The sequence below is a fragment of the Bos indicus x Bos taurus genome, chromosome 9 (assembly GCF_003369695.1).
Source record: "Bos indicus x Bos taurus breed Angus x Brahman F1 hybrid chromosome 9, Bos_hybrid_MaternalHap_v2.0, whole genome shotgun sequence".
NCBI lineage: Eukaryota > Metazoa > Chordata > Mammalia > Artiodactyla > Bovidae > Bos > Bos indicus x Bos taurus.
This window is the reverse complement of record NC_040084.1, coordinates 18,565,241-18,626,188: the sequence shown is the minus strand read 5'-3', so window position 1 is coordinate 18,626,188 and position 60,948 is coordinate 18,565,241. Positions and strand designations below refer to the sequence as shown.

General features: G+C 38.4%; 1 protein-coding gene and 1 long non-coding RNA gene across 3 annotated transcripts; one reads left to right on the top strand and one right to left on the bottom strand.

The window, feature by feature from the left end:
• Window positions 1-15,138: 15,138 nt before the first annotated feature.
• Window positions 15,139-29,976, bottom strand: IRAK1BP1 (interleukin 1 receptor associated kinase 1 binding protein 1). The gene is made up of 4 exons (XM_027550980.1): window positions 29,607-29,976; window positions 23,009-23,074; window positions 17,553-17,683; window positions 15,139-17,446 (listed from the first exon to the last, which is right to left on the bottom strand). Exons 1-4 carry the CDS (start codon window positions 29,919-29,921, stop codon window positions 17,176-17,178), a joined length of 783 nt encoding a protein of 260 aa, XP_027406781.1. The 5' UTR covers window positions 29,922-29,976; the 3' UTR covers window positions 15,139-17,175.
• A 38-nt stretch (window positions 29,977-30,014) lies between these two features.
• LOC113898108 lies at window positions 30,015-53,909 on the top strand. Of its 2 annotated transcripts, none has more exons than XR_003512525.1 (3): window positions 30,015-30,242; window positions 35,744-35,989; window positions 53,869-53,909. It is a non-coding gene; the product is annotated as an uncharacterized LOC113898108 (long non-coding RNA). The 2 variants fall into 2 exon arrangements; XR_003512526.1 differs by lacking the exon at window positions 30,015-30,242 and adding an exon at window positions 30,805-30,911.
• Window positions 53,910-60,948: the final 7,039 nt, after the last annotated feature.

Here is a 60,948-nt window from a genome sequence, read left to right as displayed (position 1 = left end):
GTGTTATTACCACGCTCACTCCGTGAATAGCTGACTCAGGCGATTATATTCTGATGCTGATTCCTGAGCTAAATTCCGGGGGTTGTGTTTTTTTCTATAATATCCCATAATCCCCGGGAAGTGTGGTAGGTGCGTGGCGGACTTTCAGTGTATTCCTGATAATCGGTCACGTTTTTATGCAGAGAGAAAGCGGTCTTCTCCTCTCACTTCTCCTCTTGTGACCTGGCCTGAGCAGACAAAACCTGCCTCGCCCCGCGTCCTCCCCACACACTCCCCACCCGCTCCGCCCGCCCCCCAGCATGCCCTCATCCCTTCTTACAGACCCTGCCCTGCCTCCTAACTAGCAGCTCTGTCTCATGACTCTCTAGCAACCCCTTCTTTGGAAAAACTCCTCAGGCTCGTCCTTAGTATCCATGGATAACTGTCAAAGTTTGGGCACCTGGCTTTTCAGCCTGCATTTCAGACTCTGCATGTCCATCCTTTGTGACTCACCCAAGTCTTTCCATTCTTTTCCTTCCCTTTTCTTGTGTTCTTATTGGAAACAGCATGCAGTAATGGGAAGATGTCATTTTAAATAACCCTATTAAGAAAAAGAGCAAACAGAAATAACATCAAGCATCTGGTCAGTATTTAAATTTCCAAATGTCTCCTGCTATATTTTTGTATAGTTCATTTGAATCAGGATCCAAATAAGCTCCAAATAGTTGATTACTGTATCTTAATTAAGTAATGGTAAGTTCCCCCCTTCCATCTGGACTTCATCTCAGCCCCTGGACCACTTTCTGTTGTTACTGGAGTAAATTGTTAATTTTTAAGGACCTTTTCCTAGATAGCGAAATAGACTCACTATTAATGTTCAGATTTAGAGTTGTGGAATTTCTTTCCTTTTTTTTTTTAATGCCTTTAAAGCCCAGCATTTTAGTTTGGAATTAGAAAGTGAAAAAGAGGTAAGTCTCATTCAAGGGCATCCTTGATGTACTTTATAAACATACACATGTACACACAGTGGATTTGCTGAGAGAAGCTAGTTTAAACTCTACATTGCTGGCTGACATGTGCAGCTCTTCAGGCCAGTGTGTTATTTGACTAATTTCACTTTTTCAGTCAGTAATTTTCCTTCTCTTCAATGTACACTTTTCCCTCTTATCATTTCATATTTTCTTTCTCATCCCCAAACTGGCCTTCATTCTATCATTCTTTGTAATTTTCCTCCAATGCTCTAATGCCAAAGACTGGCTGACCACTCATCAAAGATACTGTAGAAGGAGTTTGGGTGTAGGTAGAAAGCAGGCTCCGGAGAAGGCAATGGCACCCCACTCCAGTGTCTTGCCTGGAAAATCCCATGGATGGAGGAGCCTGGTAGGCTGCAGTCCATGGGGTCGCTAAGAGTCGGACATGACTGAGAGACTTCACTTTCACTTTTCACTTTCTTGCATTGGAGAAGGAGATGGCAACCCACTCCAGTGTTCTTGCCTGGAGAATCCCAGGGATGGGGGAGCCTGGTGGGCTGCCGTCTATGGGGTCGCACAGAGTTGGATACGACTGAAGTGACTTAGCAGCAGCAGCAGCAGAAAGCAGGCTCAGTGTTGACTTCTATGGTCCTTGGGCTCTACAGTGCATGTAAATCAAGAAACAAAACTGATACTGCAAAAGAAGTTGAAAGGAAGAGGAGAGACCAGTCAGACCACTGTTGATGTAGAGTCAGCAGATGATGGCTTAAAAAATTAGTGCACGTGGATTCTGTCCCACTCCGTGTCTAAATCCAGAGTTCTTTTGGTAGATGTACACACTGCAGCTGGGGGCTTCCCTGGTGGTTGCTAATGGTAAAGAATCTGCCTGACATTGAAGGAAATGCAAGAGGCACAGGTTTGATCCCTGGTTGGGAAGATCCCTTGGAAGAGGAAGTGGCAACCTCATCTGGAAAATTCCAGTCAGACACAGATGAGCACACACACACACACACACTGCAGTGGTTACGTAGGCACCTACGTTACACTAACCAATGACAAGTGCTGTGCCAGACTGTTTAGCCCAGTTCAATCGCTCAGTCGTGTCTGACTCTTTTCGACCCCATGAATCGCAGCACGCCAGGCTTCCCTATCCATCACCAACTCCCGGAGCTCACTCAAACTCATGCCCATTGAGTCAGTGATGCCATCCAACCATCTCATCCTCTGTCGTCCCCTTCTCCTTCTGCCTACAATCTTTCCCAGCATCAGTGTCTTTTCAAATGAGTCCGCTCTTCGCATCAGGTGGCTGAAGTATTGGTTTCAGCTTCAGTATCAGTCCTTCCAATGAATATTCACGACTGATCTCCTTTAGGATGGACTGGTTGGCTCTCCTTGCAGTCCAAGGAACTCTCAAGAGTCTTCTCCAACACCACAGTTCAAAAGCATCAATTCTTCGGCGCTCAGCTTTCTTTATACCCGAAAGATCCCCTTTATACCAGCCCGAGAATATCCCAATTCAGCAATTTAATTAGGTCCAATTTAAGATCCAATTTAATTAGGCTGTCTCAGTATTTTATTAATATGTGTGTTGGACACCCACACAAAATAAACATTCTCAGTGCCAACTTCGAACCTGTTATCGTTTTATCCCAGAAGAGAAAGTGAAAGTCTCTCAGTCCTGTTGGACTCTTTGAGACCCCATGGACTGTAGCTCGCCTAGCTCCTCTGTCCATGAGATTCTCCAGGCAAGAATACGGAATGGGTTGCCTGCCCTCCTCCAAGGAATCGTCCCAACCCAGGGATCGAACCCAGGTCTCCAGCACTGCAGGCAGATTCTTTACTATTCGAACTACCCAGGAAGTCCCACAGAAACACAGAAACTCTGGATTAAATGGGCCTTAGGAATTTCAATTAACCTTTAAGAAAGGCTTTTCTCTTCCTATTGAAGGAAGCTTTTCTTGCATTCTAAGATTTCTCTTTAAGCTATTTTTATCATCAAGTGAGATTTTATCAGGGCTTGCAAAATGTAAGTAATTTGTTAAGTGAACTTGAGTTTTGTGGAAGGTTGGGTTCTTGAATTAGAGGAAATTAATTATGTTATTTATCATTTCTTTTAAGAACAATAGTTGTAGCTGGAAAGAAATTTAATGACCTGGTAGTGCTTCTAGTTAGCTTTCAATCCAATCCAATACCAAAAAATAACAAGTAGTAAGTTATTGAGTTCTGTCACAGTAATTAGAAAACATCTGCTGTTTCATATATGTATGTGAGTGCTAAGTATCTTCAGTTGTGTCCAACTCTTTGTGACCCTATATACTGTAGCCTGCCAGGCTTTTTTGTCCATGAGATTCTCTAGGCAAGAATACTGAAGTGGGTTACCATGCCCTCCTCCAGGAAATCTTCTTCATCCAGGGATCAAACCCGGGTCTCCTGCATTGCAGGCGGATTCTTTACCCACTGAGCCACCTGGGAGTCCCTGTTCCGTATATAAATCTTGCTAAAGGAGTTTGCACATTGAAGATGAATGAACATATCACCTGATATACTGCATAGAGAAGCAGCTTGGAAGACTTCTCACTTTGCAGATTCCTGAAGATGGTGTACTGTAGGCTGACCTCTTCTACAAACTACTGACTCAGGTATGGCAGTGGTTCTGCTTAGAATCTTCGAGGAATCAAAGGGTTGTACTGTATTGTAATTCTTTTATTTTTTTTCATCCCTAAAAAAATTAGTTACCATCCTTTAGAGGAGAACTTTACATGTTATTTAAAATAATTATTTTGGGATTGTGGGGGCAGAAGATGGTTAGCCCAATCAATTTAGAAGCTTTTGACAAATAAAAGCTATTAAACAGCATGTGTGCATTTTACCATTTATATTAAAAAGTGAACTCCAGGAATAGAAATCCCCTAATACAGTGATATAGGCTTCGTTGGTGGCTCAGTGGTAAAGAATCCACCTGCCAATGCAGGAGACACAGGTTTGATCCCTGGGTCCAAAAGATACCCTGGAGAAGGAAATGGCAGCCCACTCTAGTATTCTTGCCTGGGAAATCCCATGAACAGAGGAGCTTGGTAGGCTACAGCCCATGGCGTTGCAAAAGAGTAGGACACAACTTAATGACTAAACAACAGCACAATGAGATAGTCATCCTTCTATAAATATTTGAAAAAAACTAATACAAGATCAGTATTCACCTCCTTTTGTAGTGGAAGTTCTGAAATAAAATCTCCCCTTATCTTTTTCTTGGGGGGACAAAGGAGGGTGGCTTAATAAATTATAATACTATATCTACTTAATGAGATTAGTACAATATTTTTCAATAATATTTTGTAGATTCAGATACTTTAAAATTGTAATTAACTTTAAGATTAAGCGAGCACTCTTCTTAAAATCTTTTTTAAAACTAGCTAGAGCAATGATGGGCAAATGGGGGCTCAAAACAATTTTAGAAAAAAATAAAGTCACTTGAAAGTAAAAGTGTTAGTCACTTAGTTGTGTCCGACTCTGCGATCCCATGGACTGTAGCCCCCTAGGCTCTTCTGTCCATGGAATTCCTCAGGTAAGAGAACTGGAGTGGGTAGCCATTCCCTTTTCCAGGGGATCTTCCTGACTCAGGGATCGAACCAAGACACCCTGAATTACAGGCAGTCTTTACTGTCTGAGCTACCAGGGAAGCCCAAGACAGAAACTGATTAGGATCAGACTGAAGAAGCAAATGTGTATGCTCAGGCGCTTCAGTTCAGTTCAGTCACTCAGTCATGTCTGACTCTTTGTGACCCCATGAATCGCAGCACGCCAGGCCTCCCTGTCCATCACCAACTCCCAGAGTTCACTCAGACTCACGTCCATTGAGTCGGTGATGCCATCCAGCCATCTCATCCTCTGTCGTCCCCTTCTCCTCCTGCCCCCAATCCCTTCCAGCATCAGGGTCTTTTCCAATGAGTCAACTTTTCGCATGAGGTGGCCAAAGTATTGGAGTTTCAGCTTCAGCATCAGTCCTTCCAATGAAGCCTCAGTTGCTTCAGTCATGTCCAACTCTTTGCAACCCCATGGACTGTGGTCTGCCAGGTTCCTCTGTCCATGGAATTCTCCAGGCAAAAATACTGGAGTGGGTTGCGATTTTCTCCTCCAGGGGATCTTCCCAACCCAGGGAATGAACTGGCATCACCTGCATCTCCTGTATTGGAGGCAGATTCTTTACCTGATGAGCCATCAGAGGAATCTTAGATGACAAAATGTAATTTCTGAAAAATACTTACTTTTCAGTTTTATCTCAAGGAAAATGAAGCAAGACAATGAGGGTAGTGGAAACATGATCTTAGTCTGTTTTTTGTTCACTTTCTTTCATGTATCATTTCCATATATATATGGAAAAGAAACCAGGTTATTCAGGAAAAAAAAGAATATTCAGCATTCCATATACTCCAGGGTTAAACTACCCTGGTTTAACTCTTTTTAAAACCCTGGTTTAACTACCCTGGGTTAAACTTTCACCTTTTTATTGGTGTATACTCTCCTTATCCTTTGGGGAAAGGAAATTACTGAGTTACTCTTTTAGACAGACCCTGTATATCAGTTTTTTGGTCTTGCTCAATCTGGATTTTTATCCTGAGGCTTTTTTTTTTTTTTTTTGCAGTTTTGTGAACTCTTGGGACATCAGAGAACTATAGTAAAATATTATTATAAAATCACATATCGATGCTGAATATTGGTATATGAGACTTCAGAATTCTTTTTTACTATTAGGTCAATTTTGAACCTACAGGGTGAAAAACTCCATAGTATTCTACCAGTGATTAATTGCCTCATAAGGTATATGTCACTTTTTAAAAATAGTGTGCTCATAAAAGTTTTTCTTAACCGATATATTTTACCTGACGTGTATTCCTTTTAAACATGTAAAAAAGTGAGAAAAAGATCCTTTGTGGAAAAGAGAAATTGGCTCTAATGAATAATAAAACTGTAATAAAAATGCAGAAAAATAGTATGTAGCTAGATTATACTTTTCTGATTAAAAAATTACATTCTTAAGATAAAATAATGTGAAGTTCTGACCCTTCTCATACAACAGAAAATTTACTGGTCATCATTTGGAGTGTGTGTGTGTGTGTGAGTGTTTATGTATTTTAATACTCTTGTTTCATGGAAGAGGTCTATTTTCTCTAACTTTTATACTGATAAACTCAACATGGTTGGATAAAAGTCAAATTCCTCTCTCAGAGATGATAGCTAGACACAGGTAACAAGCAGCAGCATCTGCTGCATATTAATGTGCATAATGCCATTTGTTGTTTTAAAACCATTTTATTTCTTTTTAAGGCTTTCTGACTGTCAGAATAGTTTTGTTTTTATTTCATTTTATGTTTTGGTTGCGCAGGGTCTTCATTGCTGCATGTAGGCTTCACTAGTTGCGGCGAGCGGGGCTTCTCTTGTTTAGGAGCACGGGCTTTAGGCACACAGGCTTCGGAAGTTACAGCACGCAGACGCAGTAGTTGTGGCTTAGCTGCTCTGTGGCATGTGGGGTCTTCCAGGACCAGGGATTAAACCTGTTTCCCCTGCAATGTCAGGTTGATTCCTATCTACTTTGCCCCCGGGGAAGTCCTGGAATGGTCTTTTAGATGGTAATCCCAGAGAGTGAAAAATGGATGGCTCACATGAAGCACTGCCTATTGAAGACAAGGTAGGGGCATTTATAAATCTGCTTTCAATTTTGCTTAATCTGATTCTTGGTTTGTACACACATTTTCTGAAATATATTTTGAACTAAGATACTGTGTAGAAAATAAAGGAAGATAGGAATGGTCTTTTCTGACCATCTAGAAGATTCTCCCGGAGAAGGAAATGGCACCCCACTCCAGTACTCTTGCCTGGAAAATCCCATGGACGGAGGAGCCTGGTAGGCTGCAGTCCATGGGGTCGCTAAGAGTCGGACCCGGCTGAGCGACTTCACTTTCACTTTTCACTTTCATGCATTGGAGAAGGAAAAGGCAACCCACTAGTGTTCTTGCCTGGAGAATCCCAGGGACCGGGGAGCCTGGTGGGCTGCCGTCTATGGGGTCGCACAGAGTCGTACACGACTGAAGCGACTTAGCAACAGCAGCTGCAGAAGATTCTCCAGCTTCTAGTAATCAGCTAATTCACTTCAGTCGTGTCCGACTCTGTGTGACCCCACAGACGGCAGCCCACCAGGCTCCCCCGTCCCTGGGATTCTCCAGGCAAGAACACTGGAGTGGGTTGCCATTTCCTTCCCCAATGCATGAAAGTGAAAAGTGAAAGTCGCTCAGTCATATCCGACTCTTAGCGACCCCATGGACTGCAGCCTACCAGGCTCCTCCGTCCATGGGATATTCCAGGCAAGAGTACTGGGGTGGGGTGCCATTGCCTTCTCTGTCTAGTAATCTACTTAAAACTTATTAATTTCACGTCAAAAAAGTAAAGTGAAAGTGTTAGTTGCTTAGTCTTGTCGGACTCTTTGTGACCCTACAGACTGTAGCCTACCAGGCTCCTCTGTCCATGGAATTCTCCAGGCAAAAATTCTGGAGTGAGTAGCCATTTCCTTCTCGAGAGGATCTTCCTTACCCAGGGATTGAACCTGGGTCTCCTGCATCGCAGGCAGATTGTTTACCGTCTGCTATTGTTCCTGCATAAATATTTTCAAGGCCAGGGAGCTAAGAATAGGGATAATTACTTCCTGTTTAAAAAGAAGAGGCAGATTCATTTTCTTTAAACTATAGTGTTAGTCATAGTGGGAAAGTGGCAAAGGAGTCATCCCTTTTATTTTGATAATTTATGTGTCTATGTATCTAGATCTATATATACAAATGTTTATATGGCTTCCCCAGTGGCTCAGTCAGTAAATAATCTGCCTGCAATGCAGGGGACCTGAGTTTAATCCCTGGGTCAGGAAGATCCCCTGTAGAAAGAAATGGCAACACACTCCAGTATTCTTGCCTGAAGAATCCAATGGACAGAGGAGCCTGGTGGGCTACAGTCCATGGGGTCACAAGAGTTGAACATGACTTAGTGACTAAACCTCTATATGGTTTTTCAGATAATAGTGTACTTCCAGAAGTTTAAAAGCATCAAGACCTCTTAAGGATCAAAAGTGTTCTAAAAATAATTATTGGCTTAGGGATATAACTGACAATAGACATCTAGTAAACAGATGGCTTAAGGGATTCTACAAATGTAAGAAGATTATCCAATATTCATTTAAAACCTTGAAAATAAAAATAGTTTATTTTTGACATTTTCATGCTGACTTTTTTTTTTTAATGAAAAAGAATTTTAAAAATCTGTAAAAGATAATTAAGCAACTTGACATTTATTTCAACATTTGCCCCAGGTTAGTTTAGGCCTGGTTGAAAAGGAGGATATATTTAGGACAGAGTATGAAAAAAGAATTACGATGCAAGTAGCAAAAAATACCCTAATATAACTGTTATTAAGACTTGATAACAAACAGTTTTTATAACAATTATCCACTTTTTTCCCAAAACAACCATGATAATTCATCTTCTCAGTGGCAGAAATTAAAAGATGCCTTGGCGTTATTTGCAATATCGTGAACTTAGTCAAAGGCACTTATGTGCACAATTTTGGGCTGTTTGTTTTGATCATATATGACTAGAGAGAGAGAGCATTCATGGGAAATAGCAATTTGTATGTGAGACAAGGTAGGAAGTGGAGTATTCAGAATTCTTTTTTTTTTTAAAGAAAAAAATCTAAGCAAAATTTTGATGATGAGACTGCCCCTTGGTGGCTCAGATGGTAAAGGATCTGCCTGCAGTGCAGGAGACCTGGGTTTAATCCCTGTGTATTGAAGATCTCCTGGAGAAGGAAATAGCAACCCTCTCCAGTATTCTTGCCTGGAGAATTCCATGGACAGAGGGGCCTGACGGGATACAGTTCATGGGGTTGCAAAGAGTTGGATGCAACTTACACTTCCACTTTCACCTGGGAAGCCCCAAATATTGCCTGAACTTGATTTCTTATATGTTGTATTAATGCCAAGCCTTTTAATTTTAGCTTTTATCCCTTCTTCTTAAATGATATTGCTTGCAAGTGTAGCATTACAACTACGTACTTTCCTGATCATGACCTGAAAAAATTCCTTATATTCAGACTTTACCTTTTTCTTTTGAAGCTCGGGCAGGTAGCCAACAGCAAACTGCAAAGTAAGCACTGAAAGAACTGCTTCCACACATACTTCTGGGAGTGATGTCACAGCCCTGGCCATGCCTGTTGCTTTCCAAGAATAACAAAGGAACAAGGGAACTCCCATGTTCCCTTAACGAACACGTGAAGCAGTAGTTGGGGGGCCTACGGATGCTGCTATGACTTCTCCTTTTCCTGCCATCAGGGCTGTTGTAGGAGGCCTAAGAGCTAGACTCTCTCTTAAATCTCAGAGCTGTAGGTATTCTCATAGTTATTCAGTCGTGTGGTTATTGCAGGGTTATTTTTCCAGGATTGTCACCAAATAATATGAAAAATCATTAGTTCATATTGGACAATTAAATTTTAATCCTTTACATGAAACATTTCTAAAGTGTGGGGTTTAATGTTAGTGATATCATCAATTTTCTATTTCTTACTCTAACGAAGTACTAAACAATTGAACATTTTAAATGAATTAATGTTTAACAGTAGTAATATTTGGGGATACTATGAATTCTCAACATTCCTACAGAATGAAACAAATATAGTTCTTTCTCAAATATATGTTGACCTCTGTGGTTTGCAAATAAAAATTTCAAAGGTTTCAGCTATATATTCATAATTATATTCTCTGTAGAACACATCAATCTGTATTACTGCATTTTTATCATTTTAGGAACAGATACAATGAAGAAAAAAATCTGTGCTTTCCTTGCAGGTATTGAGCTAGGGAAATATTTGCTGTATTAAAATAATTTTATATTTTATTGACTTTCAACTTTAAGTTAATTATACCTCATCTCCTACTCTAACACAAAATGTAATACTTTAGACCTTTTATAATTAGTGTAGCATAAACTAAGAAAAATCTTCTTTTGATGCTGTTTTCTTACTTGGGGCTAAACTTGATTTATCTGGATCATTACCATAATGTTAAGTGGAATTGTAATAAATATGACTGATTCAGTAAAAGAAAAAAGCATAAAATTGTTTTTGTATGAGGTACAAATTCATTATTGCTATCAAGTACAAATACAATCTTCTGGAAGAAGTTTTGAAAGTAAAATTAATGATAAGGAAACATTCAAGATAAATCTGTTTATCAGAAGTTGTAAATTAATTGAATTTCTTAGATGCAGTTTTAGATTGGGTGCCGTCAGAATTTCAAAGCAACTTTCCCTGAGAGTTTGTCATGGCTGGTGTGTGAGCAATGTGTGGCCAAGTATTGCTATCGTTACTCTCAGTGGTGACAGGCAGGGAGGGCCAAGGTCCCCACTCAGAGCTGACCCAGTAAGCTTATGATGAATATAGTTTCCGAAACAATTTAGGAGACCAGTTTAATGACAAAATGTATGTTGTGACAGAGCCACAGACCTCTTTCCCGAGAAAGCTAAACTTTGGAGAAATAAAAGCATGACTATTAGAAAATGTGCAAACACAAAATGAACTCCATCTGTTAACTGGTCACTGAGAAGACCCTCCGCAGAAGAAAATTGAACAGGATGGTCACCATCAGGCATCTTTGCTTTATGCTCTGCTAGGGGGTGGTTATGTAAATAAAAAGTGAACTAAAGCCAAAAAAAAAAAAAAGCCCACAAAAAACAACAGAAACCTCCGCCCACCGCCCCCCCCCCCCCCACCACAAAACAGGCCATAAGACAATGCCAGGTGAAGGGGAAGTTGCTTTTGAAATTCTGACTGCAGCCACTGTAAAACTTACAACTTTTAATAAACATGTTTAAATCGAATTTGTTCCCATTACTGTTAATTTAACTTTCAAAGCCTATTACAGAAGATCATATTTGTATTTGATTCTGGAATCAGTGCCCTGCATTTCCCGTCCCCACTTCCACATGTACCAACATTCAGGTACTCTGCTATAAACACTATCTTTCTCATTTGGGGATAAAACAGAATAACTGACACAGCTTTTCCTCCTCTCAGCCTTTTATTAGCCAGGTACTAGGAAAAGAGATGTTTAAGACATAACCCTACTTCTGAGGAGTTCATAGTCTTGAGTAGAGATAGATGCAAAATTAGGATGTAATTAATTGGGCTTCCCTGGTGGCTCAGATGGTGAAGTGCCTGTCTGCAATGCAGGAGACCTGGGTTCGATCCCTGGGTTGGGAAGATACCCTGGAGAAGGAAATGGCAACTCTCTCCAGTACTCTTAGCTGGAAAATCCCATGGACAGAGAGGCTTGGTAGGCTACAGTCCATGGGGTCGCAAAGAGTCGGACATGACTGAGAGACTTCACTTTCACTTTCAATGTGATCAGTGTAAATTTTTATGTTGTGAAGTATTGGAACTATTTACTTGTTTTTGACTATTTGGTTCAAAATCATTTGTAGAAGGGAAGGAGCAGAGAATCTCTATAGTTAAAAAAATGGGGACACACATATATGCATACCCCTGCCCCACCACCAGATCATAATATGATATTTGGAGGATTTATTTTTAATTCGGGGATCACTTCCTTGTTTCAGGTAGATTTGTACTTTCTTCTGCCACCTAGGCTTTTAATATTTTAGTGTGGAAACTAATGTTAGCTTTTGGTTCACTAATTTGTCTTATTAATTGTACCAAGCATTATGAAGCCCCGATGATAGGTCTTAAACTCTGTGTAGCAAATATGTTTTTGATTCGTCTTTTCTGCATTTTCACTGTTATAACAGAACCACCTTACATCTGAAGTCCAGAACCAGCATTTGTTCATGTTGAGGTGGGACTGGTGATCATCCACAAATAACATAGCTATCTGGGACTACTTGTTGGTTGGGACGTTGAAGCCAGAGCTCCAGAGAGTGACTCAAACATAATGCCCCCCTGCCTAGTAGGTTATGTGCTCTGCTGTGCTCAGTCCTGTCTGACTCTTCCTGACTTCATGGACTGCAGTCTACCAGGCTCCTCTGTCCATGGGAAATCTCCAGGGCAGAATACTGGAGTGGGTCGCCATGCCCTCCTCCAGGGGATCTTCCCAACTCAGGGATCGAACCCAGGTCTCCCAGGTGGATTCTTTACTGTCTGAGCCACCAGAGAAGCCAGAATATACTGGAGTGGGTAGCCTATTCCTTCTCCAGGGATCTTCCTGACACAGGAATCGAACCGGCGTCTTCCTGCATTGCAGGCAGATTCTTTACCAGCTGAGCTACCAGGGAATTCCCAGTTCAGTTCAGTTCAGTCGCTCAGTCGTGTCCGACTCTTTGCAATCCCATGAATTGGGAGTTCACTCAGACTCACGTCCATTGAGTCGGTGATGCCATCCAGCCATCTCATCCTCTGTCGTCCCCTTCTCCTCTTGCCCCCAATCTCTCCCAGCATCAGAGTCTTTTCCAATGAGTCAGCTCTTCCCATGAGGTGGCCAAAGTACTGGAGTTTCAGCTTTAGCATCTTTACTTCCAAAGAACACCCAGGGCTGATCTCCTTTAGAATAGACTAGTTGGATCTCCTTGTAGTCCAAGGGACTCTCAAGAGTCTTCTCCAACACCACAGTTCAAAAGCATCAATTCTTCGGCGCTCAGCTTTCTTCACAGTCCAACTCTCACATCCATACATGACCACTGGAAAAACCATAGCCTTGACTAGACGGACCTTTGTTGGCAAAGTAATGTCTCTGCTTTTCAATGTGCTATCTAGGTTGGTCATGATTTTCCTTCCAAGGAGTAAGCATCTTTTAATTGCATGGTTGCAATCACCATCTGCAGTGATTTTGGACCCTTAAAAAATAAAGTAAGCTACTGTTTCCCCATCTGTTTCCCATGAAGTGATGGGACCAGATGCCATAATCTTCGTTTTCTGAATGTTGAGCTTTAAGCCTACTTTTTCACTCATCTCTTTCACTTTTATCAAGAGGCTTTTTAGTTCCTCTTCACTTTCTGCCATAAGGGTGGTGTCATCTGTATATCTGAGGTTATTGATATTTCTCCCAGCAATCTTGATTCCAGCTTGTGCTTCTTCCAGCCCAGCATTTCTCATGATGTACTCTGCATATGTTAAATAAGCAGGGTGACAGTATACAGTCTTGACGTACTCCTTTTCCTGTTTGGAACCAGTCTGTTGTTCCATGTCCAGTTCTAACTGTTACTTCCTGACCTGCATACAGGTTTCTCAAGAGGCAGGTCGGGTGGTCTGTTATTCCCATCTCTTTCAGAATTTTCCACAGTTTATTGTGATCCACATAGTCAAAGGCTTTGGCATAGTCAATAAAGCAGAAACTCCTTAACAGGTTATAAAAGAATATTCTTCTTATAATAAAATACTACAAATAATCCCTCTTGAAAAGTGTCTATTATCTCACCCTGAGAAAAATGTTTGACTTGCATTAGCCACTGTGAATTCTAGTCTTTTAACATAACCAAATATGATTAAGAGATTTAGGCCACAACAGATTACAGCTATCAGAAACTATTTGGCTGCAAATATAATATTAATAAAATAATAAATGCTTGTTATTTTAATTAAACTAATTTATGTAGTTTTTTATGGAATGAATAATGAAGCATTTGTCTCCCAAATAATTCTGTACTGTAGATAATGTGTTAACTCCCACTTTTGACCTAATAATTCATTTTTTTTTTTCTTTAGGCTAGTGAGAAAAATTCCTCACTATCAAATTCTTATCAAGTCTGACAGAATTGGGATATCCTAAACCTACATTTCCAAAGAGGACATAATATTACTTATGGAATATGAGGTACAGAATCTTGGGTTAAAAAATATTTTTGTAGGTCTTATTTATTTTCATTGAACTCAAGTTAACTGTCAAATAAGAATACTGATAAAAGTAAGGTAAATTGCTACCACCAAAAAATGTAATCTTAGTCACTGGGAATTTGCTGTATGACTCGGGGAGCTACAACCGGGGCTCTGTAACAACTTTGAGGGGTAGGGTGGGGAGGGAGGTAGGAGGGAGAGTCAGGAGAGAGGGGACATATGTATACCTATGGCTGGTTCATGTTGATGTGTGGCAGAAACCAACACAATACTGTAAAGCAATTATCCTTCAATTAAATTTTTAAAAATGTAAGTTTTAGTATGTAGCTGAATGGAATCCTATTTTATCAGTAATATTCAGAAACCTTATTTTAATAGTATTTCCTTCTAAAAAGGAGCTTGGAACATAGTGGGTGGGTCTGTTTCAGTTCAGTTCAGTCGCTCAGTCATGTCCGACTCTTTGCAACCCCATGAATCGCAGCACGCCAGGCCTCCCTGTCCATCACCAACTTCCGGGGTTTACTCAGACTTATGTGCATCGAGTCAGTGATGCCATCCAGCCATCTCATCCTCTGTCGTCCCCTTCTGCTCCTGCCCTCAATCTTCCCCAGCATCAGGGTCTTTTCAAATGAGTCAGTTCTTCGCATGAGGTGGCCAAAGTATTGGAGTTTCAGCTTCAGCATCAGGTCTGTTTCAAATATTCTAATTAGAAAGAAATTTTCTTTCAGAAAGTAGCAATTATAATTTTTTGATTTCTCGAAAGATTTTCTTTAAAAGGAAGTAAAGAATTAAGTTCAGTATAGGTTATTCTAGCAGACTTTGTGGCATAGATCCCCTAAGTAATTCATTGTGAGACTCCGGTATCTGCCATATTAATAAAATTGCTATTAACTGACAACTAAACTTGATACTCTTAAAGTGTACAGGTCATACATAAACCAGTCCAATCATTGAAGGATTTCTGTTCTTACATACTCTATACAGTTGTAGGACTGCCCATTTTGTAGGATTGTTTTTTGAAGCAATGTCTGTAAAAATGCCTGTGAATCCTAAAAAGTGCATGCTAACTTAAAATTTGTTTTTAGGTATTGATATTTCTTGCTAAGTTGAAAACCTTCTTTACCAAATATGATGGAATCAAAAATATAATGCAGCCATGGCTAAGAAAAATCACTCCCTGTGACTAAATTTTATTGAGTATGAACAAATTTTTTCTTGATATAGACTCAATTGTACTTTTTTACTCAAGTGGATAAATGAATGCTACGATATAATCTAACTTTTTTTGGAAATAAAAATTCAACATACGTTTAACTGATTTTCTGATATGTTTATTTTTAATATGACTATTTAAAAATTCATCTTAATGGAAGACTTGGAAAAGGCAGATTTTACTTGGGTTGACAATAATCAAAGAATGCAGTTGACAGAGTGGTTCCTGCTGCTGCTGCTGCTAAGTCGCTTCAGTCATGTCCGACTCTGTGCGACCCAGGCAAGAACACTGGAGTGGGTTGCCTACCATTTACCAAATGACTGTTATGTACTAGGCATTATTTTTTATTGTCTTACATTTATCAACTTTAATCCTTATAGTAACACTGCAAGATAGATATTAGCCTCATTTCACTGGTGAAGAAAGAGAAGCTTAATTAAAGTGACTTGCCAAGTTTTTATAACCGGTTTATATGCTCAGCAGATATTTGAGAACCTACTCTGTGCTGGCCCTGTCACTATGCAGAGACCGAGAATGCAGTTGTGAATGAGAAAGACAAGATCTCCATTCTAAGAAGCTTACACTCAAGTGGTATAATCAGGATTTTAAAATAGCGGCATCAGATTCTAAAGTTCTTCTTCTCAGCTTCCATATTCCCTCCCACTAAGGATAGTACAGAAGAGATGGAGAAGTGGTTTTTAGTGCCACTTAAGAAAGTGGGTGGGGATGGAAACTGCATACTGGATTATGTTATAGGAGAGAAATATTGGCATATGAGTGTCAAGAATTATCAGGAAAAAAAAAAACCCAAGGGCCTAGCTGTGTGGTGGGGAATGGTAAGCCTGTGCAACACGACAGACTTGTTTTCTGTAGATACACTTTAGACAGTGTATATTGCAATAGCAGTGACGTACTTGCTGATGGCCTTAAGGATCATCTCAGTGTATGGCTCTGCGCTGTCCAACATGGTAGCCACTACCTACTTATGGCTTTCAAGTCCCTGAAATGTGGCTAGTGAAACTAAGGAACTGAAGGTTAAAAAAAGTTTTTTTTTTTTTTAATTTTAAAAACTGACACTTGATTCAGTTACTAGATCTTTAAGTGTGTCTGGAACAACACAGGTATGTGAACCTATTTTTTTCTGCCTATATTTTAAGAAAATTATATACAGATCAAGTATTTGTGATGAAAATTTAGCATATGAATTGAGATGTGCTGTAATATAAAATACACACTGGATTTTGAAAACACGATAAAAAAGAATATAAAATACCCATTATTTAGAAAATAGTTACATGCTAAAATGATATTTTGGATATGCTAGGTTATTTAAAGTATTAAAATTAGTTTCAACTGTTTTTTACTTTTTAAAAAATATGCCTACTAAGAAATTTTAAATTACATACATGGATTGCATTATATTTGTACTGCAGAAAGCTGGTATAATCAAAGGAGTCCTGGTGAAGACAGTCTGGTCCATATATTACCTTTTATTTCTGGCATCAGAATATTTTCTTAGTATACATCATTATCCTTTTATCAAAAGTTATATATTGCTCATTGTTCTAAGAATGAATGTTGTGCAAGTGTGAAAGTGAAAGTGTTAGTCACTCAGTTGTGTCTGACTCTGCAACCCCATGGACTGTAGCCCAGCAGGCTCCTCTGTCCATGGGATTCTCCAGGCAAGAATACTGGAGCAGGTTGCCATACCCTTCTCCAGGGGAACTTCCCAACCCAGAAATCGAACCCAGGTCTCCTGCATTGTAGGTGGATTCTTTACTGAGCTACCAGAGAAGCCCATTGTTCTAAGAATGAATGTTAAGAATCATGTTAATAACTGTGTCAACATTTCTTTCCAGAGTAGAAATATAAAATTATTTACACATGCACTTATATGACTGTCCGTATACAAGTGTATCTAACACATTTGTTTCCAGAATATTTCCCGTAATAAGTTTTTGAAAACAGAAAGTAAATGTTAAGTATTCTGTGGAACTATATTCAAGGATTGACAGGCTTGGGGGTAAAACACTTTATTATATACTATACAATATATATATTTAGGACAAAAGCAAACATTATAAAAAGTATAAAAATAGACAAAAAAAGATACAAACACAATATATTTTGGTCAGAATTTCAGATGTGTTTTTTTTTCTTCTCTCTCCCCTTTACTTCAAAAGTTATAAATACTTTGGCAGCAGCGTGTGTTGTTGCACTTTTGATTTTTTGTTGTACGGTTAATGAACTTGAAAGTCTAGATGATTGGGGATCATCTATTTGGCCTTCCCATTCTTTTGTTTCTTCTTCTTTGATTATTAAAGGTTTTCCTAGAGTTTGGCCAACAAGGTTACAGACTTCTTGAGCTTTGCGCCGTGCGTTTTCTACAGCAGCAAGACAGGCTTGTCGTCTTAGGAATTAAATGCAGAGATGATTAGTAAGACATTCAAAAACTGTAGGATGGAACAGTTTTGTTTAATTAGTTGATAAGTCATTGAAAGATGTGCTTAACTTACCGAAGGTTATCAATAGAACCTGGCATATGATAGAACTGGGGTTGGCTGATGACAACAGAGCTATCTAGCTTTTCAACAAGAAAGTTACAGATATTTTGCATTTTTCCAAATTCAGTAAATGTAATGCAGACCTGTAAATGAAATAACAGTTGAAATTATTTTCATTTCTGATTTCAGTTTTTTTTTCTACATGTGAGTTAAAAAAAATAAAGACATTACAGTGAGGTCATTTTATAGTATGTAACAGATAAGAAAGGCCTACTTGGTACTTATAACCAAATTTTGTTATTGAATTTATTTTTGCTTATGAATTTTTTAATTTGTTTAATGTTGACTTGAACATTTTAAAATTCATTTTAAATCAGTCAGGGACTTTTTTATGAAACAGAGTTGGGGGGCTTCCCCTTCAATTTTATTATTTGGCTAAATTCTCTTAGCCTGATAAATGTTTCATGACTCTTTAGACATTAGCTAGCTTCCTGATTAGCGGTAATTACTTCATGCTCCACTGCTGTCAGTGAGGTATGCTTCTTCATCCAATAGTTATTTTCAGATCTATATGCAGAAGCTCATCTATTTCATTATGCCATCTGCCTTTAACTATGTAGAAGCAGTTCTTATATATTCAGCAATACTTGAAAACTGTAGTCTTTAAACATTCTATGGAAGAAAACTAAACCTTTTCCTAAGGAAACTTTATACAAGCTCAGTATGTAAAACAATAAAGTACAGGTACTGAAGTACTTTATGTAAAATATATAATACTTTATGTAAAATATGTAAAACAATAATGTACAGATACTTAAGTACAGGCTGGAGTAGCAAAGAGTCATCTTATACAATACAGAACAGTTGCCTTTCATCATAAATGTTAACCATGGAAGACTGATGTTCTGACTGGTTTCAATACTTACTTTGGATTAATTTGCTCTTTTTTCTAGTTTCTTAAGGCAGAAGCTTAGATTATTTATTTCAGATTTTTCTTCTTTTTACTATATGCATTCAATGCTAAAATTTCTAAGCCCTGCTTTCGCTGCATCTCATAGTTTTTGATAGATTTTATTTTCATTTTAATTTAGTTCTAAACATTTAAAAATTTCTCTTGGGATTTCTTCATTGATCCACATGTCATTTAGAAGTATGTTGTTTAATCTCCACATACTTGGGGATTTTCCAATTATGTTTCTGTTACTGATTTCTAGTTTAATTCCATTGTGATCAGAGAGCAGACATTATGTTATCTATCCTTTTAAATTTGTTAAGGTATAAGTTTTGGCCTAGAATGTATTTTAGGGGTGAGGGGAGCAGAGAAAGGTTTACTGCAGAGCCAAGTATTGAGAACGGGTGGCTTATTCTTGAAAGACCCAAATTCCAAATGTGTGCTATCTTGGTGAATGTTCCATGAGAGCTTGAGAAGAATTCTGTTTTGGGGGAAGTAATTTATAGATTTCCATTTTGTTGTTGTTTTTTAGTCATTAAGTTGTGTCTGACTCTTTGTGAACCCATGGCTCCTCTGTCCATGGGATTTTCTAGACAAGAACACTGGAGTGGGTTGCCATTTTCTTCTCCAGGAGATCTTCTTGATCCCGGGGGCCGATGGAACCCATGTTTCCTGCTTGGCAGGTGGATCTTTACCACTGAACCACCTGAGAAGCCCCGTAGATGTCCATTATATCCAGTCAATTGATGGTATTGTTAAATTTAACTAGGTCCTTACTGATTTTATGCCTGCGGAATCTGCCCCTTCTTTTTAAAGTGACTTTCCTTTTTTAAAAAATTATTTATTTGGCTGCATCAGGTCTTAGTTGCTGTACACAGGTCTTCACTGCATCATGTGGAATTTTTTGTGTGGTGTATAGTCTGTCTAGTTGAGGCCCACAGGCTTAGTTGCTCCATGGCATATGGGATCTTAGTTCCCTGACCAGGGACTGAACCCATGTCCCCTGCACTGCCAGGTAGACTCTTAACCACTGGACCACCAGGGAAGTCCCTGAATCTGTCCCTTTTTGATAAAGGAAGTTGGAGACTCCAACTATGATGGTGGGCTCATCTATTTCTCCTAGAGGTTCTATTAGTTTTTGCCTGATGTAGTCTGACACTCAGGAGAATGCATATTAAAGACTGTTATTATTTTTTGGCTGTGCCACTGTGTGGCATGTGGGATCTTAGTTCCCTGACCAGGGATTGAACCCTGCACTGGAAGCACAGAGTCTTAACCACTGGACCACCAGGGAAGTCCCCATGGATTATTATGTTTCTTGGAAAACTGCCCTGTATCATTACATAATACCCTTCTGTATCCTTGATAACTCCCTATTATGAAGCCTGCTCTGTCTAAAATTACAATAGTGACTCTTGCTTTCTTTTGCTTAGTGTTAGCATGATTAATTTTTTTCCATGGCTATCTATATATGTCTTTATATTTAAAACAGATTTCTCATAGATAACATATAGTTTGGTGGTGTTTTTTGATCCACTGTGACAATCTGTCTTTTAATTGCTGCATTTAGACCACTGATGTTCAAAGCATTACTGATACAGCTGGATTAATATCTACCATATTCTTTACTGTTTTCTATTTGTTTCCTTTGTTCTTTTTTCTAAGTTCTGTCTTCTGCCTTTTGTGATTTTAATTGAGCATTTCATGGTTTCTTTTTTTTTCTCCTTTCTTAGCATATCAGCTATATTTTTTAAGCTTTTATTAGTGATTTCTCTAAAGTACATAATACATATTTACAACAAATCCAAGTCTACTTTAAATAACACTTGGACACAACTGAAGTGACTTAGCAGCAGCAGCAGCAGCAGAATACCACTTTATGGGTTGTATAACTATGACAACAAAATAATCCTAAGTATTCCACCCCATCTCTTATATCATTACTGTCATTCATCTCACTTATACATCAGCATGCGTGCGTGCTAAGTTGCTTCAGTTGCGTCCGACTCTTTGCGACGCTATGGACTGTAGCCTGCCAGACTCCTCTGTCCATACTCCAGGCAAGAATACTGCAGTGGCCTGCATGCTCTCCTCCAGGGGATCTTCTTGACCCAGGGCTCGAACCTGTGTCTCTTATGTCTCCTGCATTGGCAGGCAGGTTCTTTACTGAGCCATGGGGAAAGCCCCTTAAATTATTTAATGTGATTATTGATATGGTTATATTTAAACTTCTGATCTTGCTATTGATTTTCTATTTGTCTCATATTTTCTTTGTTCCCCTCTCCCCATTTTCTGCCTTTCTGGGAAGAGATAGAGTATATTTTTTATTCTATTTGATATCCTTCATTGGTTTCTTTACTGTAACCTGTAGTTACTTTAGTGTCTGCCTTAGAGTTTACAGTATATACATGTTTAATTTATCTCAATCTACCTTCAGGAGATACACCATTTCACACATAAGAAACTTTAAATATTATACTTCTCTTTCTCCCTTCATGCTATTGCTGTTGTATGTTTTACATATGTTATAATCCCTAAAGTTCACCATTATCATTTTTATTTAAACAATTATTTTTATATAGGTGTAGAGTTATAGAGATATAAGAAAAATATCAAATCTACCTATGTAGTTACCATTTTCAGTGTTCTTCATTTCTCTCTGTAGAGTCCTATTCCTTTCTGGTACCATTTTCTTCCACCTACCCAAATCTGTTTAACATTCCTTGGATTGAAGGTCTATGGTAATGAATTTTTTCAGCTTTCTGAAAAAGTCTATAATTGGCCTTTGATTTTGAACAATATTTTTGCTGAATATAGGGGAAATATAAGATAGGAAAAATATGATTTAAATGCACAAATCAAATATAAGTATGATTTATACATTGGACAAGGAAATGGCAACCCACTCCAGTATTCTTGCCTGGAAAATCCCATGGACAGGAGCCTAGCAGGCCACAGTCCATGGGGTCACAAGAGTTGGACACGACTTAGCAACTAAAACCACTAAAACCACAAACCACGTATAAAGTATTTCACAACAAAAATGAAGAGTTGAGAAAAGATTAGATGAGAAATATTATGGAAAATACCTGAAACATGGAAACGTGCAAGGAAAAGGAGAGGGAAAACTGTTTATACTACTTTTCCTATAGACTTTTTAATAGACTTTTATTGAATGCTTATCGTGTCCCAGGTTTTTAAAATCTCTCCAACACTGAAACTGTAACAAGAAAACAACATAAGAAGTGGAAAGACAGATAAAGGAATTGCAAAGCCAAGGTTTTACTTCAACATTTCCCAGGTGGATCCCTAAAATCATCATCACTGTTGTTGTTTAGTCACTAAGTCATGTGCGGACTCTCTGTGACCCCGTGGACTGCAGCCATTGGATTTCCCAGGCAAGAATGCTGGAGTGGGTCACCATTTCCTTCTCCAGGGCATCTTCCAGAGCCAGGAATTGAACCTGAGGTGGCTACGACGTCTCCTGCATTGCAGGTGGATTCTTTATTGCTGAGCCAACAGGGAAGCCCAAAATCATTATAAGTATTTTTAAAATTCCTTCAGATAGTTAATATTTAAGTGAAAAAATTACAAATTTATTCAAGTAAATATAGGGACAACAGTGTATTATGATAATTACTAACTTAAGAGGTAAGAAGCCAGGATTCTAATTTCCATTCTAATTCTTGTAATATGATCTTTAAAAAGTCTGAGCCTAAGGTATCTTAGCCTAAAGCCACACCCTTAAATTTAGGAAAAATAATATATTATCTGCCTGAAGGTAGGACCAGGTGATTTCTTGAGGTATTTTCCACCTCTAAAGGCAAAGGTTCTCTGATTGGACTAACAACAGTCCATTTTAATCTACTCTTGTTTGTTTCCTGTGGCAAGGAGGCGGTATGACTAAGCACACACTCTAAGAAGTTTGGAATCAAAGAGACAGCGGTATTTTAAGCTGGTTGTAACTACTTATAACATACTCTGATTTCATAAAGTCCTGATCATAAAATCTTTGAAGATAAGTAAAAAGCTCAACAGTTGTAGGAACTCAATGTTTTCATTAATTGTGTGTAAAAAAATACACAATTTTTTCAATTTGTGCAAAGGTTGAGTAGTTTTTATTTTTAAATAAATCTTAACACAAAATAGTCTTGTGAAATAAAAGAATGTTGAAGTCTTTCAATCCTTTATGCTATGACTATTAATTTGCTATTTATCTGAGGAGAAGAAATTTTTCCTCTGTAGTGTTTCTTCCTGTTGACTACATGATAACATTATGAAAATTTTGTTCAGATTAAATGCTACTTCCCTCTTGCTATTTTTATTCCATTTCAAAACAATTTCCCTTAAATCTCACCCAGATATGTTAACACCAAAAATGATTTTGAGAAAAACGATCTTTTATCAACACCATGAGAAGTATTTCTCCTGTACTTGACTTTCAAGAATAAAATTAAATGCAAATTGTCCCCACAAAGTCATGCTGTTTCCAAGTATTTGTGAAGATAACACATACCTCTGCTTCCATGTGATAAGCATTTTCTAGCCTTTTAAAATCCTTTGTCACAGTTACATTTTCTGACTGAAACAGAAAGTACAAGAATATGATTACTAAATGTTTGGCTACTAAATGCAATTACTCTAAAACATAAAGTATAAACCTGTACTTATTAAAATCAGAATAACAAAATATGTGAAAAGAACTGGCTTGCCTAATGCTTTAAAACTTTCCTAAAAAAAAAACAAATTCAGAAACCTAAAAATATTTGCTGATATTTCATAATTGTCATTCCACTTGTAATTTTTACATTAGCTAGTTCAAAAAGTATGAACTTAGGGTAATATATATCTGAAGCATTATTTGTACATAAAACATTCTGAATGTTGTAGGGATGTTAGAGTTTATAAAATGTTTAACTTACAAACAATACTAATTTACTGAACACATATAGTATATAACTTTGGGCAAGTTACTCAACTTTTTGAGACACAGTTTCCACACTTATAAAATTGTGTTACACTGTGAGGTAGCAGGTAGAGGGGCCACAGGCTGAGCCACTGGAGTTTGTCGGGCTGAGCAATTGGAGCTTGTCTCTCCCTCCCCCAACATTTCCGGGAAAAAGATAGTGGCAAGAGCAGAGAGGAACTAAGCCCTGCTGGAGGAAAAAGATGACCACGTCTTTCATCTTCAGGAAAAGGAGACCTCCCTGACTGTACATGTGCAGAAAAGTTCCTAGGAGGTCAACAAAGAAGGGGGTACTTCTTTGTTTTGCCAACCCCTCAGAGACCCTTGTGCTGGAATCCATGTTGGCCAAAAGATTCATGCCCACATTGGACAGGGCCGAGTCAGATCAGATATGGGAAATAAGCAAGATAATTGGCTAGAGGAAAACAAAGACCTGGAAGAAGGCCCCTATTTAAGCAATTCAAACCACACCTTTAGCGCGCCTCCTTAGCAAAGATGCCCTGACTCTTCTCTGAGTGTGTAGCTCTCTTTACTTCTGTCCTAAATAAACTGCTTTTCTTTGTGCTCTTTCACACGTATGGTGCTTCTAATAATCTCTGCTTGTTTTACAACCTTGGTCTCTTAGTAACATTCTTTTTTCAAAGAGGTCAAGGGCCAGGGCTCTGCTTCTCGTCAGTAGCCCCTAGTGGTCTAGCGGTCAGGATTCCTGATTTTCACCCAGCCAGCACAGGTTTGATTCCCAGGCAGGAAACTAAGATCTTGCTTCAAGCTGCCACTGACTGCTGCTCGCTCTGAGATCACATTGAACTGATCTGAGGATTTAATGAAAAGTTGTGAATAAAATGCTTGACACAGAAGGCACTCAGCAAACAGAGATGCAATACCATTATGATATAAACATTTCCTGAAATATTGGACCTAAGCCAGCCTATTCTTAGAAAAGTAACATTAATGCTTTTTGATTCTCTGGGTAAGTACAGGGTATATAATTCTGATAAAAAATTGAACTTATTTATGTTTCAAAAGGGTTTTAAAATTTAGTGAAATGAATTCTTGACTTACTCCCACTCTTGGGGACAGGCAAAACCTATATTTTATAAATGTTTGTATCTTTAAAATATATGCTAAATAAAGATGATGATTCTCAATCATTTAATTATGTTATTTGGTAAAGGATTTAGATGCACATTAATTTTAAGATATACACTAATTTCAAGCCATTTATAGACCTAGAAAATTCTAAAAAGCTTTAACCTGAAAATCTGAACTTAAGTTCCAATTATAGCTCTGATGTCAGTTTCAATGAAAATATTAATTCATTTTTGTGATAATATTTATCATGGTAATAATTATTCACTGTAGAAAATTACAGTATTGATACATATAAACTAAACCAATGCTGTATACATTGCTTAAAGTTGAAAACATGAAACTTGATACATGAAACGTGTCAGTTAGTATTCTTTTATGACATGTAAACATATCTTCTATTTTCTTAGATGTCTTTTTTCAGTTTTTCCTCACTTCACTTGATAAATGTACATAAGACTTCTGACAGAAAAATTATTAGAGAAATAATTTTAGGAAAGGTAGCAGAAAAGAAAGTATCTTTTATTGTTTCACTTAACATTATAGTTTTTATAAAAATAATATACACTAATTAATGAATATCTAATACTAGAGAAAGAATAGTCTCCAAGCCCCTTATGTTAATATTTCAGTAAACATTTAATTAAGTCATCTATCCATGCACATAAAAATTTGTAATCTATGTATAGAATTTTTTATAAATGAAATTATACTCTACATGCTGTTCTGTAAACTGTTAATAACTTCTACTTTAGAAAAATTTAAAGTCTACAGAAAAGTTGCCAAGATAGTATAGAGTTCCATATACCTCAGTTTCAGGTTTTTCTGATGTAATCATTTTTTTATTACTATGGTACATATCACTGCAGTTCAGTCGCTCAGTCTTGTCCAACTCTTTGTGACATATACACATATATCCACAACTGTTTCTGCATCTATCCATCTGATATATACTAAGCTAAACATGAGTTCATACTGATGTTTCTAACTCTAATTAAGAACCAGAGAGTTCATTCTAACCTTCCTTTCTTATCTGTAATTTCCTCTCCAGTAGTTAGAAACCTCATTTCCCTCAGCCACCAACCACCTGTTTTTCAAGCCTACTATACATATAAAGCAGTTTCAGAACTGTAAACCTTGGAAAAAACATTTACTAACTAGAGTACAGAGTTTATATATCTTTCATCTTTATCATTAGTTTCTAATAAAATATAATTTTCCAAACTGACTTAGGATACTCTGCTCACCTTCTGTCCCCACATTCAGTGCAATTATGTCATTCATTTGTAACAGAGTTAGGTTCATTTGTCACAGTCTGGGTTCTGTCCTGGAATTGATCTGTTTTTTTTTTTTAATTTGCATAATTAGCGTTCCCTTTTTGTGATTTAGTTTTATGGGTTTTGACAAATGTATTCACCACTCCAGTACCACACAGAGTAATTTTTTCCCCTTGAGAAGTTCCTCTGTGGACCTCCTTTATAGTTAACCACTTTGCCATCAAACAACCTGTCCACCGATTTATGTCCCTATAGTTTTCCCTTTTCCAGAATGTCACATGAATGGATCATAGAATGTAAACCTTTTGAATCTGTTTTTTTCACTTATAATATTTAAGATTTGCCCATGTTGTTCTGTGAATAGCACCTCTTATTGCTGAGTAATTTTCCAATGCATGGATGTAACAGTTATCCATTCTGCTGTTGAAAACATCTTGGCTGTTCCAAGTTCTAAAGTTTTAGTGAGTTATGAATAAACCTGCTATAAATATTCTCGTGCAAATTTATATGTGAACGTAAGTCTTTGATTCTCATGTGGGTTAATGGTTCCTATAGTAAGGCTAACTTTGTAAGAAGCTGTAAGACTGTCTTTCAAAGTGGCCATACCACTTTCTTTGCAGTCTCACCAGCAATGAATGAAAATTTCTGTTGTTCCACATCTTTGCCAGCATATGCTATCATCAATGATACTGGATTTTAGTAAATCCAATACATGCATAATGGTATCAAATTGTGGTTTAATTTGCATTTCTTTAATCACAAATAATGTGGAGGATCTTTTCATGTGTTTCCTTGCCATTTGTATATATTCTTTGGTGAAGTATATGTTCAGGTATTTTGTGCTTTTTAATTGAGCTATTTGTTTTCTTATTGTTGAATCAACCATAAGATCAAATAAAGCAGTACTTTTTATTTTTAAGGGGACTTTTATTTTTAAGGGCTTTAAGTACAGTAACGTACCCATTTAGGAGAAAACAAAACCCTTTTCCTTATACCAAAATAAATTCCAAATGTAGTAAATATTTAATGTACTATAAAGGGTCCCTAAAAAGTCCAGGAAATATTAGTTAATAGTTATGTAGCTTCAGGCTTGCGAAGGACCCAATAAGCATTACACCAAAGTCAGAAAACTTTTTTTTTGCAGGAGAAATGTTTATTTGAAATGAAAAACAATAAAAACAGTAGTACTTTAACCAACATATGAAGCAGAACAAGAAAACAATAAAAACAGATTATATTAGTTCTTATAAATTTGGGGATTTAAAAAACTCTTATCATTTAGCTTTAATTTCATGAGAAGCTTTTCTTATGAAGAAAATAAAACTTCGAAGAGTTTAAGTGATTTACTAGAAGACTCAAAAATATCGTGAAAAATTGTACTAGTAAGAGAATTTAAATAAATCTTTAAAATTTTTAATGTTTAATACTGCAAACAAGGTTACATGGCAAATACTAAATTGGGAAAATTTTTGCAATATATGAGAGACAGTTACTGATAATTTTTAAAGTTCTCATAAATTTCAAAAGGGAAGATAACAGAAAAACAGGAAATTATTTAAAATGCAGTGATCAGGAATGTTTAATAAGTATTTTATGGTTGAATGAGTAAATATTGCTTGGAACTTTAAAACATTTTTCCATAAAAACACTCAAAATGAGGTCATGCCTTCACAGGTGAAACTATATATAACCATAAAATTATATATGATCTATATGATAGCTGAATAGTTTATTAAAAACCATTTTCTAAGTAGACATTATGTGAAGAGTATGAAACATAACCCATCAATACAAAGCAAGCAAGAGACAAAATGATCTCCACTCTGGAGAGGTTTAGAATATGGAGGAGAGACAAGGAGAGCAGTAATTATAAAGTGATACATTTTATTAAGGGTGGTGAATGGGGTATGGTACACAGGGAGTAGTGTAGGAAAAAAGTGCTCAAGAAGTGAACTTGGGCTGGTTTTTAAAGGAAAAAAGAGGGAAGTCAGTCTATGAGGCCAGGAGATGACAGGAAATGACAAGAGTTAAGCTCCATCTATTAAGCGAAAAAGTTTGGAATATGAGGGGCCTTTTAATCAGGGGAGTGATGTTTATAAACACAGATTTTAAAGTTTAAAATGAATAAAGATTTTGTGAAGACTCATTAAATTCACCCTGAAATGTAATATAAATGATTTTATTTGCATTTTCTACTGAACAAATTATTTACCACTGCTTTCCTCCATCAGCAGAGATAATCTGGAGATTACTGACCTCTGCATGTCTTGAACACTAAGTCTTTAATGTAATTACTTTAAGTTGGATGTAGTGATTGATCCTGTTTTACATATTTGAAGTTGCAGCCATGTGAGCTCCATATACATTTTAAGCAAAAAACTTAAGAATTAGTTATATTATTCAAATACGTCTGCAGCACTGGCAGCAGTTTTGGGGAGAAAATATATTTCTATATATTAAATTCATTTTATTCACATAATTTATAATTAGCAGCAGATCCTTCTAAATTGTAAAATCATTTAGAGACATCTTTTCAATATGACTTTTAAAATAAATCTATGTTTATAAATGCAATCTATGTTTATAAGTACAAATAAAACTTCTTAAAATAAAGACTTGCTTTTTCAGGGTGTGTCATTTCTAACAAGAGCACTTTTAAGAACTCAGTGTTTCGGGGACCACAAATCACAGCTCTGGCCTTCAGGCTACTCTGTAATAGGAGGGATCTGAGATAGCCTATGAAGTCTGTGCTTTCTAATTCTCTTTCATTCTAATTACCTGGAGCCTAGGCTAGTTGAAAGAAATCTAGATTTCGGTTTTCAGAATACAGGAGTTCAAATATAACCCGGGGTGTTCAAAGCATTATTTAACCTCCTTAAATCTGGAAAGTGGGGATGCTAAAACCTGCTTAACAGGGGTGTTGTACGAATTAAATAAGACTCATTCTTTTTTTTTTTTAAAAAGTGGGCTTAGGGCAAGATTTATTTAAGGATTTGTTTCAGGAACATCTCTGGTAAGAAGAGGTATTTCATATATGTGGCATGTACAATATACTGGCTTAATTTTCTTTTTTAAGCTAAAACTAAACAATTCGGAGAAAATTTTGAGTCTTTATAAAACGAAAATGGGTACAATATTCCCCCTATCCCGCCCCAGCCCCATATTACTTTTTGCGAAAAATACCAAAGAATCACTTCATGTAAAGCTTTCCCAGGCTGGGAGGAGGGGTGCAGAATAAAAACAAAAAAGTGATTCAGTATCTAGCACACTACTTATGCAAGCATTTACATCTTACTGTTTGAAGCTTAACAGTTCGTCATTTCAAGGTTAAAACAAATTACTGCAACAAGTGATACCAAATAAAACCCCACTCAATTTTAATTATTTTGTTTTGCAAGTCACTGCGGCTGATAATTACTTTCCCCTAGAAGGACGGGCTGGGAAAGATTGAAGGCGAGGGGAGAAGGGGACGACAGAGGATGAGATGGTTGGATGGCATCACCGACTCGATGGATACGAGTTTGAGTAAACTCCGGGAGTTGGTGATGGACAGGGAGGCCTGGCGTGCCGCAGTCCATGGGGTCGCAAAGACTCGGACACGACTGAACGACTGAACTGAACTGAGGAGGATGGGCCAGAGATACACTCTGGCAGGTCCTCGCGGCCCCTCACACCGCCGAAGACACAAAGGTGTCTAGACGCTCAAAACCTTCCCCGCCCCTACCCTCCGCCGCCGGCTTTTCGCGGTCGGGCTGGAAGCTCCTGGCCGGTGGAGCTCTCACCTGCACGCCCTGCTGCCGGAGGCTCTGCGTGATGTAGTCCAGGCGGCGGCAAACGCTCTTCTTGGCCTCGGCCGCCGCCTCCTTGGTGCTGCTCACCCGCACGACCACCTGCGCCCGGTCGGGGCTCGCAGACACCTCCGCGGTGCCGCTGACATGCACCTCGCGGGTGGGAGTTTGGGCTGGCGCTGAGGAGAGAGGGCGGCGGAGGCCGGGCAGCGTCTCTCCACCCGAGAGCAGATAGTTCTCCCGGCCCCTGTCAGCCCAGGGAAGCAATTCCACGAACACCCGCGACTGGGGGGTCTGTTGCAACGACATAGCGATGGCTGCTTGGTTGCCCGTCGCAACTCAGAGCCGACGGCGGCCGAAGGGGTCCAAGAGCCTCAAGGCTGGTGCGGCGCGGCGCAAAGGATGTCGGGATGGGCTTGGTGGTCCAGGAGCCGCTGTGGAGGAGGAGAGAGACGCTTTGCGGAGGATTTTGCCGCGTTTCCTTTACTAGTTGTTGACTGAGCGCGGCGCTGTGGTTTTTAACTTGCTTACCTTGTGGCCTTGGAAAACCTGAGGGAGGTTTCTATGCGGCCACCCTCTCAGTGAGCTCCCCTTTCCACGCCGTCCGTCTGCCTCGGCCGGCGACGCGCCGTGAGTACCTCGGAAGTCTCCTCAGAGGCCGGGATGGCTCTTTTTATTCTTAATCTGCTGCGGGTCTCCGATTGTCCCAACTTTGTTTTTACTTTTGTCTGACTTTACTATTCCACTTGCGCAGTGGACCCCACGGCACCATAGAGCGCCAGAAATTTGTGTTGGATTGAACTTTACCAGTTTGATCTTTGAAGTTTATGATTCCTAGAATCTCAGTTTCATTGCCTCTAAAGCCGTGTTGATAATACATTCCACATTTGCAGTGGGATCATAAAGTAATTGCCATATGGAAAGCAGAAAATAATGGATAATGATAATAGCTAAAGCTTTGGCATGCTTTTCAAATCTCTCGAATTTTGTCTAAAATTCCTGGAATGGTTCTGGCCTTGAATAAGGACAAGAGAAACTCAAGTGGTATCAAAGCACATTCAACATCGACATGGCAAAGCCTTACACTACTTAGTTCTTATCTTTACCCTTTGCTTGAAAAATATCACAATCTTTAACCCAGTGACCCACATTAAGTAGATTTTCTTCCTACCAATAAGTAATGATGTATAAAAGTAGCCCTCCTGTCCCAGAGGAAAAAGATTTTTTTTTTGTAACTTTTTTTTAAAAGACAACTATTCTCTTGAAAGGAGCCTGAAAAAGCCAACCGACAATCCTTAGGTAGTTTCTTCTCTATCATTATTCTTTTATTTTTGATGAGTAAGATGATTCAACTAAATCAGACAGTACCCGCAGCCCCTTTATTGGTTCATGGATAGTTTTGTATATATTTATTTTGATGTTTATTGTTAGATAAAAGCAATTATATATTAATATTTTAATTTTAAAAAACTTTCCACTATGTTTTTTAAATAATTTGTCACCAAAAATAATGTTTCTGAATCTTGTGGAGAATTCTTTTTGTTTAATGATAAATGTGGGAAAATATAATCTTCAAGGTGAACCATTGAATGAATGAACATCATAGGTAAAAAGCAATAGGAGTTTTAAGTGCATATAAATATTTAGGGCATGATAAAAGTAAGTTTCAAATAACTGGGAAAATGGTACAGGGATAATTGGTTGGCTATGTGAAAAAAGTATTGATCTGTATCTTCAGTTCAGTTCAGTTCAGTCGCTCAGTCATGTCCGACTCTTTGCGATCCCATGAATCGCAGCACGCCAGGCCTCCCTGTCCATCACCAACTCCCGGAGTTCACTCAGACTCACATCCATCAAGTCACTGATGCCATCCAGCCATCTCATCCTCTGTCGTCCCCTTCTCCTCCTGCCCCGAATCCCTCCCAGCATCAGGGTTTTTTCCAATGAGTCAACTCTTCGCGTGAGGTGGCCAAAGTACTGGAGTTTCAGCTTTAGCATCATTCCCTCCAAAGAAATCCCAGGGCTGATCTCCTTCAGAATGGACTGGTTGGATGTCCTTGCAGTCCAAGGGACTCTCAAGAGTCTTCTCCAACACCACAGTTCAAAAGCATCAATTCTTTGGCACTCAGCCTTCTTCACAGTCCAACTCTCACATCCATACATGACCACAGGAAAAACCATAGCCTTGACTAGACGGACCTTTGTTGGCAAAGTAATGTCTCTGCTTTTTAATATGCTATCTAGGTTGGTCATAACTTTTCTTCCAAGGAGTAAGCGTCTTTTAATTTCCTGACTGCAGTCACCATCTGTATCTTAACATGCACTAAAAATAAAATTCAGATGAGACAAAAAATAAAAAGAGAAGAGAGAGTGGGTAAATATAAATATAGGAATGAGAAGGACTTTCTAGGCATGATTTCAAATGCAGCAACCATAAGGAAAGGTCTGAAAAATTTGATTACACTAAAAGAATGTCAGTATATGAAACAAAACAAAAAGGTGAGGGGCAAATAAATTGGGAAAAAATATTCGTATAAAAAGCTAATAGTCTTAATGTTTAGTGAGCTCTTACCAGAAAAAAATGAAAGAAAGATGAATAAGTTCACAGAGGTAAACCTTGGATCATTCATAGCTGCCATAATAAAATACCATGGAGTGGGTGGCTTAGAAATTTGTTTTCTCTGGAGGCTAAGAAATCCAAGATGAAGGCTTGGTATCTCCTTGGTTTGCAGACAATCTTCTCACTGTGACCTCACGTAACCTTTCTTATGTACACAAGGATCCGTGGTATTTCTTTTCTTATAAGAAGGCCAGTTCTGAAATCCCCTGGAGAAGGGAATGCAACCCACTTCAGTATTCTTGCCTGGAGAATTCCATGGACAGAGGAGCCAAACAGGCTACAGTCTGTGGGGTCACAAAGAGTCGGACAGGACTTAGCTGCTATTTGTGATCCCATGTATAGTAGTCCATGGAATTTTCCAGGCCAGAATACTGGACTGAGTAGCCTTTCCCTCCTCCAGGGGATCTTCCCAACCTAGGGATCGAACCCAGGCCTCCCACATTGCAGGCAGATTCTTTACCAGCTGAGCCACCAGGAAAGCCCAAGAATACTGGAGTGGGTAACCTATCCCTTCTCCAGGAGATCTTCCCTACCCAAGAATTGAACCGGGGTCTCCTGCATTGCAGGCGGATTCTTTACCAACTGAGCTATCAGGGAAGCCCAAATTTTACAATAAATATCCTTTTTTTGAACTGTCATTTTGGAAAATGATAAAGTCAGTAGGAATGGATTTGGGATAGATAAAGGAGTAATTTTGAAAGACAAATGAAATAGTTCATGGCAAAATAATTATATAGTAAATAAAAGAGAAGGATGAACCAAAGCTAATAAAGATTTTCATTCAGAACTGGGGAAATGAATGAGGATGATAGAGTATGTATATTAGTTCAGCTCACAATGACGTAGTTCTCCTTTAGAGTCAATGCTGAGCCTCTAGCAACCATCTTGAATAACACATCTCTTGAGTTTGTACTTTATACAACTTGATTAGACCCAGAATAGGCAAGTTCAGCTCACAGTGACCTAGTTCTCTAGAGTCAATGCTGAGCCTCTAGCAATGATCTTGAATAGCACACCTCTTGACTTTGTATTTGATTAGACCCAGAATAGGAACTTGTTTCACACTGGGCCGATTAGAGTTTTTTTTTTTTTTTTTTTTTAATTCATAGAAATCTATATGTACATACAATTTAAAAAATTCAGCCACTCAGATGGTGAACCACGAAATATATGTACTCGAGAGAGAGAGATTTGCCATTTTTCATATGCAGTTTCTAGTAGAGAAGCAGACAATGTCAATGTGTCAGTGGATAGAGAAAAGGAAAGAAAAGAGAGAGGAAATAAAAGCGAGAGGAACAGAGATGAGATTAAGACTACAAATGAAGTTCCAATTTATGTTTATATAATTTTTCTTAGACCTGGCTTCATTCACACCCTGGAGCTCTATAAAATATTCCTGTGTCCTTATCATAAGGTCTCCCTTGCCTTTTTTTAATGCATAAGTAGGTTGGCTGAGTTTTATATTATCCTAAAACTAAGACTTTTGACTGATAATAGTGAATAATAGAGGAGAATTCAGAGAAGACTTGTACAGCTTTGGAATTTCTCGTGGGAGCCTTTCTCAAAGAGAGGATAAGGTTCCAGTTGACAGATCAGATGACTGGATTCACAGGATGACTATGGGGATATCCAAAAGTGTGCTGCACGCTGCTTGACACATAGTATTAAACACACACCTTCCAATGGCCTTGTACAGTCCTGCATCACTTTTCAAGCTGAGACAGCTTTGGCTTTGAGGATAACCTCTGAATAAGGTAGTAGGAAATAGAATAAAACTCTGATGCAATAAAACTTACATGGTACTAAGCAAAGCACAGGGGAAAATTGCTCATCTGAAAATGCCATTCACCCAGAATGAGAAAAAGGTTTAACTCAAGTCATGTCCATATAAGTACAGAGTTAAGACATGTAATCTTTTTTTTTTTTGCTCCAGACTTGTAGAAATATGGTAAAATCACATTAATCTTAGAATATATTGTATGTTGTGAGAACAGTGAAAGATTGTCCCAAGGAGGGTGAAGGTTAGATAAGTTACCTTCTGAGAATGACAAATGAACTGAAAAAGAAAACAAATTATATTTTCTCAGAAACATGTCCATAAGATTTAGTGGAATCGGGAATACTGACTAACATGGTACGGAAGTAATCCTAAGGTGTGATGAATACAGAAATAGAGAAACAAAAGAGCCAATGACTAACATCATTGGCTCCTTTTTTCCACTATCCTAACACTTTTTGTCTGTAATCTTTTGATATGTTTTGATTTCTATCTCATTTATAGCCAAATGATTGTACTGCTATCTGTATATACCTTGCAATTTTATCTGCACTTCATAGCCAGCTCACTAGTCATCTGCCTATGAAAAAAATAATCCCCTTTCCTCTTAATCACTTCATGTTCTGTCTTTTCCCTAAATGCAGTCAGTTTTTGTTCGTTCAGAAATAGGAAGGAATGGAACGTTTCTGAATATTTGAACAATGTGGATGATTTACTACAAGTAGTCTACATGAATTATCAACCTCAAATGAATTATTTTATAATAATGATAAGATTAATATAATAAAGGGCTTCCCTGGTGGCTCAGCAGTAAAGAATCCGCCTATAATGCAGGAGACACAGGAGACGTGGATTCTATCCCTGGGCTGGGAAAATCCCCTGGAGGAGGGCACGGCAACCTACTCCAGTATTCTTGCCTGGAGAATCCCATGGACAGGAGCCTGACAGGCTACAGTTCATAGAGTATCAAAGAGTTGGACACAACTGAAGCAACTTAGCATGCATGCAATATAATAAAATCTCTCTTTGATAATTCAGAAGAAACTTCAAAATCTTGGGGTGGCTTAGGCTCACAAATCCAAGCAAGAATCATTATTCAATAGCACTGCAAAATAAATCTGATTATTCAGGTGTTCTGAGTGGTTTTGGATTCTGGATAAATAGATTTTTCTAGCCTTCAAAATACAAATATTCTTTGGTCTTCTCATACTCATCCTGTCAGACTATAATCATTATGGGATATCACAGGTATTTATGTATTTGGCTATGGTATTTTGTCAATAAATAATCCACTTTACTGGTTCTATGTTTTTTGTTTGTTGAGGATTCTTGTCATATAGATGTATTCTTTAATGATGCAAAGTGAAGTCTTGACTGTCTAAACGGATTTTCTCGACCTTGCCCTCTTGTAATGGTAAGAGAGGATAGACAGTTCAGTCCTCTGTCAGCTCCTGACCATTTGCTTAATGCTCCCACTGAAGTAAGTATACTGAGATGATGACAGTTCCCGATGAGTTCTGCAGTGTTACCTAGAAAGAGCATGGGCTTTGTGGTCCTACCGACCTGTGGCTGAATTTTTCCTAGTTCTGTGACTTTAGGGAATTTATTTGAATGTTTCTGAGACTGAGTTACCTCATCTGTAAAACAGAGATAATAATACGTACCTGCTGCAGAGACTGCTAATGTTTTACTTTTATTCTTGGGCACAATGAACACTTTTGGCCTCTCTTGCAGACTGGTATGTCCAGGTCTGAATTCTTGCAGTGGAATGCTGGTTGGAAATAAAATGCGCCACTTCCTGCTTGACCTATAAAAATCCCCCAAATGTGCTCTTCTTACATTTTCTTCATCCGCTGATTTGAAAGGACCCTAGAGACCAAAGAGAAACAAGAACTTTAAGACAGAAGAAGCTTGAAACAGAGCCTGCTGCCACTCCTTTGCCACCTCATGAGATGTAAGCAAGAAATAACATTTATTTTGGTAAGTCGCTGACACTTGGAGGATGTTTGTTTCAGCAGTTAGTTTACCCCCTAATATACCTTTAAGATTAGGATAAAGATTACATGAGAAATATTTATTTACGAGACTGACGTAAATCATGTGTTCAGTAAGTGATAGTTATGTCATCATCATCCTTTACATGTACTAATATAAGCATGTGAGCATTCAGGCACTGCAGGTACCAGGATTCTCCCAAATGATCAGACCAATAGGATCTGAGTCGGCAGGACTAGACTTCTTGCTGCTTTTCTTAAAGTTAGACCGATTGGTACTTCTCAGATTCCTTAGAAGTATAAATGATTAATTCTTTTAGTTATAGATTTTTAAATTAAGTTGTAGTTGGCATATAACATTATATTAGTTTCAGGTATATAATGTTGTGATTTGATATTTGTATATATTGGGAAACAATCACCATAGTATGTCTAGTCAACAGCCTGTTATAGATTTTGACATCACATATCTAGTCCTTTTGTTGGCCTGTTCATTTTATTTTCTGTCATTGTAATATGTGATACCCCTAACTTAAGTCACACTCTTTATACCTATAATTATGTACCATTTAGGATCCAGGGGAGAGAGACCAGACCAGTACTGTTCAATAGAAATACAGTGTAAGCCACAAACATAATTTAAAATTTTCTAGTAGTCACATTAAAAAAAGTTTAAAGAGAACCCAAGTGAAATTAATTTTAATAATTATCTAACCTAATATATCCAACATTAACATTTTAACATGTAATCAGTATCCTTTGAATCTGTTTTTCATGCTGATTCTTTGAAATCAGTGTATATTTAACCCTAACAGCATATTTTGACTTAGACTAGCCTGATTGCAAGTGTTCAGTAGCCACAGTTGTATAATGGCTACCACATTAGACAGCTCAGGAACGGGCAAATGAAAAGGCCTATCACCAGTTAGGAAAAACTATGTAAATTATGTGCTACATTTTCTTTGTAGATGGAGAATAGCATTATTCTTATTGTTCTGGGAGAAAAGACATGGAAGGGCAAACATTCACATCACCAGGTTCAGGAGATGGACATTTTACTTATGGGGTGTCATTTCTCTGGAGATACAAGTCAGGAAACTTCTTTGCAGCTCAACTTTCTGTGGTACTTTGTATGTATTAGAAGGCTCTTCAACATGATGCTCAATATTCATACAATTATATTTTCAACATTCATAAATTTGTAATAAAAATATTTATAACTTTTATAGGAAAACTAACATTTTGAGCTTGTGTGCTAAGGGAAACCATACAAGAGCCTGATACACAGTGATCTTCAAAGTCTGTTAGTAATAAAATATTAATTTTTCTTAGGAAAAGTTAACTACTCCTAGTCTCAGTTTTCAAAGGAAATTTAACTTTTTTTGTATAAAACATAGACTTTAGAAATCCACTACTGTATATTGAAATGCCCATCTATCCTTGTTTAGTGAAAGCACAGGAATCACTTTCTGGTGTATAAAACAAAAAACAGAGTTTAATTTAAAGACATTGAATTTACCAAAGTAAACGATATTTGAATAATATGGTTGCTTTAAAGATGATGGGCATTCATTCCCAGGAAGGAAATAATATGTTGCAAGTTTGAAAGAAAATGATTTTGTTAAGGTGTCATTTCATGAAAAGGAATTAATGTCTTTGATATTCAAAGCATGAAAAACTAATTTAATATACTGTTCTAGAGAAACCAGAGATAACATTTGATGGTTAGAAAAGATAGGATTTTAAGAAAAAAAAGTTACCTTGTTTTTCTCTTCCATCATAGAAAGGAGATTAGATATAAGGCAAATTAGGGGGGAATTCAGGGGGAAAGTAATGTATATGAATCAGATGATATAAGGAAAAAATAAAGTTAAATACAGATTGTTAAATGATAATGGGAAAAGGTCATATTTAATATAACTATATGTTTTTAAAAGCTATAGTCATGTTGTATAGTACATCCTCAGAACTCATTTATCTTCTTTTTTTTTTACTTTTATTTTATTTTTTAACTTTACAATATTGTATTGGTTTTGCCATATATCAAAATGAATCCGCCACAGGTTCACATGTGTTCCCCATCCTGAACCCTCCTCCCTCCTCCCTCCCCATACCATCCCTCTGGGTCATCCCAGTGCACCAGCCCCAAGCATCCAGTATCCTGCATCAAACCTGGACTGGCGACTCATTTCATATATGATATTATACATATTTCAATGCCATTCTCCCAAATCATCCCACCCTCTCCCTCTCCCACAGAGTCCAAAAGACTGTTCTATACATCAGTGTCTCTTTTGCTGTCTCGTACACAGGGTTATTGTTACCATCTTTCTAAATTCCATATATATGCATTAATATACTGTATTGGTGTTTTTCTTTCTAGCTTACTTCACTCTGTATAATAGGCTCCAGTTTCATCCACCTCATTAGAACTGATTCAAATGTATTCTTTTTAAATGGGCCAAAGAACTAAATAGACATTTCAAAAGACTGCTCAACATCAGTCATTATCAGAGAAATGCAAATCAAAACCACTATGAGGTACCATTTCACACCAGTCAGAATGGCTACGATCCAAAAGTCTACAAGCAATAAATGCTGGAGAGGGTGTGGAGAAAAGGGAACCCTCTTACACTGTTGGTGGGAATGCAAACTAGTACAGCCACCTTGGAGAACAGTGTGGAGACTCCTTAAAAAACTGGAAATAGAACTGCCTTATTTTCCAGCAATCCCACTGCTGGGCATACACACTGAGGAAACCAGAAGGGAAAGAGACACGTGTACCCCAATGTTCATCGCAGCACTGTTTATAATAGCCAGGACATGGAAGCAACCTAGATGTCCATCAGCAGATGAATGGATAAGAAAGCTGTGGTACATATACACAATGGAGTATTACTCAGCCATTAAAAAGAATACTAATGACATTTTTAAGGCTACAGTATGTATTAGATGATTCTGACCTTAAGAAAAAATCCCTGATTATAATTATTACACTTTTGCTTTAGATAATTGGACTTTTTGTTTTCAAAACTGGTTGTGTGTGTGTGTGTGTGTGTGTGTGTGTGTGTGTGTGTGTGTGTGTTTGAAGGCACTGAGAAAAGAAAGTTTGGGGAAAGTTTAAAAAAAAAGTTTTTTGTTAAGTAAACTTAGGCCTGGGGCTTCCCCAATGGCTCAGGGGTAAAATAATCTGCTTGCAATGTAAGAGACTCAGGAGATGCAGGATCAACCCCTGGGTTGGAAAGATCCCCTGGAGGAGGATCTGGCAGCCCACTCCAGCATTCTTGCCTGGAGAATGCAATGGACAAAGGAGCCTGGTGAGCTACAGTGCATGGGGTCACAAAGAGTCGGATGCGACTGAGCACAAACACACTCACACGAACTTAGGCTTAAGCACTGTAGTTATAGTGCCTGATAGATAAAATTGCCTTGCCTTTAAGGAAGATCCATAATACTCAAAAAAGTTAATGCTTGTAATAAAACTTTAGCATAAAATAATCTTTTCATATCTTACATCATTGGCTTTAACTTAAAGATATGTGGAAAATAAAGCAATATGACTTCTCAGAGAGATAGTTTCTTTTACTTTCATTATCAAATAAATACTTGACTGAAGTAGGATAAAAATACTGATTTGTCTCTGTAAGACTTCAATCACTGCTTTGCGTGACTCCTACCCTGGATTTGCTGTAGGTTTCTTGGAAGCTAGAGCCATAATGGCCCCTTGACCCAAGGAGCAGCTGACTGTACAAGTCAGAGACAGAGTAGGGAGAATAATGAAAAACTTTGATTTCTGTAGAGAAGACAGTGATTGAACTCTTGAAAGTTTAAATTTAGAGTCAGCATGTTTATTCATATAGCATGAAATTTGCAATCATGCCTTTTGCTGCTAATTGTGGATACCTGAATTGTGCGTTTTTGGCTTACTGTATTATGGTCAATTTGGAAAAGAATAGTTTCATTATACAGTATCATCTACAGTATCCTTGGACTGTTCTGGAAGTATATGACATATGATTACTAAATTTTTATGACACCTAAGTATTGATGCTCCCCATAGTATTTAAAACTAATTTAACGATAATAATCTCCTAAATTCACATTTTAATGAAGCCAAAAATCCTAATAAGCTTCAAGTGCTTAAAGTTAATGCTGCAGGAAATAGTTCATGAGATTTCTTCATTTATTAAAAAAATTAAAAATGGCTCTCTTGAGGTATGTATGCATCAAGTATGGAAAGGTATGTACAGTCTATTAAAATTCAGCATCACACATATGTTTATAGCTTTGTTGTCTCTCAAACACTTTGATATTAACTGGTTTATGTGTGAAAAACATGAAATTCTATCTCATCATGCTGACTAGAAACTTCTTCAGATTGTCCAGTGGCTTGAGAGAACTCAGTGTAACATTTTAAAGTGTCAGTTCCCCAAAATGTATGTTACTTAGTAAGTTTTGTACTTAAGTATTACTGTTTTCACAGATAATATTTTAAAAGACTTGATCCTCCATATTGCTAGGTTGTATTATTTTCCTCAGCTATTCACGGCTTTTCCTGTAGGAGGATTAGCTTTCTCAGCCCTGGCTTGCCCCTGTGCTCTTCTTCAGCTAATGTGAACATGAATGGTAGATATATATTATCTAAGGAAAACTGTTACTTGTTGTCAATCGTTCTTTTTTTCACAAGAAGTGTTCATCACGGATGGGGATGTTCCTTCTGCTTGGCTCCTAGAAATATGTGTGGGACAGAACCACAGTCAGTCTCCAGCCAGTTTATGATGTGATGTTAGCCAGAGATAAACCATCATTCTTATAAACAACAAGATTTGAGGGTTTCTTCCTAACCACAGCAAAAACTAGTGAAAACTGACTTCTCAGACTATAATTATAGCTGTGTTGAAAGAAAAAAAGGAAGAGGCTTAGGAGGTCTGTAACTGTAATTCAACTCTGCTCCACCAACCTCCACTTCAGCCTACAATTGCTTGGGTCCAATCCATTCTTTTTTTTTTCCCCTTGAGAATTTGAACTAAAAGACATAGAATGTTGTGTTCAGTTATGGTGGACTTGAGTTGAAAGGTGTTGAAGAGGAAGGTTAGAGGTGGCTTTATGAGTCAAAGTTATAAGGCTGCAGGCGGTATGAGTGAAAGCTAGTATGCAAATTATGATAACAGCATTTACTGAGAGCTCACTCTGGGCACACATTGCTTCAAGCACATTCTGTCTCTTTTGACCCTCATATCCATGCTTATGAACACAGCCCATATTGAGACTTAAAATTGCAATCAGATCAGATCAGATCAGTCGCTCAGTCATGTCCGACTCTTTGCGACCCCATGAATCGCAGCACGCCAGGCCTCCCTGTCCATCACCAACTCCCGGAGTTCACTGAGACTCACGTCCATCGAGTCAGTGATGCCATCCAGCCATCTCATCCTCTGTCGTCCCCTTCTCCTCCTGCCCTCCATCCCTCCCAGCATCAGAGTCTTTTCCAATGAGTCAACTCTTCGCGTGAGGTGGCCAAAGTACTGGAGTTTCAGCTTTAGCATCATTCCTTCCAAAGAAATCCCAGGGCTGATCTCCTTCAGAATGGACTGGTTGGATCTCCTTGCAGTTCAAGGGACTCTCAAGAGTCTTCTCCAACACCACAGTTCAAAAGCATCAATTCTTTGACACTCAGCCTTCTTCACAGTCCAACTCTCACATCCATACATGACCACAGGAAAAACCATAGCCTTGACTAGAAGAACCTTTGTTGGCAAAGTAATGTCTCTGCTTTTGAATATGCTATCTAGGTTGGTCATAACTTTCCTTCCAAGGAGTAAGCGCCTTTTAATTTCATGGCTGCAGTCACCATCTGCAGTGATTTTGGAGTCCAGAAAAATAAAGTCTGACACTGTTTCCACTGTTTCCCCATCTATTTCCCATGAAGTGATGGGACCAGATGCCATGATCTTCATTTTCTGAATGTTGAGCTTTAAGCCAACTTTTTCACTCTCCACTTTCACTTTCATCAAGAGGCTTTTTAGTTCCTCTTCACTTTCTGCCATAAGGGTGGTGTCATCTGCATATCTGAGATTATTGATATTTCTCCCAGCAATCTTGATTCCAGCTTGTATTTCTTCCAGTCCAGCGTTTCTCATGATGTACTCTGCATATAAGTTAAATAAGCAGGGTGACAATATACAGCCTTGACAAACTCCTTTTCCTCTTTGGAACCAGTCTGTTGTTCCATGTCCAGTTCTAACTGCTGCTTCCTGAAAAGATCATGGTGCTTTGTCATCACTTCTCTAGTGCGAGCACATACCAAGTATAATTTCAAATAATAACAATTAGTTGCAAGAATTACTTCTTTAATGACTATTTTGATGCTTTTTCATACCCATTAAAATGTTTTATCATTTCATCTTGACAACCCTGCTTTGCTGGTACAATGAGTACATCCTTATTCTGTCTACAGGGTAACATATCATTACATTTGAAATAGGTACTAATTATTATTACATTTTATAAATAACGGAAGCCTGAAGAGGTTAAACTGTTTATCTATGGTCTTTTAGATAGTAAGGGTTAGAATTGAGGTTCAAGCTCAATTTTATAATAGTTATCAAAATCAGTGTACTCAGCCATGGCAGGAAAAAAAAAAAAGATTAGTGGCTAGGCAGCTCCTGAGAGACAGCAAGAAGGATCTATGCTCTTTTATTATTATTTTTCTGCTGCTCTGTGCTACATGTGGGATCCTAGTTCGCCAACCAGGGATCAAACCTGCACTCCCTGCAGTGAAAGCACAGAGTCTCAACCACTGGACTTCCAGGGAAGTCACAGGATCTATGCTCTGGATTTCCCAGTTTCTAGTGCCCAAGAAGCCTGGCTATACTTAATATACTGCTTTTACATGTAGGACGGGGTTGGAGGAAGGGAAGGGAAAGGGAAGCCAAGAAAAATGCCCTCATCCATTTGCTTTTAGTGTTACTCTCCATTAGCGGTATCCTTAGCAGTAGTAAATTTTACTAGGTTTTATAAAATGACTGTTCAGCTTTCACCAAAGTCTTCTTTCTCAAAGGCCACAGACATGATTGCAGATAGCTAGGCTGGGGCAGATTGAATGACACCTATGCAGAATGTATAAAAATTTGGCAAACTAAGACTTTGTTACTTGATCAAACTTATTGTGCCTGGTTCTTCTGCCTCTTAGAATACATCCTGTCTTCTGTTGTTCCTTAGTACCTCATGTAAAAATTTCTCTAGTGTAGCGACTCAGTTTCTCAGATATAGCTTGTCCATTTCTGAGCCCAAATGGTAGTGTTAAGAGTATTTATTCTCTAATCAGACTGCTTTCAGTAGCATTACCTGCTAGGCATGTGACCTTGGATAAATTACTTTCTAAGTCTCCGTTAAAGTACCCACCACATTGGGCTGTTGGGAAGCTTGAGTGAGTGAATACATGTCAGTTCCTGGCACAGACTGAGTGATGAATGGATATTGACTGCTTTGTTATTTATCATTTACTTACAGTGCCTACTGTGCTTGTTGTTGGCGTTGAGTCGCTAAGTTGTGTCCAACTCTTCTGCGACCCCATGGACTTTAGCCCACTTGGCTCCTCTCTCCATGGGATTTCCCAGGCAGGAATACTGGAATGGGTTGCCATTTCCTTCTCCAGGGGCTCTTTCCAACTCAGGGATCAAGCCCAAGTTTCCTGCATTGCAAGTGGATTCTTTACCACTGAGCCACCAGGGAAGCACTAGTGTGCTTACAGACTGATAATCCTTTGAAATAACTTTGAGGCCTACAGTTTCCAATCTGATAGTTTAGAAGCCCAGAATTTAAATTCATCAAAATGCTGTAAGCCTTTAAGGTATTTTGATTTTTCTCTTAAAAGGGAATTGAAATATTGAAAGGATCTTTCAAGTCAAGTCTCCCCTGAAGGCCTCTGTGTTGCTGCTCTCACTGGCCAACATTATTCAGTTTCACTGCAGGGCATGGTGCAAAGGAATTCCTTACTCTAATTGTAGCTGGATTGACCCTGGTTAGGGCTACCTGGCATGCCTGCTTAGTTGCTCAGTCATGTCTGACTCTTTGTGACCCCATGGACTATAGCCCACCACGCTCCTCTGTTTGTGGGATTTTCCAGGAAAGAATACTGGAGTGGGTTGCCATTTCCTATTCTGGGAGATCTTTCTGATCCAGGGATTGAACTCATGTCTTTTGTGTCTCCTGCATTGGTAGGCAGATTCTTTACCACTGTGCCACCTGGGAAGATGCTTCTAAGGATACCCTATAGGGACTAAAATTCAAGACCTTCTGCTGTCTAATTTTGATCTGAGATTTTAAGACTTAAAGTTTTGCCATATCTTTCCCTTTTATACTTCATGGGCTTTTGTTAATTGGTGGTGGAGTAAGGAGCTTCCCCTTGTGAATCACAAGGCATGGGGCAAGAATTCTAGGTTCTCTAGAGGAGTGGGATGGGGGCAGTGGGAGGGAGATTTAAGAAGGAGGGGATATATAGCTGATTCACTTTGTGGTACAGCAGAAACTAACACAGCATTGTAAAGCAATTATACTCCAGTGGAAAAAAAAAAAAAGAATTCTATGTTCTCTATCATCTGCAAGTGCAGCCTCTGAGCTGTTAGGAATCTTCAACTTGGGGTATCTAAAGCATGCAGCCATATTGACTATAGAGTTTAGACTAGTGATTTTCAAATTTCAGCATGCATCAGAATCACTTGGGGGGCTTATTAAAACATAACTGTTGGTCTTTGTGTTCTCAATTTCTGATTCATTAGCTTTAGGTGGGGTCTGAAATGTACATTTCTAACTAGTTCCCCAAGATATGATGTTGCTGGTCCAGATATCTAGAAATATCCTATAATTGTTATGCTAAAAAGTGTTTAAAATGTAAATTGTCTTCTCTTCATAGAGATTTTGCCACTCAAGAATCTTTTTATTAACCAATATCACATCAAATATGGGTACATTTGACCAGCAGACACAACTCTAAAAAAGTTATTGATAGGGACTTAACACTGAATTTGCTCTCAAACCAAGGTATTTAATTAAAGCATTCATTTGTATGCTTTTTATTTTGTAATCATAAAAGTTAAACTGAAGTATATCTGGGTGAAGTACAAAGATAAGAAAAATCAAGTTTAACAATATAAAACAGATTTTTTTTTTTTTTAGTGATTGAAACTTTTAATCTAAAGGTATTTTTTTCAACTTTACTGAAGTATGGTTGACAAATAAAAATTGTGTTTATTTAGATTGTACCATGGGCTTCCCAGGTGGCGCTAGTGGTAAATAACCTGCCTGGCAATGCAGGAGATGAAAGAGACATGGGTTCGATCTCTGGGCCAGGAATATCCCCTGGAGGAGGGCATGGCAACCCACTCCAGTATTCTTGCCTAGAGAATCCTACGGACAGAGGAGCTTGGCAGGCTACAGTCTGTAGGGTTGCAAAGAGTCAGACATGACTGAACTGACTTAGCACACACACATGCAGGTTGTACAATATATGAGTTTTCTAAAGGTATGTAATGTAGTATAGTGAAATGATGACCACAGTCCAAGTAATTAACACATCCATTACATCACGTGGTTCATGGTGGTGGTTTAGTCAATAAGTCGTGTCTGACTCTTGTAATCCTGTGGACTGTGGCCTGCCAGGCTCCTCTGTCCATGGGATTCTCCAGGCAAGAATACTGGAGTGGTTTGCCATTTCCTTCTCCAGGGATACTGAAGCAAATTTTTAAGAAGAATAAGGCAGCTTTATTTTTTATGTGTTAGTTGCTCGGCCGTGTCCTACTCTTTGCGACCGCTACTGGAATGGCTTGCCATTTCCTTCTCTAGGGGATCTTCCCAATCCAGGGATTTAACCCATGTCTCTTGTGTCTTCTGCATTGGCAGGTGGATTCTTTACCATCTGAGCCATCAGGGAAGTCCAGGTTTACTTTGAGGGACTATATTTTTTATTGGCATCAAAATATACTGTGATCTAATTTGAAAGGGCTACAATACCACTGCTGAAACAATAGTCTTTGCTGAACACTAATGAATGAGACTTGAACATATTTACTCCTAACAAGTCAATGTGCTCAAGAGGTATGTGAATTGATATTAATGACAAACATGTATTAATTGTTTATTATATGCCAGGCATTGTGCCAGATTCTTTCCATGTACCAACTCTTTTCATCCCCATCAGTTCAGTTCAGTCGCTCAGTTGTGTCTGACTCTTTGCGACCCCATGAATCGCAGCACGCCAGGCCTCCCTGTCCATCACCAACTCCCGGAGTTCACTGAGACTCACATCCATCGAGTCAGTGATGCCATCCAGCCATCTCATCCTCTGTCGTCCCCTTCTCCTCCTGCCCCCCATCCCTCCCAGCATCAGAGTCTTTTCCAATGAGTCAACTCTTCACATGAGGTGGCCAAAGTACTGGAGTTTCAGCTTCAGCATCATTCCTTCCAAAGAAATCCCAGGGCTGATCTCCTTCAGAATGGACTGGTTGGATCTCCTTGCAGTCCAAGGGACTCTCAAGAGTCTTCTCCAACACCACAGTTCAAAAGCATCAATTCTTCGGTGCTCAGCCTTCTTCACAGTCCAACTCTCACATCCATACATGACCACAGGAAAAACCATAGCCTTGACTAGACGAACCTTTGTTGGCAAAGTAATGTCTCTGCTTTTGAATATGCTATCTAGGTTGGTCATAACTTTCCTTCCAAGGAGTAAGCGCCTTTTAATTTCATGGCTGCAGTCACCATCTACGGTGATATCAGAGCCCCCCAAAATAAAGTCTGACACTGTTTCTACTGTTTCCCCATCTATTTCCCATGAAGTGATGGGACCAGATGCCATGATCTTCGTTTTCTGAATGTTGAGCTTTAAGCCAACTTTTTCACTCTCCACTTTCACTTTCATCAAGAGGCTTTTTAGTTCCTCTTCACTTTCTGCCATAAGGGTGATGTCATGTGCATATCTGAGGTTATTGATATTTCTCCCAGCAATCTTGATTCCAGCTTGTATTTCTTCCAGTCCAGCGTTTCTCCTGATGTACTCTGCATATAAGTTAAATAAGCAGGGTGACAATATACAGCCTTGACAAACTCCTTTTCCTCTTTGGAACCAGTCTGTTGTTCCATGTCCAGTTCTAACTGTTGCTTCCTGACCTGCATACAGATTTCTCAAGAGGCAGGTCGGGTGGTCTGGTATTCCCATCTCTTTCAGAATTTTCCACAGTTTATTGTGATCCACACAGTCAAAGGCTTTGGCATAGTCAATAAAGCAGAAATAGATGTTTTTCTGGAACTCTCTTGCTTTTTCCATGATCCAGCGGATGTTGGCAATTTGATCTCTGGTTCCTCTGCCTTTTCTAAAACCAGCTTGAACATCAGGAAGTTCACAGTTTACGTATTGCTGAAGCCTGGCTTGGAGAATTTTGAGCATTACTTTACTAGCATGTGAGATGAGCGCAATTGTGCAGTAGTTTGAGCATTCTTTGGCATTGCCTTTCTTTGGGATTGGAATGAAAACCGACCTTTTCCAGTCCTGTTGCCACTGCTGAGTTTTCCAAATTTGCTGGCATATTGAGTGCAACACTTTCACAGCATCATCTTTCAGGATTTGGAATAGCTCAACTGGAATTCCATCATCTCCACTAGCTTTGTTCGTAGTGATGTTTTCTAAGGCCCACTGGACTTCACATTCCAGGATTCCTGGCTCTAGGTCAGTGATCACACCATTGTGATTATCTGGGTCGTGAAGATCTTTTTTGTACAGTTCTTCTGTGTATTCTTGCCACCTCTTCTTAATATCTTCTGCTTCTGTTAGGTCCATACCATTTCTGTCCTTTATCGAGCCCATCTTTGCATGAAATGTCCCCTTGGTATCTCTAATTTTCTTGAAGAGATCTCTAATCTTTCCCATTCTGTTGTTTTCCTCTGTTTCTTTGCATTGATCACTGAGGAAGGCTTTCTTATCTCTTCTTGCTATTCTTTGGAACTCTGCATTCAGTTGCTTATATCTTTCCTTTTCTCCTTTGCTTTTTGCTTCTCTTCTTCTCACAGCTATTTGTAAGGCCTCCCCAGACAGCCATTTTGCTTTTTTGTATTTCTTTTCCATGGGGATGGTCTTGATCCCTGTCTCCTGTACAATGTCACGAACCTCAGTCCATAGTTCATCAGGCACTCTATCTATCAGATCTAGGCCCTTAAGTCTATTTCTCACTTCCACTGTATAATCATAAGGGATTTGATTTAGGTCATACCTGAATGGTCTACTGGTTTTCCCTACTTTCTTCAATTTCAGTCTGAATTTGGTAATAAGGAGTTCATGATCTGAGCCACAGTCAGCTCCTGGTCTTGTTTTTGTTGATCGTATAGAGCTTCTCCATCTTTGGCATACAACCATTTAAAATAGATATTGATGTCCTTATTTTAACAATGAGAAGATTGAGGCTCAGAAATGATTGGCCTTGGTCATATGTCTAGGTATTATTTGTGTGAAATTCTCACTCTCAAGTTTATGCTTCTAATCAGTATTCTATACAGATTTTAGTGCAGGGAGAAACTGAGAAGTCACTGCATTGTCACCTTTTAACAACCTTTCCTCCTTCAGAGAACTCAGTCTTACCCTTCATGTACACCACTTCTAGTACATTTCTAGTCATTTATCTCTATTAAGAGATTTCATTTTTCATTTGCATGTGAGAACATTTACATGAATGTGTTTGTTCTGGCCTTTTAATCTTTTCTTTTTTGTTAATTAAAGGCTCTGTTTCTTATTCAAGAAATTTTAGGCAGTATTATGCAGGAGACTTTTTTTTTTTTTTAACAAAGTAAAATCTTTTTTTTTTTTTTTTAACTCTTTGGCCACACTGTGAAGCATGTGGAATCTTACTTCCCCAAGCAGGTGTTGAACCTGTGCCCCCTGCAGTGGAAGAGTGGAGTCTTAACTGTTGGACTGCCAGTTAAGTCCCAAACTAAAATTCTTGTTTCTAAAATCACGAGATTCCTGAGGTTAAGTCTAAAAGCTGACCTGCTAGTGTTACACTATTTGGATTATTTGGATTGTAGGAAAGAAAAAGTAGAATTCTTGGTCCTGTTGCATTCTTTCCTCTGGCCCTGCTCCTGATTAGCTCTGTGAAATTGGCCAAGACACCTGCCCTACTTACATCTCAGATTCCTCATTTACCTTTTATTCTATGCCTTCGTATTTTGGTACTTCTGTAGCATGATCTTCTCTCTGAACACAATGTTTAAAAATCAAAGGGTGAGTGCTTTCAATAATCAAGCTTATCTTATTAGTGAAAAGCAAAGAGACAGTGTTGAGGACTAAAATTGCATTGCATGCATCTTATGTATACCTCTAACTTACTTTATAGTCCAATTTATTGTGTTTATTTCTTGTTGTAGGGAGATAGTTTTTGTAAGAACTATTCTGTTCTGTTGTTTCCTTTTTTTTTTTTTTTTCTCACCAAACATTCTATGAACATTACTCTTGAAATGCTTGATCCGAGCTAAGTTGACAAGTGCTTATTTTCCTTCCTGAAGCAAAAGTCCATTAACTCTTCAAAAGGTTTCACACCATAAGATTTCCATTACTCCAAATATTCTCTCTAATTCAGATTGACAGGCTTCCTACTCCATCAAACACTTGATAAAATAGTGTGTTATTTGTGTCTTCAGAAAAGCATGACAAAAAAAGTGTAAAGCAATACATGTATAAATTTCACTTCTAGACTAACGAAAACCAAAAAAACAAGAGAAATGAAATTATATGTTCTTTCAGCAATTACTTTATTCATTAATTAAATATTTATTAGAAAAAATTTCTTGACATGTACACACTGCTAAAGCTGGCTTAAAACTCAGCATTCAAAGAACTAAGATCATGGCATCTGGTCCCATCACTTCATGGCAAATAGATGGGGAAAAAGTAGAAACAGTGATAGATTTATTTTCTTGGGCTTCAAAATCACTCTAGTCAGTGACTGTAGCCATGAAATTAAAAGATGGTTGCTCCTTGGAAGAAAAACTATGACAAACCTAGACAGCATATTAAACAGAAATATCACTTTCCTGACAAAAGTCTGTATAGTTTTTTTGAAAACTGAAAAAGCTATGGTTTTTCCAGTAGTCATGTATGGATGTGAGAATTGGACCATAAAGCAGGCTGAGGACTGAAGAATTGATGCTTTTGAACTGTCGTGCTGGAGAAGACTCTTGAGAGTCCCTTGGACTGCAAGGAGATCAAACTAGTCAATCCTAAAGGAAATCAACTCTGAATATTCTTTGGAAGGACTGATGCTGAAGCTGAAGCTCCAATACTTTGACCACCTGATGTGAAGGGCTGACTCTTTGAAAAAGACCCTGATGCTGGGAAAGATTGAGGGCAGGAGGAAAACGGGGCAGCAGAGGATGAGATGGTTAGATAGCAACTCAATGGGCATGAGTTTGCGCAAACTCTGGGAGATAGTGAAGGACAGGGAAACCTGGTGTGCTGCAGTTCATGGGATCACAAACAGTCAGACACAACTTAGCGACTGAACAACAACAATAACAACAATACACTGCCATATTTATATTTATTTATTATTTTTGGGACTTCCCTGCTGAGTTAGATGGTAAAGAATCTGCCTACAGTGCAGGAGACCTGAGTATTTTTGGCTCTGCTGGGTCTCCATTATTGCACGTGGGCTTTCTCTAGTTGCGGAGAGCAGGAGCTACTCTGTAGTTGTGGTGCGTGGGCTTCTCATTGCTGTGGCTTCTCTTGTTTGGAGCGTAGGGTCTAGGTTGTGGGCTTCAGTAGTTGTGGCACAGGCGCTCATTAGTTGTTGCTCGAGGGCCCTAGAGCACGCGGGCTTCAGTAGTTGTGGTGCACAGGCTTTGTTGCTCTGCTGCATGTGGAATCTTCCCAGACCAGGAATTGAACCATGTTCCCTGCATTAGCAGGTGGATTCTTACCCCTGTGCCACCAGGGAAATCCGAATTCAGCATTTATTCAGCACCTACTGTGAGTGGGATACTAATGCTGAAAGACTCAGATCATCTTTTATAACTTGAATGTACATGATTTTTACCATGGCTTTCCTGGTAGTTATATAGATATTTTCATCAGGATAAAAAAAAAGTTTATTAAAGTAATTGGAGATAATATTCTCTCCTTGTACTGTAGTCTCATTGAACACCTCACTCTCAAGGCCTCACCTTCCACATGCATGGCAGTTTATCAAAGCATTTTCCTAAATGAAGACAGTTTCCTAAATGGAACTCCAGTACCAGTGGCTAATAATACTTTCCGAAATATTACATTTATTTCATTTCATATGTATACACGTGTTTCATTTAAAAAATAAAGCAACTTCTAAAATCCTCTTGTTCTGTCTGTTCTTCCCTCCCCTGCCTCAATTACTGACCTTTTCCCTGTCTCCATACATTTGCCTTTTCCAGAATATCATATAAGTCGAGATCATACAAAACCTATTCAGATTGGCTTCTTTCACTTAGTAATACCCATTTAGATGTCTTTCTTTTTTTTTGGCTTGATAGCTCATTTTATTTTAGTGCTTAATTATATTCCTCTGTCTGAATAGACCACAGTTTATCTTTCCATTCACCAATTGAAGTACATCTTGGTTGCTTTCAAGTTTGGACAATTATAGAAAAGTTACTGTAAATGTCTGCACAGGTTTTAGTGTGGATTTAAGTTTTCAACTCCTTGGGTAAATATCAAGTAGTGCATTACTGGATTGTATAGTAAGAGTATGCAGAGTACAACTAAGTTGTCACATCTGATTCCGTTTTATCAATAAATTATCAATAAAAGAGTGAAGGAAGATATTGGACATTTATCAGTAAATTGTATTCACCTTTTACTAAGTGATTTCCTGGAAGCTTAGCTTTGGAGAAGGCAGTGGCACCCCACTCCAGTACTCTTGCCTGGAAAATCCCATGGACGGAGGAGCCTGGTGGGCTGCAGTCCATGGGGTCGCTAAGAGTTGGGAACGCCTGAGCGACCTCACTTTCACTTTTCACTTTCCTGTATTGGAGAAGGAAATGGCAACCCAATCCAGTGTTCTTGCCCGGAGAATCCCAGGGACGGGGGAACCTGGTGGGCTGCCATCTATGGGGTCGCACAGAGTTGGACACGACTGAAGCAACTTAGCAGTAGCAGCAATAGCAGTAGCTTAGGAATATTAAGTACTTTAATTTAGATTTTACTTGGGGGATAGAAGAAGCGTTGGCTCTTCAAAATCGAAGTTATTACATCAAGTTTTTTTCTTACATTAAGTTGTTTGCTATATAAAAAGGGAGTTGTAATATATTCTTATTAAAACTGCCTCTTCTGTCACAGTGTTGTATTGTTTAATATGTAATCGTTAAAATATGCGTTACGCATTGTGTAAGAAAGGTGAATTTATAGTAAAATAAAATTTTCCTAATTTTTTCCTGATTTCCTTTTTTCAGGTGAATCTACTGTCTTATGTCTTAGTGATAATCACTGTTGTGGTTCTTATGAATGTAAGAGATGTGCTTGCTTAGCTACCTAAGTGTAAGAGTGAGATAGGCACTCAGGAGTCAGTGGTGAATCATTTGAGTCATTTACAGTTTGGTGTGAATGTGCTTATTACATCCTTCTCTCAAAGAAGATTTTTATAATGCATGAAACAGGGCGTTGGGACAACCCTGAGGGATGGGATGGAGAGGGAGGTGGGAGGGGTTCAGGATGGGGGGCACATGTATACCCATGGCTGATTCATGTCAGTGTATGGCAAAACCACTACAATATTGTAAAGTAATTAGCCTCCAATTAAAATAAATTAATTAATTAAAAAAAAGAGATGAAGAAGATCCTGGATATCTTTAAAGGGTAAATGGAAGGCAGTTGAAGTGGTAGGTAGAACTGAAGACAAACTTCATCTTCTTTGTAATTTTATTTTATTTACAGTTTGTAAACAAACTGTACTAGAATGTTTAGAGAAGGCAGTGGCACCCCACTCTGGTACTCTTGCCTGGAAAATCCCATGGACGGAGGAGCCTGGTGGGTTGCAGTCCACGGGGTTGCTGGGAGTCGGACATGACTGAGCGATTTCACTTTCACTTTTCACTTTCATGCGTTGGAGAAGGAAATGACAACCCACTCCAGTGTTCTTCCCTGGAGAATCCCAGGGATGGGGGAGCCTGGTGGGCTACCGTCTATGGGGTCGCACAGAGTCGGCCACGACTGAAGCGACTTAGCAGCAGCAGCAGCAGACTAGAATGTTAGTTTTGTTGGAGTCTGCCATTAAACCATTAGGTAACAAAGTGATTTACAAATTCTGAATTTTCAAAAAGAATATTTTAAAATATAGTTTTGATTATTTTGAATTCTGCTCAGTGTCTCTGCATAGTTCAGTCTGCATCTGCCTATTTTGATGTTTTGAATAACCTTGCCTTTCTGATTATTTAAATATTTAACTCTGGTTTATGTCTTATAGCATCGTAACCAGAATTCTTGTCATTCATGCTATTTTTTTTTCTGCTTTCAAGCATTCTTTACTGTAGATTTTTCTTCAGAAATTTTGAAAGTACTTTTAAGGTAAAAATGGAATTCTTTTGTTTTAACTTTTTATTTTGGAAAATTTAAGACATATATCAAAGTAGATAGACTATCATAGTGTATATCCATGTACCATCACTCAGTTTCAACAGTTACCAACTCATGCCAATGTTATTTGTTTTTACCTTCACCAGCTTCCTTTGTCATATTCTTTTGAGGCAAAAGCCAGGTATCATATAGTTTCATCCACACTTATTTCTCTAGTAGTGACCAAGTATTTTTAAAAATCATGATGAAGTCATGATTTAAATATATTTGATGTCTTTTAGGGCTTCCCTGGTAGCTCAGATGGTAAAGAATATGCCTGCAATGCAGGAGGCCTGGGTTTGATCCCTGGATTGGAAAGATCCCCTGGAGAAGGAAATGGCTTACGCACTCCAGTATTCCTGCCTGGAGAATCCCATGGACAGAGAAGCCTGGAGTGCTATACAGTCCGTGGGGTCACAAAGACTCAGACACGATTGAGTGACTAAGCACAATGCATGATGTCTCCTAGTCTACTATGGTAAGTATCTTTACTGATGCTTACATTGTTCTATATTTGACTGGTTGGTGCCTCTCTTTGGGTTTCCGAGCTCTTTTGATTAGTAGTCCCCCTTTTCAGAGTTTTTGATCATTTCCTTTTTATCTGTTATAACAAAATGTCCAGACTCATCTTATACATTCCCTACTCTATCTATACTTTTGGTCAGTTTTTCCTTCACTGAATTCTTTATAGTGAGGAATGGAATTTCAAAACAAGAATTTGGGTGGGAAGGCTGCTCTTTGTTCAAAAAGACTTTCATTTTAATACTTACAAGCTTTACTTTTTATATATTCTGTATTATAATATTTATTTTACATATTTGTGTGTAAATGAATTACTGTATTCTATTATGTGAAGCCACGATGTATACTGTGAACTACCTAGTTAATGATAGTTATTTTGAAAAAAATCACCTAAAATATTAAATGTCTGTCAGATAAAATATCCATTTCAAATATGCTATGTTCTTCAGTATCCCAAGGAAAATTGGAGTCTTCAAAGAAAATTAATGGAATCTTCATGTTTAGACTCTAAAGATGGGTTTCTGTGCTGGCTCACTTGGTAAAGAATCTGCTTGCAGTGCAGAAGACCCAGTTTCAATGCCAGTGCTGGAAATATCCCCCGGAGAAGGGAATGGCTACCTTCTCCAGTATTGTTGCCTGGAAAATTTCATGTACAGAGAAGCCTGGTGGACCACAGTCCATGGGGTCTCAAAGAGTTGGATGTAACTGAGTGACTTACACTTTGTATTCCTCTTAATTAATTTTTCCTGTTGGCAGTTATGCATAGTTTTGTGGTATCACACTGTTCTTCATAACTTCTGTTATGATCTGGACATCATTATTATCTTGCTGCCTTACCAGCACCCAGAATTCTGAAGAACTGGTTTGAGGCTCAGAGCGAGGCAAGTTTGTTTGAATAGTAGGGAGGAGATACGAGGAGTAGTGGCAAAGATGGTGATACAGTCTTAAGTTGCTTCTCTGTGGGTCTGGTGTCTGAGCCACACTGGGGAGTTCTCTGCACCTTCTCCTCTTTCCCTTATCCTGTCCAGTGCTAAATGAGATGTAGAAGCAAGTAAACACTAAAATATAAAGAGATGATGAAGTAGTTGGCATGGAATGGAAGTCAAAACAGTGCTGCTCCCTGGCCTTGTGTCTAGGGTAGGTTAGTCTCTCCAAGTTTGAGATTGCACTCTTCATCCCATTACTCTGTAATATTTTTTTAGACCATTTATACTATATGTGTATACAGTACCACATACTTTTTGAAAAATTATTTGTGGTGTATCTTCTTTTTTCTAAAGTTCCATGAGAGCAGGAACCTTTTCCACTACTGACTCCTCAGTGCTTTGAATAGTGTTTGGAACAGAGTGAGTGCTCAATAAACATTTAATGAAGTATTGCTGAGTTTTTGAGAAGACAAAATAAGATAGTGAATGTAGAAAGTTTAGCATTATGCCTACTATTCAGTGAGTGCTTGATAAATATTTTTAAAAGATTCTGGAGAACATACTTTCCATTTTGATTTGTCATAGCTTTATAAATCTAGCTTATGACTTACAATAGTTAATAAATATTTTTAGTAAATGAATGGAAGGGTGAAATAAATGAATACTAGTGTTGCTATTGGAGCTGATTTTATAGAAGCAGTTCAGTTCAGTTCAGTCACTCAGTCATGTCTGACTCTTTGCAACCCCATGGCCTGAAGCACGCTAGGCTTCCCTGTCCATCACCACCTCCTGGAGCTTGCTCAAACTCATGTCCATTGCGTCGGTGATGCCATCCAACCATCTCATCCTCTGTTGTCCCCTTCTCCTCCTGCCTTCAGTCTTTCCAGCATCAGGGTCTTTTCCAATGAGTCAGTTCTTTGCATCATATAGCCAGAGTATTGGAGTTTCAGCTTCAGCATCAGTGCTTCCAATAAATATTCAGGTCTGATTTCTTTTAGGATGGACTGGTTTGATCTCCTTGCAATCCAAGGGACTCTCCAGAGTCTTTTCCAACACCACAGTTCAAAAGCATTAATTCTCTGGGGCTCAGCTTTCTTTATAGTCCAACTCTCATATCCATACATGACTACTGCAAAAACCATAGCTTTGGCTAGATGGACCTTTATTGGCAAAGTAATGTCTCTGCTTTTTAGTACGCTGTCTAGGTTGGTCATAGCTTTTCTTCCAAGGAGCAAGCTTCTTTTAATTTCATGTGTGCAGTCACCATCTGCAGTGATTTTGGAGCCCCAAAAATAAAGTCTCTCACTGTTTCCATTGTTTCTCCATCTATTTGCATGAAGTGATGGAACTGGATGCCATAATCTTGGTTTTCTGAATGTTGAGTTTTAAGCCACCTTTTTCACTTTTATATAATAATTTTATATATTTTATTTATATATAAATAAAATATTTATATATTTTGTAGAATAAGCAAATGATATTTAGAAATATAGAAAGATGTCCCATTGTTGATCCAGACGTCTGATATTTTTCTAAGTTTAATCAGTAGGTCATTATAAATAATAGGAGGAATCCCTTTATAGTGAACATATTTTCCCCTTTATAACAGTAACTTTTCCATATACACGTTTCAGAATTAAAAAAATTATATCTGAATTGTGTTGCTTCTTCTTGTTTACTATTTATACTTATTGGTTTTTTCCCTAATGGATTGCATTATTTAATGAATAGAGGACAGCAAACTCATTTTAAAAAAATTATTTCTTTATTTAAAAAATTATTTTTGGCTGTCCTGGATCTTCATTGTTCTGTGTGGACTTTCTCTAGTTTTTAGAGAGTGGGGCCTACTCTCTAGTTGTGATGTGAGAGCTTCTCATTGGTGGCTTCTCTCGTTGCAGAGTACGGGCTCTAGGTGCATGGGCTTCAGTAGTCGCGTCTTGAGGGCTCTAGAGTGAGGGCTCAGTAGTTGTGGCACAGGGGCTTAGTTGCTCTGAAGCATGTGGAATCTTCCCGGACCAGGGATTGAACTGGTGTCCTCTGCATTGCAAAGTGGATTCTCAACCACTGGACCACCAGGGAAGCCCCAATTCCTTTTGCCTTAGCACATTTTCCCATTTTGGCTTATCCAGGGGAAAAAAAGACAATATAAAACAAACATTTGTGCATTTGTGGATCAAATTAGCTATAATAAATGAGGTCCTTCTCATTCTCCTTATAGAAAAGCTCCAGTAGATCTAGAATCTCTGTTTCAAAGTACGGCCAATACTTACGGATGTGAATGGAAGAGGGGTCGGGTGATTCCCTCAGTATTTTTCAGTTGTCAGACTACTTGGTTGCTTATAGAAGCCTCAAGCTTGCTTATAAAGGTAAGATTTCATTGGTGGAAGATAGGATCATTAGAATCCTTACTCCTAGTTGAGTTAAGATGAAGGGAGAAATAATTTACATTGAAAGAGAATACTTCAAACTAGTTGTCCTGTGGTCCTGAAGATTGTCCTGCCACTGTAACCTGAATGGAGACTGATGATACTGATCAAATTAAAAACTTAGGTATATCATATGACAGCGTAAGCAAAGTGAAAGAGAAGCCACAGACTGGAAGAAGATAAATACAGTGTATATAATAAACAAATGAGTAGTATTTAGACTAAGTAAAGAATTGTTTTTTAAAAAACTAATTAAAAAAAAAGTTTTTTTTGGCTGTGCTGGGCCTTTGTTGCTGCGTGGGTGTTTCTCTAGTTGTGGTGAGTGGGGGCTGCTCTCTAGTTGCGGTGCACGGGCTTCTCATCCTGGTCGTATCTCGTTGCGGTGCACGGGCTCTAAGGTGTGAAGGCTTCAGTAGTTGCGGCATGTCGGCTCAGTAGTTGTGCCTGCTGGGTGAAGTTGTAGACATGCATGCCCTTCAACCCCTCAATTCCACTTTTAGGTCTAAAACACCCTAAAACAGTGCTTCTGCAACTTCAAGAAGGAAACAAATCAATTAGGAATGTTGCTAAAGTGCAGGTTGGGATTCATCAGAGGGAGCCTGAGATTCTGTTTCTAAAGAGCTGCCTCCTGGTCCTTAGACAACACTTTGAGTAATCAGACAAGATTCCAGAGCAGTGCTATTCAATATTCCAGATTTCTGAGATAATGGTAATGTCCTCTGCGCTGTCCAGTAACTACTGAGTACTTGAAATATGGTAAGTGCAGGTGAAGAACTACTTTTATTTATATGATTGAAGAAGCACAAGCTGGAATCAAGATTGCCGGGAGAAATATCAATAACCTCAGATATGCAGATGACACCACCCTTATGACAGAAAGTGAAGGGGACTAAAAAGCCTCTTGATGAAAGTGAAAGAGGAGAGTGAAAAAGTTGGCTTAAAGCTCAACATTCAGAAAATGAAGATCATGGCATCTGGTCCCATCACTTCATGGGAAATAGATGGAGAAACAGTGGAAACAGTGTCAGACTTTATTTTTTGGGCTCCAAAATCACTGCATATGGTGATTACAGCCATGAAATTAAAAGACACTCCTTGGAAGAAAAGTTATGACCAACCTAGATAGCATATTCAAAAGCAGAGACATTACTTTGCCAACAAAGGTCCATCTAGTCAAGGCTGTGATTTTTCCAGTGGTCATGTATGGATGTGAGAGTTGGACTGTGAAGAAAGCTGAGCGCCAAAGAATTGATGCTTTTGAACTGTGGTGTTGGAGAAGACTCTTGAGAGTCCCTTGGACTGCAAGGAGATCCAACCAGTCCATTCTGAAGGAGATCAGCCCTGGGATTTCTTTGGAAGGAATGATGCTGAAGCTGAAACTCCAGTACTTTGGCCACCTCATGCGAAGAGTTGACTCATTGGAAAAGACTCTGATGCTGGGAGGGATGGGGGGCAGGAGGAGAAGGGGACGACAGAGGATGAGATGGCTGGATGGCATCACCGACTCGATGGACATGGGTTTGAGTGAACTCTGGGAGTTGGTGATGGACAGGGAGGCCTGGCAACCCACTCCAGTGTTCTTGCCTGGAGAATCCCAGGGACGGGAGAGCCTGGTGGGCTGCCATCTATGGGGTCACACAGAGTCGGACACAACTGAAGCGACTTAGCAGCAGCATCAGGGAGGCCTGGCGTGCTGCAGTTCATGGGGTTGCAAAGTGTTGAACACGACTGAGCGACTGGACTGAGCTGAACTGAATTAAATTTAAATAACCACATATAGCTAGTGACTGTCATGCTGAACAGTGCAGCCTATAGCATATCCAGGGAACTTGTTAACAATATAAACTATCAGACCCAGTCTCAGACCTGCTAAATCAGAACCTGCATTTTAACTAGATGCTCAAATGATTTATATGCACATTAAAGTCTGAGAAGCACTGTCTGGAGAAATTTCTGCTATTCAAGAGTCATACATTAGAATATGTTTCAGCATGTTAGTAGTGTGACAATGGACAAACTGTGGTGCTGTTTAATATACAGCAGTTAAAATGAATTATTTGCATGAACATGGATAAACCTTGCAATAATATAGTATCAAATAAAAAAACTATCTTTATCTGAGAAAGATACATATATTATGATACTATTTTTATAAAATTTAAACATAAAAGAACCCATATATGTATATTGTTTGGAGATTTATACATATATGGTTAAATTATAAAATCTTTTATGGAAATGATGAGCAACGATTTTTGGACAGCTCCATTCATTTTGAGAGGGTTGGTAAGAATGGGAGAGTTAATGGAAGAGGAAGAATGCTGAAGACTTTAATTGTATTTTTGATGTTTTAGTTAAGCTAGGTAATGGATATGCAAGTGTTTATTACTCTCTGTACCTTGTTGTTTATCTGAAAAATATTTTGTATATCTCCACCCTTAGTAGTTAAAATTTAATTTTGTATTGTTGATCCATTCTGAGTTTGGTGATTCTGTGGGTCATCATAAAGTTGAAGAACCTTTCTGTGAAATTTCAAAGTCACTGAAGTTCTCTAATTTTTCAAGCTGAAAAATGTCGTATTTGCAAACGGATTTAGATGAAAATGATCCAAATTTGGATGAATGCCTTAAAAACTGCTCATATAGTTGATTTCAAGCCTTTTTACTTTGAGGTTGGTAACAACCCCCAAATACAACAGATGTATTAGTCCTGGAAGCACTTTTTTAAAAACTGCTGATTCTCACTAGCACAGAAATACCAAGAGCTTAATATGTCCACTGCTTGATTTTATTAGATGTTTATACCCGCAGACCTTGAAGAATAGGGCATCAGGGAGGATTTCTGCTTTATTTTCTTTCAGTGTTTCAGCGATCAGTCCCTCAGATAATTTCTTGGTGCCGTGGCTATTATAAATTATCACCTTTGTATTCTGGAGTTACAGAAAATATCACTTATATTCTAATTCCCTTTGAAATTGACTCTTGGTTTGGAATACAAATCTCTGTTTTGAACTCATTCAATCTGACTATATTGTTTGCTTGATTTCATCTATTGCTATGCTTTGAAATTCTTTGTCTGTATTAGAATCGTCTGGTGATTTTTTTTTTTTTTTAAATCATGGACTCAAATTTTAAAGATTCTGCTTTAATTGATCTGGTACTTAAAAAAAGAGTCCTTAGGAGATGCAAATTTGTAGCCATGTTGAGAGGCCCTGATTTCCTAAGATGTGTTTTCTTTGTTGCTCAGTATTTATTAACATTCCATCTCTGAATTCCTACATCTGCGTCCCTTAACTCTGTGAGCGTCAAATATTCTATAAGGAAAAAGTCCTTTAGAAAAAGGATGGCATCAAAATAGAGTTTTCTCAATCTAGTCCTCTGGAATGAGTACTCAATTTAGAAAGTTCAGGCTATCCCTGCAAAACAGAATTTGAGGAATGATTCAGTTT

What these genes read in the sequence shown, in the direction of transcription:
- IRAK1BP1 (XM_027550980.1), bottom strand. Translation starts at nt 29,921, where the DNA reads ATGTCGTTGCAACAGACCCCCCAGTCGCGGGTGTTCGTGGAATTGCTT. An exon ending in CTTATCACATGGAAGCAGAG is followed by an intron (nt 17,684 to 23,008) that starts GTATGTGTTATC and finishes TTTCATTTACAG; the next exon opens with GTCTGCATTACATTTACTGA. An exon ending in GGTTCTATTGATAACCTTCG is followed by an intron (nt 17,447 to 17,552) that starts GTAAGTTAAGCA and finishes TTAATTCCTAAG; the next exon opens with ACGACAAGCCTGTCTTGCTG.